The sequence below is a fragment of the Coturnix japonica genome, chromosome 11 (genome assembly GCF_001577835.2).
Source record: "Coturnix japonica isolate 7356 chromosome 11, Coturnix japonica 2.1, whole genome shotgun sequence".
NCBI lineage: Eukaryota > Metazoa > Chordata > Aves > Galliformes > Phasianidae > Coturnix > Coturnix japonica.
Genome location: NC_029526.1, coordinates 2,799,693 through 2,871,781, shown reverse-complemented (window position 1 = coordinate 2,871,781; position 72,089 = coordinate 2,799,693). Strand labels below are relative to the sequence as shown.

Below are 72,089 nucleotides of genomic sequence, written 5' to 3'. Positions count from 1 at the left end.
TGTCTGTCCAAACTAGATGAGTATGTATCATTCCTGGACAGCTCAGGTTTACTTCACATGAAAAAATCACAACAACAAATAAAATAAATATTTACAGTCATTTCCAGTAGGTATTAGAATGGCCAAAATTAATCCTGCACATCTGTGAAAATACTCGTATTCACTCATCTATAGAAGAAATAGTGCTGATATGACTCCTGAAGGACAGCAATGTACAGACAGTAATGGTGCCAGCAGGAATTGATGGTTGTGTAACTCAAAGCTTCTCTATAAATTAACACAAATATTAATTCAAGAACATGATGTTTTTAATAGTGCAGGAAAAAAAATACTAGTTTAGATCATGAATGAGGGGGGTAAGTTGCTCAGGTTATGTTGCCCAGACTTGAATTCCTTTATCATTTGAGATCCTTATTAAGTCACTTGCATGGTATAGATTACAGTTCAATCCTAAAATTCCTCTACATTTATGTTTCTTATGTTTTTTACTTTGATATCCTGCCTGTTTTAATGAAGAACAGGATGTGCAATAGCTTGTTACTTACGGCAGTACTTTGACAAGGAACCTGGATCTTAATAAAAAACAGGAAATAAAATCCTTCATATTAAATCAATTCTTTAAAAAATAAGCATGTGAATGTCATATTTAAGATTAAAGGTATTTCTCTTTCCAGGAAAGGATCATAATAAGGTGGGCATGTGGCTATTTCAGAAACTGCACACATTTGGTAAAGAGCTTATAGAAAACAGTGTCAAATCCCATATTGAACCCAGCTGCTGGTACTTACTTTTTGATGTAAGGCTTACTTCCTGCAGATATACATCAAATTAAATTCTTTACTAAGCTCACAATGGTGTTTTCCCTTTAAGCAGAAAGGCAATACTTACCTGAATGAAATATTATCTCTCCTTAATGGGTTTCTACAGTGAAGCCACATTTTACATTTAAAAAGGTGCAGTGACAGTAAGAACGGAGAAGGAAACTTGCTGCCTATTAAATCAGTTTATTTTCTCAAAAATAGCTTTAATGTAGCAAATTGGCCGCTATTACACTGATGTCCTAACAGGAATTTTGATAAGGCTACAGTATAACTCAGCCAACATCTCATAATTAGTGCCACGGAATATTTTAAGATGCTTCTCTAAACAGAAGTGTGCAATGTTCTAATAGCAGATGCACCTCAAACATAAGGGGAATGGATAGTAAGACTGAGGCCAAAGAAATGGATAGACCTACACCATTATGTAGCTTTCTGGGGTTTGTTTTGAGCACCTGAAATACTCAGCATTTTTGGCCATAAGAAATAACTTCAACTAGATAAAGACCAGCAAAATTTAGCTTCTAATTTTGATTCAGTGACATCTGAAGAAGTGTGTTTGGAGTGATAATACAGAGTCTCCTATCAAGAAAACAAATGAGTGAGACATAATGGAGCAGAGTCAACAAAGAGATGCATATGTTCTATATTAAGCTCCCTTATATTCTGTCAGCCTCCCTGCCTTTTAAATATATTTAATCAGATTCAGAGTTCTCAGTGGACATCAAAACATTCTAAAACTATTCAAGTGCAGGTTAAAATACCGAACAGCAGCTCCTGATTGCTGCTTTACTCAATGCACACTCTTCCTGTAACCCTTATTTCAGGCAACAGTCCATTTAAGGCTGTGGATACTCAGCTAAAATGCTCTACTGGTGATGTGGGAGGAAGCATACAAGCAGTACAGCAAGAGATAGCTGTGAGCTCAACCCCTATAAGCTCATTTTCCAAAACTCCCAGCTCAGCCTTACAAGCGCACAGAAGGCACCAGACAGAGGTCCCAGTAACTCCATTTTACAATAATGTTTGCCTGAACATTATTATAAGGAAGATGACTGGCTGGCACTAAGAGCCTTCATTGATGCTGGGTAACTATTAAGAGAAAAAAAGAAAAAGGAAAAAAGGAAGTGAGAAGGACAGTGCTTCCCCCAGATCTCCTTCGTGTTGAAAGATTTTAGAAGTCTAAATGCATTTTCATTCTTAACATAGGGTTGATCTTCTACAAAAAGCAAAATGAAGTCCTTTGGGATATTTCTGCTTAGTAGCTGCTCATCATTTCTATTTCTAACAGGCAGGTCTCTATGCAACCTGTTAAGCGGGCCCTTCCTAAATTGAAACCTGACTTGGAATCCTCACATTTTCTGGTTCCAAGTTAATCACCTTGGAACAAAATTACCTCATAGTGAAAATGCTTGCTTTTGACATTAAATATTCACATCTGGATATTTTATCAACACACTATCTTTGTGTATCAATGAACATTCGCTTGTTAGTGATGTTAACCTTCTGCTAATCCTACCCTTTGGGATAGTTCCTGCTCAAGGCCAGCTGAAAGGACCATGCTGCATTTGATGGACCCCACAGGATCTTGCCTGGTTTCACACCTAACTCCAAGTCTCTGCTCTAAGCCTTTTGAATTGCTCATTTCAGAAGTGACCCTCCAGAAGCATTTAGGCCAAGCTTTAAATGAAGGCATCAGTAGGTGTAAGGATATCATTTTTTTCTCACATTGACAAGATATCTGTAAGAGCAGACCAAAGTGGAAATGAATATGCTACAAAGCTCTTGTTGCTAATACCACTGAAAAGCCAGAGCAAAACAGAGGAAGACAATAGCTATCAACAATGATCTCAAGCAAAGAAATTTTGCTTGACAAACTAGATGGGCAAAACTGAAAACCTAACATAACTAGACTTTTTTACTGTGATTTCTCCTATTTTGAACCCCACGTATCATGATGCTATTTGAATCCCAGAATTTGATTTGAACTTTTCAGATCTTAGCAAACAAGTGCAGCCCTCCCAGTAGTTTAGAGGATGGACTTAAGCCTGCTCTCCTTTGGAGCCTGTGTTACACGGACAGTCTGCACCAAAGTATGAAGCGCAGCCAAGGCTCTCCCTATTACATCCTCAGCAGTTTCAACAACTGAAGCACTTACTTTCCTGTAGCACAGGCTAGCAACTGCAGAGATGAATGCTAGCTTGGTATAAGCCTGCATACGGAGCCAGGTGGATTTATAAGGGCCTGGGGGCTTTTTGTGGATGAGCAGTTCTTACTGTAAGCCAGCATCTCCCCCTCCTTTCTCTGCACAAATCGCTTTGCCCAAGCTGCCGGGTTCAGTTGCATTACTTTACAGTACACAGCTGAGGAGGAGGCCAAGATCTGGCAAAACTGAACATTGGCTTCACTGCACAATTTTCTTGGGTTAGTTTGATGGGTAGAGCAGACTTCTCTTGGCCCTAGGGCTGTTCGGTTGCTTTGCCCAGAGGATTTCTGATAAGACATTTCCAGCCACTACTTATCTGCTGCAACCAGCCATTTTTCAACCTCACAGCCTCTTTCTCTAGTCCATTTTCTTTTAACAGATTGACATGCCTTCTACATTGTCAAAGACATTTGAGCATTTTTTAACATGCATGTGCATACATATACACACACAAACTACTATATAAGTATATATGAATTACTACTAAAACAGCATCCATGCCTTCTCAAGGTGGTATACATCTGGTTCCCCATCTTCATCCTAACTTGTAGCACTCCCTTTAAAGCAAGACTCAGTTGTTTGAGCTAAGCTCATTTCATATCCTCTAGATAGGCTGCTTTCCATGCGCATGTCCGGACAATGGTGAAACTTAAAGCTTCTCGTTGCTCACAGGAGTGCAGGCAAAACCCTAAGCCAAGCCCCAAAGGGCAGTATTAGGCACCATTTCATAGGAGAAACCTGATTAATTCAGTATTGCCAAGAAAAAAAACCCTGGGGTGGATCTGCTGTGAAATTCACCTACTCCCTCCTACCCCAGTCCAATATCACCCCCTCCCCAAAAAATAGAAGGAAAAAGCATAATCTAGAAGAGAACAGGGCAAAACAGCACAAACAGAAGTGCAAGTCTCTCAAAGCACACACACTTCAGAATACTGGAGGAAACATAAAATTTTTTAGAAGCTTGACTTGATCAAAGTGATATCAACCAGCTCTGGCAATTCTTACTTGTGCTGCCCTTCAAGATCACCAGTTATAGATATGCACTTGAAGCTTTGGTGCTTAAGAATATTTTCTAAGCAAGCTTTCGACACACCATAAAAGCCCTCATCACAACAGGACACTTGTACCAGCAGAGCACTCAGAGACTAGTGGCAGACAGTGAAATCTTCAAGCACGAACCCCAGCACAGCCAAGCCCCTGCATGAGAGGTTGCCCAGCAGTGACAGAGCAGCTGCAAGCTCCTCATGTCACTTCTCTACTGCAGTCCAGGAGGTAGACTGAGAAACAGCATAACCTGATCAGAAATCCTTTAGAGTGGGCACTGCGGGATGAATAATACAGTAAACCATCTCAACTGATTGCAGACACAGCAGAAAAGAGAGCAGAGAATCTCACCCAGGCAGGGATTTCAGGGCAGAAGCTAAAAAAACAGCCCATGGTACAGCAGCACACACTGCTCGGCGCCTCCTGTCCCATCCCCAGCATAGCTGTGTCCTCCCACACACCAAGGACTGCCTGTGGGGCACCACATGTGAAGCTGCTAAGCTCTGGAGTAGAACCATGTGTGAAGCTGCTTCTGCAACGCAAGAGTTTGCAGAAATGTTTTTCCTCAGTTCCAATGCATTCAATATGGGCTTGACATCCTGACATTTCACGCTGAAATGGATCTAGACACCCAAAGCTGAGCCTTTGAGAGAAGAGCTCAGCCCAGAGTCACGCAAAGCAGGAACAGTCATGTAGCTCGTGTAGAATGCACTGTTTTCTCTTACACAGTGAGGCATGCAAAACAGGTATCACTACCTCACTGTTCACCAGACATGCTCAGGTTTAATTCTTAACAGCCCACTACAAAACCAGCCTGAGGACACCTCTCATCTGCCCCCTCCTGTGAGCACTGGACACCTCCAGATTCTTCTACCCCAGGATGGCATGCAGAGCTTGCTACTGACAACATATGAAACAGGGTCAGACCTGCCCCATTCCCTCTTCCCACAAGCCCCATATAAAACCACAACAACAACAGTCAGTCCCCATGGAGCATGTGAAAAGGAATACAAAGAACTTCATAAAACCATGAACAACAACGCAGGCCATAGAAACTAAACATTTTTTCTCATGAAATATTTCATTTTGATACTTTCTTACTAATCTGAATTTCCAACTCAAAAGTTACCGTAAACCCAGGAAAGACAGGGAAATGTTGGCTGTAGGGAGAAGGTTGGAATAGATGATCTGGGAGGCTCTTTCCAACCTCAGTGATTTTATGATTCTACTCTACAATTTTACTCTAATTTTATTTTTTTCCCCAGAAACCACTGGGGTGAAGTGCAGTGCATTGTAAAGTCTGAGATTCCTTCTGTTCTTTGCTATGCCAGAGTTCTCTGTACCACAGCACCACGTGTGATGTGTTGTCAAAACAAAGGCCATCTTCTCAGTCTGCTTGTCCCTCTTTCTGCATGAGGCCAGTTATGCTAGAGAACTAGCATGCTGGCCTAAATTTGGTCATTCCCTTTCCTGAAGAGGAATAAGACCCTTTATATGATCAAGTTTCAACTGTAACCATTGACTTGTTACCCAGACTGGCTCTAAGATACTCCCCACTGTGATAACATAAACACTTTACATTATTTGCCATTTTAGTAATACGCACAGTTGTTGTTTAAACTGCTTTCAAACTGAATCCAAGAGAAAAATTTACTTAAATATTAAACGAATTACTTCTGGGTTTTGGCTTTTTTTTTTTTCCTTTCTTTTTTTTCTTTTTTAAACAAAAAGATACACTGAATGTTCAGTGCTACTTTTCTAGGAAAGATGCAGGCATGGCAGTGGAATTACAGCAAGTACAGTAACTGCTTCATTTGAAAAGCATTTGATGGTCCCTAGAAGACACTATTTCATATTATAGCAAATCATAGAAAGGAACAATAGTTATAGATCCTTGTTAAATGTTAATGAAGCCTAACCTTTGCTTAAGGAAGAATAAAAAGCCTGTGTTTCCCCCATAATCTCTGCTTTTACATGCTAATATAGGTCAATATTGTTAACTGTATTTCAACAGGTTCACTAACCTAAGTGACATACACAACTGTATTAACTTCGTTCTTATCTGTCAGCATACTGACAGCAGGAAATCACCACACTGCACCAGGAAGCCCATTTATCATCATAATTAAAAGGGTTTTTCCACCACTGTCTCATACAAAATCCCATTTGAAGGGAGACTCCATTCACCGTACTGGTAAGCAGGATAACCATACTGGATGTTGGTGTTTGGTGTCTCAGATCTCACCACTCCCACAATCAATATATGGAGGAAAAGAATTTCTGAATTTTTATTTATCTATTTGAGTTTCCTCAGGTTGCTGATAATCAAGCAGTGATGTGCAAGTTAGTGCAGGTGATAGGCAGCTCCAGTATGTGGGTGTGTTTGGCCACTAGATGGTGCAATGAAATAAAAATAAGGCCTTAAAACTCTGCTGCTTAGCGTTTCACACAGCATGGAAAAGCCTGCTGTGCTCATTTCAGGTGATAAACATCAAATATTGCATAATGATGCATTTCTATACTGTAACCGCTGAGTTATTTTCAAAATCCTGCAGTTTAAATAAGTGAAGTTCTAATCCTCCTTCAAAATGGACACTACAAAGGCTTCTTTTTGAGCACTCCTGGCCTAAGCTTTCTGTATGAAAAGGCAGTTCTCCAACAGCAAACACACCAGTAGTTCTTAAAGCAATGCATTACCATGATGAGCAGCACATCAGAGAATTTCCATAGCTGAAGCCTGGCACATGAACTGCCTTCACCTCTCACATATGACAACATAAAAGCATGGCTCAAGGCAGAACATCAGCAACGAGAGAAATGTCAATAGCTCTGTTACTCACATATAGTTCATGCTGCTCATTGTTTCTCTATCTGCCTCCACGAACTGAAAATCATCCACCATAGACAATAATATATCTGGACATAAGTTCGTAAAGTATCCCAGCCATCATCAGTTTTTTATCGTGCTAACTACAGGCTCTTCAATGAAAAGTAAGAATATATTTTACTGCTCAGAGTGTTCACTTTATCTGTGCATGCATCAGTTATAAGCATGAGACCCACATAAGCAACCACCTTAAAGCAACATCTCTGAGAAGAAGCTATTTAAAAGGCAGTACAAAATTCAGAAGGGATAACTGGTGGCCTATTATGACACCACTGTCCTCAGTGAGAAACGTAACTCTTCCCCCTACAACCCAGTCAATTCACTGGTGACATTTCTTGACAAAATACCTTCACTATATTGTCATGAACCATAGTTCTCTTAAGCTCATACAGTAACAATATCTGCCCCCAGAGCTGGTCTTGCAATTACGACATTCTCCACTAAGCATAGTGCCACATCGCAGTACCTGCCCCAGTCTGACATCAAACTTCTTATGCAGATCAATGCAGTATCGTTCTAAACCACAGCGGCTGAGAGAGTGACAGATGCAACTCTCGCTTGCAAACTCCTCCCTTGATTCAGAACCCGCACACAGGAAGTGAAGCTTTGGCACTTCTAGTCACTAAACTGTGCTTTGGACTGGATCTAATTATACAGATTCCTTTAGCTGCGTCTCTTCATTTCATTTCCTTATAGTCTCAAAATTCATTTGACCACCACCCAGTAAATATCCTGACGTATCTGTGCCACAATACACCAGGGCAAGAGATCTCAGTCATTCTCAGAGAGCAACCAAGCTTTGCGGCTGATTTTAAGATGCTTCAACCAAAATGCCGCTTGCCACTAGAGGGCACTCAAACCAAGCTGTCCTTTCAAATTAATACAATTTATAAATGTGGAAGGTTAAACCAGGCCTAGAAAAAAGTTGCTTTGGTACCTAGTAAACATTTAATGCTTATCTAAAACAATCATTCTCCTGTAAGACAAACACCAGTTTTAGTTAATATTTTTCTATATTTGGAGGGTCAATCTGGCCCATACTAACTGTACAACACACTCAGGGAAAACTCGGGTACAAGCACAGTTGAGAAGCCAGCAACCAGTATTGTCACCTAACTGGCTTTGTCTTTGTTTACTTTGTAGGGGGAACCACCACATTTTCTAAGATCCATACACAGAACCGGGAAGTATTCAGTTACTGCTGCTTCAACACTGCACATTTTGACATGACACCTTTACAAAAACACGGGGCTGAAAAGGAAACCACTGAAATTGCAGTGACAGTTTTTCTAACGTGAGTTATGATGCCCTCAGGTATCTCTAAAGTGAGTTATTTTGATTGAGGTGCCTTACCTTGGAAGAGCAAATCGGTTTCTCAGCAGCGCATCACTCAAGTGCCAGTGCTGATCATAATGAAGGTATGCAGCAAAACTTGCATGTAACTTGGGAACACACTCTGTGTTTTCAGGTCTTAACCAGAGAATCCTGTTCCCTAGAAAGAAAAACACAAAGCTTTTAAATATAAAAATCATGTGAAGCACATGCGGTATTTTTATCAGCAGAAATATTTTACATGCACGCTCTAAATGGTTATTAATGTTTACTAAAACAATTTCACTTTTAAAAGCTCAGTCAACACAATAGCACAACTACAAAGCATATGGCAAAGCACAATTTGGATTTCAAGAAGTTATTTGCATTTTAATAATCTGGAACGATAGGAATTTTAACAATGTGTTGTACTGTTCAACCTCAATGAACTCCAAAATCTGAATGGGGACCAGTCAGTAAAACTGACCAACATCAGCGAAACTGGACTGAGCAAATGAATAATCAACCCTGAAGAAGAACAGTTAATTGAAACTCAAAAATAATACAAATATTTCATGGCTCAGATTACGTGGTTTGTCATGTGAAGGAAAGCTGCTCATTTAATTGCCAATGTAAAATCTGATTGCCACTATTAAAACATGGTCACAATATTTTTCCTAAACTACATGAGGCTCTTTTTTTTCAGCTGGTGTTGTTTTCAAGGCAATTAAATGTTAATATTTCCAAAATGCATGAAAAATGCATTGTAAATGCTTAAACCTGGAAACAAGCTACAAGATGTAAACCTTTATTGCTTTCAAAACCCTGCAATTTTAGATGGCCAAGTCACCATTTGTGAATGTTCTGGGTTGGCAACATCTACTCCACCACAATGCTTTGTGGTGCTGAGCAACATGTCCCAGATCCACGCACCATAGAGATGAGAGACATGATCAAACTTCAGAGCAGAAAAGCTTCCTTAAGGACAGCTGAATGACTGTTCAGTATTTAACTTACAGAATGCACTCTTCCTAATGGTCCTTAGCAGTATATATGTACATATGCAACTCTATTAAGATTCACGTCTACAACCTGCTGACTACCTGTCTTTAATCAAACTCTGAACTACTTCAGTGTCACACTTAATGTTTGTTTCCTCGTGTTTTTGGTGCGCCCCACCTCACAACAGTGAACACCTTGCACTGATGGCAGTCTGGCACATTGCTGCTAGTTAAAGAGACATCTCACACAGCCAGAAAATTCTTGCTGCTTCTCCATGTATATGGGAATCACAGACTGCCTTGTTTATCAGCAAGGGCATCATAACATACCCCACTTCTATTTCAGCTACAGGTGTTAGAGTTGAGTGAAGGCAAATGCTCTCACATTTTCAAACAACAAACTCATGGTATGAAGCAAGTTAAGGGAGGCTGCTTGCCAGGACTAACATGGACACAAACTGAATTGCTTCAGCTTCATCATATGCAGATTTTACTACAGACACTATAACAAGGGCACTTTGCAACCCTACAGAGATTGGGTAGCCTTGCAGCAATCTTTACAACAGCAGAAGACACTTACAGCTGGCAAAAGTATCAATGCACACATTTAAAGATGCATCAGTTTCTTGGCCAAAGGCCCCAGAGAAGACAATTGTTAAGCATGGAAGAAATTGCAGTTCTAGGAAAGACCCAAGCCAGTTTGTGCACAGTCAGGTCTGTCTGAGCACCCTCAGACATCCACCCTCTGATGCAGAATCATTTCCTATTCAGCTCTACTAATCAGTTCTACTGTGCCCAAGTTTATTCTTATTTTTCCTAAATTTAGAATATTGTATCAGACAATACTTAATCAATTGACCAGATAGACATTGCTAGACGTGCAAAGCCAAAACCACTAGCTTTACATATAAAACTAGCACTTCCAATGGGGAATTAAGATCAAGAAGATACTTCCATACCACAATTCAGTGGAGCACAGTGTGTGAATTCTGAAGCAAGCTGGACACCCAGCCAGGTCTCCTGTACCACCAAATCCCATTACAAACCTGCTATGGAACACATTTTCAATGTGCATACAGATGCAATGCTCTATCAGGAAGATTTTCTGGATAGGAAATCCCCCCCACAGGCCAATGAGAGCAGTATTGAGGCCAAATGACTTCCTCCCTCCCAGGTTATTTTAATTTCTACCTATTTCAGCACTTTCTGCATAAGGTTTTATGTCTTCTGTTCCCCCAACTCCACTTAAGAGCCAAATTGCAATTTATTTCAACAAGATCTCTCAAAAGAAAATGTAATTTATCCATATTAGAAGCAGCAGAAACAATCCTACAAACATCCCTTAAAGATTCCCAAGCATTCTGTTCTGAAGGTCAGGCAATTAAACTAAAGCAATAGCTCGCTAACTTTACTCTAAAGGCTGACCATAGCTGTCAGTTTAATACTGTATATTCTGGGATATGTGAATTCCTAGAGAACATGCAAGGAAGAAAAGGGGTTAATTAACAAAAAGTGAAACTTGCACAATTAACATTTGATGAGATGCTGAAAAAGCTCAATTTCATGATGCTGTCTGAGGAATTACTGCACTTGACATCTGCATGAATCAAATTTTATTCCTTAAGTTGAATGACATAAATATTGAGTTTTACAAATGTTGGGAAGAAAAAGTTATGCCACGCTTTGATGTATCTCTTTGTTACAGTAAATTCCCTGGATTCATTTAGATGACCTTGATTTCTTTCATCTATTAAAATGGCAAATTATCATCCCCACTTCCATCCCCCTCATCTTTTAGTCACAGCACAGTGTTACATGATGTCATTTCAGTCCAGAGTCCTCAGAAAACCAAAAGTTTCAGTAAAAAATTTAGGATGCCCCGCCCAATTGACCTGCTCCTTCATGGCAGGATTTAATTAGACAGCACTCCTCCAAAAGAGCAACTCAGTGAGTATTCTAGAGAAGAGTTTTCTCCCTGCTAAATTAACACTACTTCAAATGCAACGCCCAAATCAGGACATATAAGATTCACAGACACTTCCATCAGCCGTAGCCAGCTGGCATCCTGAAAGCCATGAGAGCTGCTCATACTGAGTTACTGCAGCCCCAGTGTAGGACCACATCACCATCACCAGTAGTGAGGATGAACTGGGGGCTACCAAGCTCTCTCAAAACCAGCCTTTGTTTTCCGCACTCATTCTGACAGAATGTTTGTGAAAAATCACTACAGAATTTACTGCAGGTCTCTGACCTTGAAAAGGGCATTTTAGAGTGTCTATGATGTGCTAAGTAACACTGCACAGATCTGACAAGCCATAGTTTTGCTTTGCTATGCTAGAGGGGAACTCCAAGTCAAATGGCAAAGCACCAGCTCTGCTTCTTCCCCTCCCACCTGCCTGCAGTTCTTACCAAGAGGCTTGTAAAGCAGGAAGCAACCATAATGACAAGAGCAAGGGAGAAACTGCTGCATTTCAACATTTCAAATATGGTGAGTTTGAGGTTTTTTTTGCTTTTAAGCTGAGACCAAATACGCACAGAGGCTCTTTGCTTTTAAAGACAAAATAAACACACACAAAGGCTCTTTGAAGGTCTCAGGAAAAGACCCAAACTGCAAACAACTTTGGATCATAAATATTTACTGAAACAACCCTGTGGCTATAGAATGTCTTCAAGCCTGGAATTTGAAAGCACTGGTTCCAGTAGCAAGCGTATTTACTGAGTTGTTTCTTGCCTAACAGCATCCTGTTTGGAGGTTCCCAAATTGCATCAAGAAGTACCTTTAGTTTAAGATGACCTCATACCTGCTGTTACAGTTCGGCTTTTTTTTTATTGTTTGGGTTTTTTGTTTTCTGGTTGTTTTTTAATAGAAGGATGGAAGTTATCACAGCTGCTTCAAGTAGCGAGGGAACACTCAGGTACACAGCCCCAAACATTTTTACATTCATTATAACTTTTTGACACTGTTATGCCAAATCCTTTCCTCTGCATTGTAATAACACATTTAAGGGTGGCCTGTGTTTAAAGTCAAGGAAGAGAAGTGCGTAAAATAATCTTGGAGATAAACTAAATGCCTCTATCCCATGACAGCTTTACGCCAGAAAAAGCCGCATCTGATTTGAGTTGTCTGAAAGACTAAAATGACAAATCCCAGAAACCTAAAGACAGGCCAAATCACACAGTTTGGACTGATGTTAAACAGAGCCAAAGTTTCAGTGTCTGTTATGGGACCCTGAACTGTCAGGCACTGACCTGTATCTCAGAGAAAAGAGTTGTAGTTGTACATTTGCAGTAATTGGCCAGTACAAATATCCCAAGACAGCTCAGTTCCTCCATCTCATCCATTTCAGGTGTGAACAGTAAAGGAAAAGAGCCATTTAAACTCCTTTACACATTTTGAACACAGATTTTCCTTTCAAAAAGTAAATCTACAAGAACTGTCACTGGATATTATGGCCAGGAACTCATCTAACATCAAAGCAATACTAAGGTACACTATAATGTGCAGGTCAGTATGGCCTCCACAAAAAAAAAAAAAAAAAGGTAAGGCACAATAGAGATAACAGAAATCTCACAGCATAATAACTAGAACAACAACTATCATTCACTTCAGAAACAGTAATATAAGATGATGATCACTTATCTGCTTAACTTCTGAAACCATACTGACATTCACATATAACCCAAGAAGCTACAAAATAGCTTAAAACAAATGGAGAAGTATTGTGGAAGAGCTGGGATTTTTATTTTTTCCCCCCTTCTCAGATGAAAAATGAGTTGCAGCATTATTAAACTGGTCTTGTTTAGCGTGGAGAAGAGAAGGCTCTGGGGAGACCTCATTGTGGCCTTCCAATACTTGAAGGGAGCATATAAACAGGAGGGGGAACAACTGTTTACGAGGGTGGACAGTGGTAGAACAAGAGGGGATGGTTTTAAACTGAGATGGGGAGCTTTAGGTCGGATATCAGGAGCAAGATTTTCACACAGAGGGTGGTGACGCACTGGAACAGGCTGCACAACGAGGCTGTGGATGCCCCATCCCTGCAGGCATTAAAGGCCAGGCTGGATGTGGCTCTGGGCAGCCTGGGCTGGTGGTTGGCGACCATAGCAGGGGGTTGAAACTGAATGAGCACTGTGGTCCTTTTCAACCCAGGCCACTCTATGATTCCCACGTGCTTCCTGTGGATGTTTGATGAACAATGTTTCAGAAAATTAATGCAGGGTTTTGGTAGATTCATGCTTCTAAGCATGACCACTGTGTACAAGGAATTGCACCACAACTTATGTCTAACATACTGTTATATGCTAGGGAATGTTTTGTTAATTGAAATCAAATGTCCACACAACAAAGCTATAAATAGTCAGTAGGAAAAATAATCATCAGCAGTTTGTGAATTACACATTAAGGTATCTATAATTCCTCTGTGCTGGATTGAACTAAGTTTGTTAGGTGTAAGACACAGGTGACCACATGTACGTAGTTCCTATTCAGACCTGAGTGATCACGTAGTGCCAAATATATGAAGTAAAAACAACAACAAAACTTAACTAATGATTGACTTCATTGCTATGATGCTGGACCACTTGCTGCCTTGAAAGACCTCCCAAGAAGCTTCCTCAGGCTCAGTAAACTCAGTTTGCAACTATCAGCATTCATTGCTTGGAAAACACCAATTGCAAAATTCTCCCCCTCTCCATCAACCTACTTTCATAACTACTAGTTTAAGGGAAAAACCATTTCAAATGGCAGGTGAGCTATCTCTCACCTCCTAGAGCTCCTAATACATTTGGCATCCACTATAGAGCCACACACAAAATACTCCTCAAATCATTATGTTAAACTAAACAATGTTCTATCCTTGCATAGAAACCTGCTCCCCAAATTGAGCAGAGGTTACTATTTGCACATTGTAAACAGCAAGGTCAGTAGTAATGCAACTTCAAAGAAAGATTCCAAGGCAATTCCAGAAGTACCCCGAGCCAACACCAAAACATTTGTGTCAGCTCCATAAGGTAGATGTACATTTACTGACAGTGGTGTAGGGGAAGCTACCTTCATGCATGTGCATTTCTTCCCTTGCAAAGATATAAAAACACTGAAGATACAATCAGAAACTCTCTCAGATTTGTTCACCTTGCAATGCCCATTTCATTTTGAGAATTTATGCACTTAGTGCCATTAAGAAACCCACATTAAGTTTATGCTCCTCAAAATCCTGAAGTAATTTATTACAGTTTTCTCTCAACAGAGATGCAATCCCAGAAAGCAAAGCTGGATCCTAAAGACCCAACTGGCTTCAAGCAGAGGCATCTAAACTAAGTGTGGTAGCACTGGGATAAAAAAAAACAAAACAACAAAAAAAAAAAACAAAAAACATGAATCACACTTAAGTAGCAGCACACTTACATTGCCCACATAACTAACCTGGTAGTGATACACCTACCTAATTAAAGGTAGCCCAAATAAACTACCAAAAAGGCAGTGGGACCGATCTGAGATATACACAACAAGAAAATATTTCAAAAATGCATCCTCACCTGTAGCTGAAGATCTAGGCTCACAGGAAAACTCCACAAAAGAGGAATCTCAAACAAGAAAACCTTTCCCCATGGCCATCAGCCCATCAATGAGGTCTATGAGAGGTGCAGCCAGGCTCCACCCCCTCCAGTCGCACAGAGCTGAATTGCCTTCACCTGTGCTCCCAGGGCTGAGTGGGTCCTTTCTCCAGGTGCTCAATCAGCAGTTCAAGCCCTGACTCAACAGTTACCATACAGCGCTATTGAGGAACTGAGTGATAACTGCTATTCAAAACACATGGGTTTAGAATCAGCTGCTTTGACTAGAGTCTGAATTTAGCATTAAGATTGATTACACCAATCCTGATAGAAGCTATAATTTCTAAATAGTAAAAAAAAGCAACACTTGAGACATAGCATTTTGTTGGGAAACATTCCATTCCACACATTTGTTTTCTTTTCAGATGCTGAGAAGCCCAGTGAGTGTCTGCAGTACCTCCAGGGCTCCTGGCAGAAGTGCAGTCTGTGATAACCATCAGCCCAGACTCAACCATATTTACAAAAAGAAAAAAGAAAGATTGAAAAATTTCTATTTTCAAGATTACCACATCAGATTTCTTTCCTTATTTCCAGAGGTTTGTTTCAGGTCACCCAATGGTCAGCTACCTGCCTCTTGTCTCACAGTTTTGCGTAAGACCTGCTAGGTAAAAGAAAATGCAACATACCTACAAACTCAGTAACCCACAAACAAATGCTTCTGTTTGAAAGAGTGACAATTGCTACCAGGTTCCCTAAAGTCACTAACATGGTTTATAAGTCAATAGCCTTAGATTAGTTACCATATACTTTATTTTATATCCTTTATCCATAACATGTATCACATCTCATTTAAAGAAATACACACTTCCTTTATTTCTGTATCTGTGGCACTCGTTGGAGACTGGCAATTTAACCAGTATAAAGTAGTCATTGCCATTAGTGAAGACATGCTAGATAGTTTCTATCTATCTATCTATCAAAATCATAATGATTTTGATTAAACAATCCCAAATATAAAGAAAACATTTTTCTAAAACATTTTCCAACTGAAGAGTGATTTTCTATTTAAAAGCAGAGAACAGAGATGAAGATTACTTCTGCTTAAAATGACATTTTATTTTAGAGATGTATAGAAGATTTCTGTTATCTGATGGGAGGAACTTAGAGCAAAACCACTCTGAAAAATTCTGCATTAATCATGTCTTTGAAACACATAGGAAAAGTCACACTAAAAATAGCTATTATTAAGTTAAACTCCACAGCAGGCTTTTTTTTTTTCCAACAAAGATTCCAAGGCACCACTGCAGCATTCATAAGATCTAGCCCCACCCAAGCAAAAGCAATCTTTCTGGAGTAAAGGAAATCTTAGCTCTGCTAAGCTTATTACTTATCTGCTAATACAATCCCTTAGATTTTCATCTGCTTCATATGTAGGTAGCTCAAGTCATTTCAATTTCCTCTGGCTTTAATAGAGCTAATTTTGAGTTACGCCAAATGAAGCCATTCCTGTAGATGCCCATACTCATGAAGGCCTACTGCGATACGTCATTTAGGGAGTGATAGTCTTGTCTGATCAATATTGAGTCAGCACAGCACCACTGTAAGTCAGAACCTATCAGCTACCATAGGGATGCTCAGGAACTGAAATCATTTGTGCAGTTCAGTTCTTGGTCATGTTTGGTTTATAAGCTTTCTTAGGCTTTCTATGATAGATGTGACTCCAAAAGTGTTTGGGTTGCTTTATCAAACAGCTCTGCTGACCTTTACATGGAAAACAGATCTACTGCTTTCTTAAGATACTTGAATAATACCTAAAACATTGAGATGAACTTAATGACTATTTGAAACTATACTAATAAAGCTATCAGAGAAGGTTTTCTGTTACATGAATAAGAGTCATCCAAGGCTGAGCAATAAATTCTGCCTATGATTATCCTGATGTAAATGAAGGAGTGAGGATGTTTGTATGTTATGACTAAAAGCGAGCCTTGATCTCATCAGATGTAACTGAAAATATAATTTAGCCTAAAGCTACAAAATGTCCAAGTTACAAAAAACAACTTCAGCCTCAGAAGCAGTCTGCACTGCACAGACAAATGCAATAACGTGTAGGTTTGGCAAAGTGTAGTACTAGAGAGGGAAATGTCCCAGAGCAGCCCACAACAACAAATTGTCACTGTTCAGGCTAATAAGAACAAGCACTTAGCAAAGTTGATGCAGAGTACTGGAGTGATCTTTACATGGTAGCAAATGACTGCAGCGACAAGAGGCTGTATGAAATTTGGAACAGCACACAGAACAAGGGGACCGCCGTCCTCCCACTGAGAGTGCCTTAGGCTGTACACAGAAGCATCAGGCTTTAATCTCCTCTGTATTGCTCAGAAATGAGAACATCAACAGTATTAGATAAAGAGGCATTTTCATATTTATGTATGTTCTGAATGGCATAGAAATATATGTCATCATTTGAAGCCTTAGAAATCAGAGGTACTGGGGGTTTTGTTCATGTGTCACCAAGCATTAAAGAAAAGGATCGCTCACTAATTTACTAAAAGTTATGCTAGGCAGTTATAAAACAATTCATGATCATCTGTTTCTGGTGACTGCTTTTTCTCCTTTTGATGTTGCAGCCCAGATAGTATCCGACAGCAGAATACCTACTGGGATCATCATTCTGCTGCCTATCCAGAGCTTGTTTGCTTGCTTTACTCTCGCACTTATTTATAAGCTGTAAGGCAAGCCTTTGTTTCATTCATTTCTTGTCTGGCTGGTGCAAAATGCCCCTCTCCTATTAATGTATTATTATATCTAACCTCTCGTGCCTGCTTCCAATTTACTAACTGGTACAACTGAAAATGATCTCAATCTGAAAAGATTAGAGTGGTGGATTTCTGCTAAGTTTGAGAAACTGAATCTCCCTCCAAAGTAGTGTCACTCCCAATGAATTCACCAGGATATATGCAAAAATGTTCCCAAGCTCATGCCAAGAGACATTTCCAGTTTCCCAACCCTTGTATTCACATCCTTTCTTGGACCTAAAGTTAAGCTGAGTGGGTGCCTTTAGCATAACAATGTAAGAAAGGCTATGATAGCTCAAAGAAAAAATCCCATTTACCTCTATGGTGCTCTCTGTTGGTCAAAAATACACATTTAGAAAATAATATATGAGATGAGAAATGTATAGACTGACTTTTCCTTGTGTAAAACTTAAAAGCTTCTTAAAGTCAGAACTTCAGGGTCTGCCAGAGCTAGAGAATTCATTTAGACTACTTTGATGGCAACTAATTGACCTGTTTTATATGAATACAATAAGTTTAGTACTGGAGTTATTATCATATCTGGCATTATTCATCTGGTTCTATGTATACTAATTAACATAAACATTTCTTACCTTATCTGCGGACTGTGAACACCAACCATAGAGGTTGTATTTCACTGCTCAGTGCAAGTGAATGACATACATTTAGCAAGCTCACCTTGACAACCTGATTTTGAGGAAGTTCATAATACTACTCATAAAAGTGCCTAAGAACTGCAGTATGAGAGCTTTCATCATCACATGTAATCCTAATGAGTGACTCTAGCACCTGAGAAAACAGCCTACTTGGTAGTTCTCTACAGCCATACTTTCTTTACATATTTTCTTCTCATACTTCAGTGAAGCATTATTTGCATACTCACCATAACACAGTCAAAGGAAACAGAATTTTCAATGCAGTATTTGGATCACGAGAGAGCTTACAAAGCTGAGGGGCTGTACTAAGCCACTAACTGCTCTCTAAATGTGCTCCCTTTGCCATGCACAGCCTACATATGAGACTGTTGTAAGTACTTTTGCTGCCAGTGTAAGTGGAGTACAGCTCTTGTTTGTTTTGGACTCATTTTGACTTTTTAACAAGGAGAAAAAGTTGCAATTTCCTCCTTTTACCCTACTCAGTTGTGTCACCATCTTATGTATGTTTGTTCACCCAGTCTGATAGCACTACCATGGTTCCTTTCTCCTGACACTTCAGCAAAGAACCTTTTCAGAAGAAAACCAGGCTCAGATACGTCCTAAGAGTGAAAGCATTCGTGTTTTTCCCTTACACAGAGTTCCAGCTGATGTGCAGTACACAGGAGTTGGCAGAAGAGGTGATAGATGCCTGAAAGCGACCCACATTTGGCTGCTACAAACTGTGAGATGACAGTATCTATCACTTCAGACGTTTGTGATTCCTTCATTAATTGCTGTCTGCAGAATGAAAACTAAGTTGCAGTGCTCAGTATAGAGGATGCAAAGTAGATCACAGCACCGCATCTTTCTAATGTCACTTCCTTTTTTCTGTATAGATGATCCTTGAGTAAATATATGTCTACAAAGTGTATATTAACAGTAACTTTAGCAAATTCTGGTAAGAGAATGAAGAAATTCACTTTTACCTTTTTTTACTTGCCAACTAACTTCACCCATGTGTTGGAAGTATTTAGACAAATGTAACATTCTTGAATTATTTGGGCTCCATATTCTTATAAATATTTATACTCAGTATGAATCCAAGACAGTGTCTCCATCTAAAAATAGTGCTCTGATTTGTGGTTTTGCAAACATGAGATGAGAAGTAAAAGCATTACAAACTATGTACAGTAAGAATATGTGATTATGCTCATTAAAAAACTTTAAGTGGAAAACTTTTCATTACCCTAGGATACAAGAGAATCGGGCGGACACCCCCTGGATACTCGTTGCAAGCAAATTTTGCCAAGATCGTGTAATCCCTGTTTGCTTGGACTGTCAGGGACTTGCTTCAAGCCCTGAAGCTACAGCCTGGCTGCACAAAGCTGGGGCAGATGCACTGCCATTTCCTGACTAAATCCCTGTAAAATTATTCAGTGGGTTTCAGGAAAGCTGATGGGGGAATTCTGGTCTGAACTTGTAAGAGATAGAGAAATGCTATGGAAAAGCTCTAAGCAGGACATTCTGAGACCCATTCTTTCAAGACTTCATTGTTTGCAAAGCAATTTGCTTGTCTGTAGATGGAGGGTTAGTGTCTGAGAATTCAGTGTTGCCCCTCCATTAATTCTATCTCTAAGAGCTTCTAGAAGCAGAAGTATAAACAACAACTTCACTATCTGATAATTGCTATCTGTCTGATATTCTACAACTGTCTTTATTAGAACAGACATTTTGTTTTCATTCTACTGGTGTCTGGTTTAATTTTAAAGCATGTCATTTCAACATACATCTCCTCTCTCTTTCTCCTCCAAACACCTTCATGATCTCCCAGTGATCCCAGTATGATTCTGCTCTACAGAACAAGGGGCGCCATGAGTCTTTGTACTTCTCTAAAGCGTAGCAGGAAGAACTCCTGCAGCAGTGTTTACTCAGCTGTGAAACAGGCTTCCAAAGGAAGTAGCAGAATTGCTAACACCTGAGTCACTTTTATCACAGGGTGATTTGAAGTATTGCAGAATGTATGCTCTCTACTAGCAGGGGCAGAGCTGATATTGTACAGTCAAAAACACTTTGTGAAACCTGTAACCCCACACTCACTTGCCTGGAGAATGCAAAATAAGATACAAATCAATTTTAAAAGGTTGTGCATCAATTGTTCTTAGCGGGTAACAAATATTTTGTCAAGCTTTTGAGTCTTGTTCTTTTCCAACTTGCATTGCACGGAAATGCATTCAGTTTAATGTCTTCTTACTTGACAGGTGACTGTGCATAGCTAGCAGAAAATGGACACTCTGGAGAATGCATACTTACAGAATGTCTTAGAATAATGTAGTGACTGGAATTTAACACTAAATTTAATCCCCCAACACATTCCCTCTAAGTGCTTAGTTAAAACGTATTCCTCATGGTAAACTACTCTCTCTTCCATTTCTCAAGGTGTTAGATACATTTTCAGTACCTACTCATTTCATAAGCACAGGTATGTATCTAGAGCAAACATGACATCTACAATGAAAGCGCTCATAGTACTAGTACATGTGTTAACTATAGCGCTTCTGCTGTATCAAAAGTATAATTCTTTGGCCTGGAGCAGAAGTAGAGAGAAAAGATGGCAAATGAGGAACCAGATGGCTCCATACGGCCCTTTGGCAATTCGTTTCTCAAGGTCTCACTTATTTGCAGCACATGCGTGAGAGCAACGTGCACTGAATGTCAACCCAAAGAAGATGATCCAACTTGCTCTATTGGGTTGCATTACCATAAAACATTTTAATGGTCAATTTCTTTTAAATGCGTTTTATGTTGGTTTAAGTGCAAAAACTTTAGATTATGCCTGATTTTTCCATTTTGAATCTTCAGAGTGAGAAACATCACCCACGCTTGCAGAAGCAATTCAAGCTCCAAATAGTTAACCACTTCCAATAGGAAAAACAAAACAAAAAGAAGAAAAAAAAAACAAAAAGAAAATAAAACAAAACAACCCTCTGGGCTTCCTCACTACAGCAGAAACTGAAAACAGAAGCACCAGAGTACCACAATAAAGGCTGATCTTACTGTATTTTTTAACTTACTAAAAGAGACGGGGGTGAGGGGAATCAAGAAACCCTATGAGAGATAATGAAAGACAAGCACTTGAAAACTGAATTGTGATGTGGCCACCAGAAATACCACTCTCAGAAGCAAAATTACTTGAAAGTGCATCCCCAGAGAACAGACTGGCAAGTCCTGGCTCAGCAGCACTGCTCTTTTTTTGAGCTAGATTATGCAAGAATCATCTGTGAGAGCCTGTAAGGGGAAAAGCAGCAGTGGCTTTTGTCAAGCAGCAAGCTATCAAGAAAATCTAGGAATTACCATATTAGATTAGGCTATGCCCCCTATCAAATTCCTCTTAGCAGTCATCAGCACCAGATGCTCCAGAGGAAGCCGAGACAGCTCTGGTATATCATATTCCTGAGCAGACATTCCTCCTGATTCCTGTAGTCAGCATTTGGATAAAGCACTGAAGCATCAGGGAAGGACTGCCTCCCTCTGTGCTCAAAAGAGCTCAGAGGAAATGCATATAACTTGGCCCCTGGCTGGTAGGTCTCTGGATCCTTTCAGAGTAATTCAGGGTTAGCTCTAGTCCAAAGAACATTTCATTTGTAAATGTTTTTAATAAAGTGATGGAAACCACCCACATTCTGCTGGGTCAGTAGGGTTTCTGCTTCTGAGCTTCTGAAGCATCTCATTGCAGTGAGGTGCTTCTCTTGCAAAAAATGGGTGCACTCTAGGATCCTTTTAAATGTTGTATCAAGCAGTAAGGGGCATCTTGCAGGGCAAGCAAATACATTTTTGATAAAAAAGGAGCTACGTTTTTGCTACAGAAACACACAGCAGTAGCCCAAGCTCAAATGTTTATGCAGGATGAGTACACAGCCCACTCTTTTCCTATTACCTTTTGAGAGGCAGCAAGACAGCCTCAGGCAGGCCCCTGTCTCCTTGGGAATGTCACTGGGGAGCTGTACCACTTCAGACTTCTTCAAAATAAGAAAACATTTCAAAACCAACCACATACTTTAATTACTGGCAATTAGAAATTCCTGTTTTGTGTGTTTACAGCTCAAAAATGTTAATGTGTGCCAGTTGTGTCAAAAAGTTTGATTAAGCTTTTTTAACTGAGCTTGAAAAACTTAAAACACTTCAACCACTCTATGATCAGAGTATCTTGGGGGCCTTTCCAAAGTGACTTGTGGAAGTCAGAACCGCTTTAATAGTCTCTTCGCTGCCCCCAGAGGACCACAGCTTGTCTTACAAAGACGCACACCCAACATATTTTGCAGAAGACATTTCTGTCTGACAGTTTTACAGAGACTGGGCAAAACTTATTTGCTCTTAAGGCCACTTCTGAATGGCAAGCTGGAGTTACAACTGAGGTTTAAATGAATACACCTCATATTTAACGAGAGATGAACTGCTAGCCAATAAGATGAAAGTAGGCTGTAAGGGTTAGTTACTTCTTTTACTAATCCTAGAAAATCAAAGTTTGGAAGAAACAGCATCAAAAAGGAATTGATGCTGCACTAAGTTCATAAGCAAAATACAAAGAGAACACAAAGTGCTTTTGCTGGCCTAACAGAGATGCTATTTCCACAGATAAGTAAATGTTGACAATGAATGCTTGCTAAAGAGTTCTCCATGTGTCACAAAATATGAGCAATAAAATTCAGTCAAAGAATTGAAAAGACGAATGACAAGCCTATGTGCATCATTAATGAATGATGAGAGTAGAAAGACAAAAGACAACCCTCCATGCATACAATAATGATGTCTGTGACTGGTGGTGCTTCTCTATGCTCACACATTTAATAAGATGTGTTAGAATTAAAAATTTAAAAATGAAGTCCATGTGCTCCATAAAATATGAGGAAAGCAGCGCTACCCTAAGTTAAGATCTTTGCGTTACACACCTTATTAATGAGTGAGATGTGTTGATTTATGCAAATACTCATAAGTGAAGCATGGCAGTATCATATGCTGGTAACAAAACGAGCCACAAAGTCAATAACCTCACATCTCGTTACAGGAAGAATGCTTGCTGATACGCAGCAAAGAGTTGATAGTTCACAGGAATGTTATGTTTCCACTGGCGCCCTCAGACAGATAGATATACACAGAATAGCTTTCTACTTGTCAATGTTTTGGAGACCTCTGAGAAGTAAGCCCCAGAATGGAAACGCAAACAAACTGGTAGAGCAACAAATGGACCCCTCAGCCCCAAGCCTCAAAAAGCAAGCAGACATCTGCCATGGGAGACGTGCAGGGGCTCCTGTTAAGTGCCACTCTGTGCTGCTGGCTGTAGGGGATCCAAAGACACAGTCAAGTTGCATCTGGATCAGATCACAGCTTGGTAAAAAGGGATAAAGACCTGCCCACTTGCCTGCATTTTGTCTATCACAGGGAGGAAACAGAAGTATGTTTGAGTCATAAAGCCTATAAAATTGTGGTTTTAGGAGGATAATTGTACCTCTGTAAGATCCAGTTTGAGAGTGGTCACCAGTAGTCACTATTCCATGCCGCAGTACTGGAGCTGTTCACTCCACAGCTCACAAAGGGAGTGAAACAATCTCTGATACATCAAACAAACCACATGAACACAAAAATATTTTATCAACCAATAAACCACATATTTAGTTTACCCAAATTTTGTTCATTAGACCAAACCAAACTATACCTGATATAACCCTAAACACATCCGGATTATGCTATGTTATTTCTGAAAAATCCAGAACCACTGTATGTGGGTTTTTTTCCATGTTATTATTATTATGGGTCTGTTCAGAGAAGCTGGGTTTCACAATCTCTTGTTCATTTCCTCACACTGCTGGAGAGCTATCTCCTAACTTTGCTGTCTGTCATATTGCTACCCTCCCCGTGCCTTCATTCAACTACTGAAAGTCCAGGAAGTAATAGGCAGCAATCTCCAGGAAAAAATATAGTGCTTCCTGTACTGTATAAGGACACAAATAAGGGTGTCAGTATTGCTCTCTGGGACAGATGTCGCCAGCCTTGGCTGCTCCATCACTATAACCTCAGCTGAACTGGCTGACTAAACAGCGCTGACAATTGTTTTGTATTATAAGGCAGGGAAAAAAAAAAACCAAAAACCTTCCGGCTCCAGCTCTGTAATAGCTCTGTATATTTAAAGTCGTGCTGAACAGCAAACAGCAGCAAATGGCAGATATGTTTTCAGACATAGCAAGGTTATATTGCAAAGCGCTGCAGCAGTGTTGGCTTCCTGGAGTTGGGTCCTCCAAGTAACATTTGAGGAACAAGATAAGGATGTGGCTAAACCATGGAGCGGGAGGACCCTGATGGACCTTAACAACCATTTAGCAAGTGTCTTTGTCTTGAGTCACCAACAGCCCCGTGGTTAAGCCACAACAGCTTGGGTTTATTACAGCTGGTGCAAAGCATTCTTACCAAACTCTCTGAAACATCGAATTACTTTATGAAAAGAGCTGCTAGTAGAAGTCTCCTTTATTAGCATAACCAGAAGCAGGCATTGCATGACCATGAGGCTCAGATATATCACTGCATTGAGTTTCACACTGAATGCCAACCACGAGCTGTGCATCTATATAGTATGCTAGGGCAAAAGGAACAGCAACTTTATGCAGCCAGATGACTGGATGAGGCTGAAGTCCTAGAAAGACACATCACAAAATAGGTCACAGAGTAAGAGCATTTTTCCTTGAGCAATAAAAACTGCAGTTTACTACATGATGAGAAGAGTATTTCTAGTAGTATATTCTACACGTGAAGAACTGTTAAAAATCCATTCTCAGACATAGAGAAGGGAGAGAGGAGAGCTGCCTGATCTGCATGACCGAAGGTCCTGTCCATGCTTCAGGGGAGAACTGCATGTCTGTTAGGGAAACGTGGCTGCATAACTCTCAGAATGGGAAGCAAGTAACAGAATTCACAGCTATTATTATACACCAGTAAGAAAGAAATGACTTTCCCAAGTCACAGATTTGTTTTAGCAGTGTACCACCACTGAACAAGTTGACTTGTCCTGCCCCGTTCAATCAGAGTTAAGACTAGAATTAATGCAGTAAAAACTAAATCCACAGCTTGGTGTCATAGGAGAGGAAAAGACAAGCTCATTTTAAAACAAAAGAACAACCAGCAACAATCAAAACTGGAAAATAATGAGAATTGTACAGAATTCATACTTAAAAATTATCCAGCTGAATGGCAGTTTGTCACTTCTGTATAGCATAAATGATGAAGTAGTTGGGATGAGCAATGATATCACGGCAGGTTGAACCAAGCCACAATTTGATTCTTAGTTCTGCTACCAATTCATGCAGATAAATCATTCAGTCTTTGTGCTTTGACTTTCCCATCTGAGAAAGGAGATATTGAGCTTAGTTCACACAGCTGTTGAAATGTTGACCATTTTTATTCACACAGCAGTGTGAACTCACCAGGTGAAAGATGCTTTGAAGGCATTAAGTATTTGTCTTGCTATTATGCCTGCTTCCCTCTTCACACTGTTTATGAGTTGTATTATTCTTCTGACTGAACTTCAGACCATTAGAAGTTGATGCTATAGGATTTACATTATTTGCAATGCTAAATGCTTTTTATTTTTTCCCCCCAAATACGTTCTATTCCACCATTTAAACATATGAATAATCTCTTTAGTTTTATGTCACTTTCCAGTAAAAGCAAGTGCTTAAGCACTCTGTCAAACTGAGGCCATAAGAATAAACAGCCTTTGGCAGTTGATCCCTAATATTTGAAAACAATTATCTATCAAACTTTGAGTAAACTATTAATGATTTGGTTACCACTCCATAGGAACTGCCATGTTGAACTTTCTTGCACATATAGGTTAAAAATTAAAAAATAAAAAGATACGTCCAGTCAATCACAGTCTTGATTCTTCCCCTAGAACTGTGACATTCCCTCTTATGGATTGCTCTAACTTCAGAAGTCAGAGAAGCACTGACTGCACTAACAACATAAGGAAGTCTGAGGCAACAGACAGACTCTTCCCTCCGTTACCCTTACAGTAACTGGGTTTTCTTGCACAGTTATCTAAGGTGTAGTGCGTTTTGTGAAACCAGGAGAATCAAATACACCAATAACTGGTTTTTTTTTTTGCCAGCTCCATTCCTGAGAGCTCTGTGATGGAACAATGATCTTATACATCTCTTTAAAGAAAAGTAAGCTGACCTTGATATCTACTAATACAAAGAAGGTAAACTGCTCAATAAAAGCCATGAGAGTGATGTACTTCAGCAGCCTTTTCAAACAGCTCCTGCAGCACATGCAGTGCCTGTAACCACCAGAACTGCCTTGGTACAGACACTAAGCATACTCCTGGAGATCTGATCTTGAAAGTAATCCAAAGATTTCCTAATATGATGCTACAGAATACTGCTCAGTATGACTACATTGAAAAATAGTGTTACTGTGCTCTTTGTATCTGTTGTAGTTTCCATGGAGATAAATAGGAGGCATTACTTTCAGAGCGACAATCACAAACTATCCTCCATATGCATGATGGGGACATTCAGCAATCCCAAACAATCAACTGTTGCCACAGAAAGGAACATCCACCTCTCGGCAGATCAGACAGCAATTCTTAAAATACAGTGCACAGATGTAAAATCAAAGCCACAAGCATCCTCAAAGCCTTTACTCTAAGAAGGCAGAGCGACCAGCAAGACAAAAGTCCATTCAGAGGACATTGGGAAGTCAGTGCAATAACAGCACAAGATTCCTCGATAAAAATGTATTTGAGAAGAAATGTAGGTGGCTCAGGGGATACAGTAAGACCAAGCTGAAACAATAAAACCGCATTCCCTGGTACTACATGTTACTCTATGTGCAGTGTACTGTTACATATTTGGTTAAGTTCAGCTAACATAACATAGTTGAGAAAAAGATATAATTGATTACTACACCACTCTAAATTCTTCAAAAATACATTAATTTCCCCTTCCCTGCCTGAAAGCAGTGCATTAGTTTCCATTTGTGTGAAATAAGAATTTGCCTACTGCCTTGACAAGTCTTTGAGTACCTGATACATATACAGCATTTCACACTGTATAGTCTGTATAAATAATTAGTATGTAAACATCACACAAATTTCTATCCTTTTATCTTTCTTCTACTAATGCAGACATTTTAGAAGAGGGACGGGAGGAGGAATCAAATGACTACAGACCTTTAGGCCTTACCATTTTCCAGAGTCTATAACAACAGGGACCGATCTGTTTCAAAAAAAGCCCATTCTGTTCTCTGACTCTACTGTAATGAAATGGAATTCGCATTCAGAATACACCTCTGGTGGTCAGAGGGAATCACTTTCTCTATCAAAGATTGTGCACTTTAAATCCTTTGCTAGTTCAACTGCTGTATATTTGATTTTAATTAAAGTTCTGTCATGAATTATAAAAGACCAGATCTTCAAAGTCATTAATTAAAGCCCCTTGGTGTCTGAATACTAACATTATAATGACAAGCGAGATGTACAGGGCCTATCAACAGGCAGCTGCTGAGCAGCAGCAGCAGAGCAAGCAGAATTATTCTGACATGTTTGGGACTGCACTAGCTGGTTGTTCCAACAAAGGTATCTCCCATGAAGACAAACAGCAGAGCAGTGGGAGTAGCCCAGCTTTGGCATGGCCTTGTTTGCAAGCAGTATGCATCCTCCCAGCACTTAATAAATGGGTCACTCAGTGAGGTACTCTTTTTGAAATCTGAGAAGCTGAATTTATGTAGCTTGCTACCGTGTGTCTTTGGAGCCCATCATACAAACATGTCAGCTTAGCTCTTGGTCTTATTAATGTGTGCAGTAACATTATGGCTACCTTACCAGCTATGGGCTGGGCAACATCATGCTTCCTCACATCCTTCACAGCAAGGTGCCTCGCTAAGATCAACAGGGTCGCTGACAAAATATGATGCAAGCCAACATCAATATAGATGGCAGGATCCACCCCCAGTGCTACTTATGACCATGCTGAGTTTACCAAGCTTAAGCAAATACAGCAGCATCAAGACTTCCTTCTTCTGCCAAGCACCCAGTGATGTGGAGTTTTAAAGGCAAGTTCATTCTGCATGCTTTATCCATAAGATCCAGTACATTTTCAAATAGAGAGGTCCTTCTCTTTTCCTATACTTATTTTTGAGACACTTCACAAAATAAAATGCAAATGAACACATGCAATTAATGCAATGAATGCCCTGGTAAATTATTGTGTGATTGGATGCTTGAGAAAAGAGCTAATTGGTAAAAATGGAGAAATACAAGTTTAGCATCAGGTACTAATAGTCAAGAAGGTTTTCTTTGAAATGCTACAATAATGCAAGCATGAGTACATTGGAAATAACCCAGCTTTTCTCTGCACTTCACAGATGCACTGCTTTCAGAGTATCCCAATAACTCAAAACTAAGCCAAAAAAATCCTTAAACAAAACCAGCTTAACTCGCTTTCCAAAATGAGGTTTCCTCACACACCTCTGCAACTGAAAGCTTGACACTAAAACTTTGTTCTTGCCTCACTGCTGAGGAGCAGCTGAACTCTGTTTTCTCTTTACACACCAGAGGGTGCAGGGACAGGCCAGACCCGCAGGAGCTGGCAAACAAGGCTCTCGAGAAAGCCAGAGACAACTTGGGTTGGCTTTCCTTGAGCAGCTTATCTTGAACAATCTGATTTTCTTTACATTCAACATCTCTACAAGCTACAAGGGAATTACTTGAGCATGTGCTAAAATGATATCAACACACTATTTTACAGTAAGTCAGTATCTAAACACACACACCTGAAATTCAGGGGGAATAAGCAGGTAATGATCAGCTTCTAGCAGAAGTGTTTGAAGTTCTATAGGTTCTAACCAAATTCATGAAGGCTTTCAAAATTCTGAACTAACTAGCTAGCAGAACGTTCAACAACAGAGTAATCGTCATGCCTCAAATTCAAGTTGAGAAAAAACCCCAAAAACCAAAACTCACCAAATGTCAATTTATACAACCGAATACTTGAAACAAATATAGTTTAAGTGGGTCAGAATTGCATTAAGCCAGTACGTATGGATAGAAGAAATTTATCTAACAAGTTGGTGTTTTAAACCTGAACATCTGGCAGCATTAAGCAGGCACAAGGAAGCTTCTAGCAGGAACACATGCAAAATGGGCTGGGGTTTGATTGAAGTTGTTCAGCTTGTTTCCGCTGAACTAATCCACCTAACAGAAGCTTTGCAATGTCAATTAACACCAGCTGAGGACACAAGCAGGCATTTCTGGGTTGGACAGAAGAACAAATACCTTGTCATGAGATAACAGACTTACTAAAAATTCATTTCTAATTTAGTAGTGAGTTAACAAACAAACTCCATGAGTCAAGGGAACTTCACATCTTTGGAACCTAACTTCCTAAAATGGAAGGCATGAGAGAAACAAAGGCAAGAATGTAGTTGCTGCCTTAAATGCTGAAACTCATAACTCCTACCAACTGCTGACCATTCATGTATTTTTCATCTCTCTGTTCTCTGCACACACATGCATGCAGCAATTTCCAAAGTTTAAAGACCCCCTCATGTGGTGGTCAGATATGGTGATGGGACCACAGGAGTCTGAGCAAGCAGCTGAGAAGGCTGAGATCATATCCAAATAACACATTATATGAATATTTTAGGCTTATGTTATGTTAGGATCAACTCTTTACGACATCTTAGAACAGTTCACTTGACTGCCATGCAAATGACTTCTCGCTAAAGTTATTAACCCTTCTAAACTCAAATGGGCACTGCTACGAGCAATCACTGGTTTTTGAAGATGAGTTTACTAAAACAGATAAACTGCTAATATTTGCCTTTCTCTGTCCCTACAGAGGCATACACCTCCATCAGTCCACAGCAGCAAACACCCACTTCTTTTCTTACAGGTGCAGAATGACAGACACTTGGAGCTTAGTGTTTTGCCAGCACAAAATGCCAGAAAGAATCTATTTCTCTAGTCTACTAATACAATTCCTTGCATAGACAGTCCATCTTCAGCAGAGGTGCCATTAGGAAGTAGCAGTGAGTAGCTAATCGAGTCATATGCCCTCAGGTTCAGTGGAGCTTCAGTCTGGAACCAGTATGGGAGCTTTCAATTCTCTACTGTAGCATCCTACAAGTCAAACATATGGCAAAAACCAATTTAAAACATAAAACCCTGCTATGAATAATAAAAAACTACGAATAAATCCATCATCTTCCTACGGACTGTGTTTACCGACATTTTGCCTAATATATTTCTCTGAAACCACCAGGAAATCACCCGTTTTTGATATAATTTTGGAATTGACAGTATGAATGACAGCAGGAATTGCTATAGTGTATTTCTGGAGGGTTGACTACTGTGTCAGCAAATTGCCCAGGACGTCGTCTGAAGTCTAATCCAGAAACTGCTGAGTGTTCCTCAATCATTTAAAAATAATTTTCTGAAAACATAATAATCCTTTGATAAAAACAGCATGTTAATACATACTCGTATGTCTCTTATCACAGCCAGATCTCCTAAGAAACGTACCTCACGGCTCAATAACGCAAGACCTCACAATTCTCTTTTTATTGTTATTACTGAAGTATGTCCCAAAAAGAGGCATCTACCATCTCAGAACGTTTCTGCCATACAGTTCTTATTAATTCATGAAGATAGCCAGTTGAAATGCAAATCTGACATCATACTTCTTGAAACAGATGGTTTTAAAGCCTAAGTATAGAGTAATTCTTACCTGAAACTGACATGATAACCAGAAAGCAACTTTCTATGATTCGGGAGAGATAATTTAATATACATATTACAAATATATCTTAAATTATATTGAGTTTATGTGCAACTTTAAAGTATTTTTTCCACAAATAGACAAAGGATGTAGCTGTGGCTACAACTGCATTCACTTTATGTGACTTATCCAGAGGTAGCAACTGTTTGTAGAGACAAAAGCTGAACCATGAGAGGAAAGCTGTTCACTGTAACTCAAGTGCCACTGGAATCATACATAGAAGAATTGGAGAGTTACTTGCTTGCAAAGAAATCCCTGCTCACACACAAATTACTGCAACCCCTTCTTTTTTCTCAGACACTGAGGGCTCCTCCCCATGGCTGTTCAGCCAGTGCCTAAGCATATAGCTGCTGTGCTTTTCAGACAAGCTCTATGGGCAGTAAAAACCCCTGTGAATGTTTTTTTTTCCTGAAGGTCTTGGCCCACGGTTTGCAACCCTTGTCTTTATATAAGGTTCTTCAGTTCACAGGCATAGGCTTTAGTTAGCAAAACAACTCAACATTAGTGTAAGTCAATGAACTGTCAATACCAAATATTTCCAATTAAATATCAAAGTACTTTGAATAAATACCAAACACCAGCAAAGTATTTACTTTTCATTAACAACACTATTTGGTAACAGGAGTTATACCCAGAAACCCTTCGGTTAGAAACATGCAGTGGAAAGCTGTCACAGCCTCACTGCTGATGTACAGCTCAGAGGAACCCTGACGGCTGGACTCACCTTGAATAGAAACTGTTCTGTGACACATTTGGCTGGCCAGAACACAGTTTGCTTTCATGCAGAATTGCCAGTCTCCTGTCTTAAAAAGCCATGAGCCAAGCCCCTAGATTAAGGCTATTCAGCTAAAATAATATTCAGCTTGTATTAACACCTCAAAGCTGGCAGTATTATGAAGGAATAAAAAGGCCAGCCATGATGAAGGCAGTATTTGCACCAGAATTTCAGACATACAGCTGCATCAATGGGCCAAACCCATAGTGCAAGCAGACCTGGAATTCTGTATAAAATCACCCTACCAACCGTTGGGCACAGTTCCTATTTGCTGCATCTTCCAGATTCTCTCTAACTTCATAGAAAAACAAAAGTGACCCACCACCCCTATTGGTGGCAAAGCTTTAAGCTGTCATAAAAGCTGCACCAAGCCCTCAGTGATCTTGTTCAGAGCTCTGGTTATTCTCTGCACAGAGCAGGGCTGGAGTGCTGGTGAGCCCCATACACAGGGACCAACTTGTGCAGCCCAGGCAGGAGATGGACAAGAAGCCTTTGCACCAGCCCATGCCAGGTCTGCCTCCAACTATGCCATCAAAATAGTTACCAAGAGGCGCTGTGTAGGACTGTAACCACATCTGGCTAAAGCAATATGTGGCAAGAAAATAGGGTAAAGAATAACACAAATACTTAGGAAGGAAAATAATGTTTAGGGGTGGCTGTTTTGTTGTTATTTGTTTTCATTTAGAAAATACAAGAGACACTTCGTCTTCAGTATTAAGTCAGGTCTTGCCCTTTGCTGCTCTCTGGCATAACTAAATGCTTCAGTGTATGCAAATAAGGAGAAAATGTGGCTTCTTTCAGCAGTAATAAGTATCTGCCCGTTGCTACCTTAAAATCACAGCAATCACATCTGGTAACTGCCCTTTTCTCATGTTTCCACTAGTTTTCAGACTTCCTCTTGTGGTAGCTTGAGACTGCGCATCTGGATGTTTTAAACATACAAAGGAATTGCTAGAGCAAGCAAAAGAGAAAACGGTGCAGAGAGTTAAGATGCGCAGATAAGCAACTAGTGCACTGTGCAGCTAAAGTAACTGACAGCCAGTTAGAAAGATCTTTTTTCAGAGAGGATTGCAAAAATATAGGCAGAATGAAGACTCACAATGTATTTGGCTTCATTTTTAAAGTACTATTAATCCAAGTCTATCTTTTTAACAAAACTTTAGCTGCACCGTCACCAATCATTAAGTTCCCCGGAGACAGCACACCAAAAACAGACAAAGAGCTAGCAGTGGTAAGTGTTGGTTTCATCTTTGCTTCAGATTTGTTTCGTTTTTCTTTCATAAGCAGCTGTTTCTTTCTTCTTTCAGCTGAGGCTTGGAAATGACTGCAGCATTCTCTCTATAGTCTCTGGAAGTGCTCGCTAGCTAGCGCAGGTATCAGCTTTCAGAAGGAAAAACTAGAGCCAAGTAATGTTTTTCCTCTCTAAAAATTTAAAGGCAGCAAAAATCTTCTTTTTCCTTAAGTCTGAGCGAACAAAATAGTTTCATTAAATCATTGCAACTGTAATCAACAGATTCCAATGGTAAGAGAGGAAAATGTCTAATTTTTGACTTATATCAAATAGAACCGTGAGCTATTGAGATTCACTTACAGAAATCTGGGCTTAATGCATGTATCACACAGCTTTCAGGATCTTGTTTTCCAGACTGTTTACTGTGCATTGCATAAACACAGCTTTAAGGGGCAATTACAATTGAAAGCTGGCTCAAGTTTCAGAAGCCATCGTGACTAGTTCTGACTTCAAAAAAACCCCTCAAAGGTTTAAAGAAATATTCTTTTCAAATTAAGAAAAAAAAAAAACAACCAAAAACCAAAACAGTTTGGATTTCTGAATGTGACATCAGCAAATTATAGCTATAATTCTACAGCATTTTATTCTAACCTCATTTTAAGCCCTGTGAACCTTCATAAAAATGACTTTCAATGGGGAAATCCATTTAAGGGGAGATGGATCATACTAATTTTATCATGTAAATTATAGACATTTCTTCAGCAGTAACTCCATTTTAAGGAAGACTGAGATAACTTATTCTTATTTTAGAATTTGGAGGGTTGGAAGTTGGTTGCTGTTCTTTAGGAGCTGGTGTGCATCTTGGGAAAGCTTGCCAGGCTAACAGCCTGGGGGAGGGTAGAGAGAGAAATTCCAGATGGGAGCTGTGGTGGAAAGTTGAGGAAAAACAGATAAACTGACCCCAAAAGGGCAGTCTCCAGCATTTAACAAGACAAATTCACCAGAGCTTTTGTCTTGGCAGCACAGCAGCCAGGGGGTGGGGGCAGCATGTATGGGAAAGGAAAGGGGAGTCATACTTGTCTAATGGTAATTTAACCATCCTTAAACAATCTATTTTTTTTAGACACAGTTAGGATTTTACTAAATAGCAGCAATCCGCATCTCCCCTCATCTCTGCTTCTTTGGAACAACCTATTTATTATGTGTACTCAGAGGAAAATTACAAGCTGGTTTAAACACTGCAGTTCTTCTTTGTCTTTCTGGTAATATTCTTGGGCAATGTTAACTGGCTACTTTTCTCTCACACTCTCCGTCTGCACAGCCCCAACACTCAGAATCAGAACACAAATTGCTATGTTGCAGCTGGACCCTGTTTCATTAATGGGCTGGATCAAAATTCCAGATCACCACAGCTCCCTGCTGACTCTGGGGAAACTGAATTTTGCAGTCTAGGCCAAGATGTGGTTTACACAGACACTGCATTTTCTTCAAGATTCTCTCCTCATAGAACAGCTGGTTATGTTCATTTTCATCTTCAGTAAAATCTCCATTTTAGGAAGAACTGACAGGAGGGTTAACTTCTTACTTAGAAACATACCAAATACAATTCTCTATTGTGCCTCATTTTCTGTTTTTTTCATTGTCTATCATACTTATAAACCTAAATTGGCAAGAGCAGCATCCTCTTTCGTCAGTAAAGTTCAGTTCTGATGTACAGTCTGTGTTATACCATGGTGTACCACTGGCAAATACAAACAGAAGTGTAAGACAATAAATCAAACTACATGAAAATTATAATTAGGATAACAACAGATTCTCCAAACTGGCTTGTTTATGTTCTTAGTGCCTTTCACATTAAGTCCTAGGCCCCATTTCCTCTGAGTACACAGAAACTTGTTGACAGCAAAGGTGAAACCATTGTGTGTCCATTACTTGCCAGTGTTGCATTCTCTTCAGGAGAATTACCACATCAGAATATGATGTTATAAAAACTAAGCAAAGTCTGTGCTTAGTCAGTAGGTCAGTGGAGAACCTCCTGAAGAAAATGGTGTAACATCCTGATTAAATCTTTTCTGATTCAACTATGAACTATTTCCTATGCAGGGTAAAATGAGGCAATCCGGGACTTAATGTTGATGAAATCCATGTCCAGACAAACTGCAGTCATCAAATGTCATTTCCTATGTTTTGCTGATGTAGAGGTCTTTTCCCTCTTCTTTTGGGTGAAATTCAGTTAACTAATTAGATACACAAAGTAGGGTTTCCCTCAGGAATATTTAATGGCACAAGGACTTAAATGCACACTCAATTTGTCAAGTTTTTTAGAATCTTTGGAAAAAAACAATTCTTTCTTATATTTCTGATATGCTTTACCCTTACCTTATTTATTTGGGTTTCTTACCTTGGATTTGTAGCTAATATTACGGATACAATACCTGAAGGACTTTCGTCCCCATGCTAAAGACAGTTTTGTCATAAAAATCAGTAATCTACAGCATTTCCATCTACCATCTGTGGTAGTGGCATCTCTCAGCCTTGTGCCATCCAGATGACCTACACATCAGTCTGGGGATACTTGCTGTTTGATGCAGCTTTATCTACTCTTTATAGAGAATGTAAATTTAGCAATCCAGAACTGTACCTAGTCTAAACAGTGCAACTGAACCTACCTTTGTAATAGTCCAAGCTAAGGCAGCAGCTTGAAAAAATAATCAAATTCAGTTTAGATCCAAATACTGAATCCAAATGTTCAAAAAAGCCAGCTGTCTTTGTTTTGGATCTGTTAATTCCCAGATAGGAATAGAGCTGATTAAGACTTTACACAGCTGAAGATACAACTGAAAGTTTCATCGTCTCTTATGAGAGGTCACACTTTCCCTTTGACGACAATGTTGTCATGACAGGTTTCACCACATGTTACAGACTGCCAGACTACCAGACATTCTCAGAGGGTCGGTGTCTGCCCAAAGACATTCAGTTATTCTGGCACTCAACACTGAATTTATGAGGGGAAAAAAACAACCCTAAATCCTAAACTGCTCGTGCAAACTTAGTGTGTTCTGCACAGAAGATGGAGACCGTGATCAGATACTTAGGACCACAGCTATGAATCTACAGTTTAGAATAGCATAAATATACAACTTATTAACACACATTTGAAAGACAAGTTGCTTAACTGTAACAATTGCCAAGGAACAGGCAAACCCACTGGTCCCCTGGGACAGAGGGAGCATATCACAGCAGGCTGATTTAATACACTTAAGTGGAACCACAATGGTGTGTCTGCAAATTTCATCCAGTGGGTCAAGGGTATGAACTGACAATGTGTCACATGTTCTTTGCTTCATTTATTCCTTTTATTTCTTTTATTTTTTTTTTTATTTTTTATTTTTTTATTTTTTCCCAATTGGGCCTTTAAGTATGTACACACTGTTCAGATACAGTGTTCGGCCTACTCAGATATACCAAAGACTCTTCCTCAGGTCTTTGCAGTGGTTGACTCAAAAAACAAACACACGTGACGCTCAAATAGCTGTTTGTGGTATGAATTAATGATTTTTGTGTGTGTGTGGTTGCTTTGATACTCTAACTTGACAAGTTTCTCAATAATCCACAGATGCTTCCCGGAAAAAAAGTATATGCAATCTAAGACTGTAAGCAGATTTACACATCATAAAGAAAGCAAAATGATAAACTCATTTTCACTTTGTAGTTCAACATTAAAGCTCTTTGCTCTACTTATTAATAAAGCAATTCCTCAACCAAAGGTGATAGCTAATAGTGGAAATGACTAATTAATTAGTAATGTGTGATCAAGGATGGTTTGTGTCAGTCGAGGAGATTTTGTTGCTCCCCAGGCTACTAATAATAGTAATTTTGAAAAGAAAACTTCAGATGGAAAGCTAACATGGAATTGCAGTATTTATTTGTAATGATTACTTATCTCTTTTATGAATTTTAAAGCCTTTGTTCTGTGCTTTATTTTTCGCAAGCAATACCTAAACAAATATTATGGATGCCCCAAAGACAACTGCAACTTATTTGTACTGAAAGATACTTTGAAGAAAATGCAGAAGTTTTTTGGGCTGCCTGAAACAGGAGATTTGGATCAAAATACAATCGAGACAATGAAGAAACCCCGCTGTGGTAACCCAGATGTGGCCAATTACAACTTCTTTCCAAGAAAGCCAAAATGGGAAAAGAACCATATAACCTACAGGTACTGTCTGGGTTTTGCTCATACATAACCTGAACACTTTTAAGGACCAACCAAACAAGGAACCTCAAAGTGGAGTAGGTGCTCAGTGGGTTAGACAGTATTTCTTCAATTACATTCTCTTTGTGTTTGAATGACTACTAGATGTTTAAACAAACATCAAAAATTTCTGATAAAAAGTTTCAGGAATAATTATATAAAGCTCAGTTTTAGGGTTTTGGTTGGGCCCAAAGAGATTTTGGCTTTGTTCTTACTCTGTTGCATTACTTGCCCATCTCCCTGATGGAGTCCAAAAGGACTTTCTGGCTGCAGAAAAGAGGTAGGAAGACAGAGCCCTCTGCAGTCAGCAGCCATTATCAAGTAAAACAAATAAACATATTTATTATTTATCAGCTTATAATCTTCAACAATCAGGAACCCAATGAAATAAAACTCAGCTTCAGTAGACAGTCAGTGAGGAAAAAGTTGTAGGTAGTAAAAGGAGCAAACGACTAAACAAGGTGCAGGATGAGCATCTATCCATGTTAAACAGATCATCTAACAACATAAGGAACATTACTTAAAAATATATTAAATAATATGACCATTTGTGTACTGTTTCTAACAGTTTAAGAACACTTATTTATGACCACAGAGCCTTCTAGTGGCAAAGGTGCAATCAAGTTACTGCAGTTTGGTAAAGCACCACACTTTTCTGTTTCCATACCTTGGACAGTCGCAAACTCAAGAGATTTCAGCCCTCATGAAAGAAGGCTGCAGTATCCTGCAGTTGTTTGGGCATCTAAGCTGCTTCAAAGTTACCCCACAGTAGTCACAGAGCAAGCACACACATATAACCAGAAGCTACTGTCAGGAAAAATGATTTAAAGCAAGACTATTTCAATAGGTTTGGCATATTTTCATTGTTCACTCTTACTTTAAAGAGTTATGAACCAATATAGTAAAAATCAATAATAAAAACAACCCAATGGATCAGGTAGTCTGGGACAAAACACTTACAAACAGCAAGAAAAAATAGCAGATATGTCTTAACTGCTTGGCTTGGCTTGAGATTGCTGTAGAGTTGTTTTACCTGTTATGAACAGCAATAGCATCAGCAACAAAATAAATGGAAATTTTCTTAATGAAGAAAATGATTGTAATGCAAAGCACTGAGAAATTCAATTAGAATAAACAAACAAAACAAACAAATAAATAAACCCCAAACAAACAAGAAAACCAACCACATTCGAGGTCTAAGGCTTTATCCTACATGCTTTTATTCTGAGCGTTCCCAATGTCCTATCCTACTCCCAGTGTAACCAACACACAGCTGAAGAACTATCATTCAATTGGCATGAAACAATATATAGCTAATAACCAAAGTGAGAGAGAAGGGTTGCTTTTTTCTTGTTATTAAAGAACAAAATAATCCAGTCTTGAGACTATCAGAATTCTAGTGAGCTCCTTTTCTGGCAAGTCTTATAAAAAGGGATGAATTGGCATGTTCAGGTCTAAATTGACAGCATGATTTGCAAGCTCAATAAGTAGTTTACAAAAACACAAATCTCAAATGTTACGGAGGGAAGGAATGTAAGATGTTGTCCTGACAGCAACCCAGCACTGATGCAAAACTGAGTATCTTATTGCAAGGCCCACCACCATGCAAGTTTTACAGCCTCTGACTGTTTAGTTAATGATGCTGTGTCAATTCCAAAGAAAAACTAGCAGTAACTACCACCTCTGAATGCGCTTGAATCAGCATTAAGTGTGTACCTCATGTGGAGCAGTGTTACTTCTTAACCAGTTTCAAAGTGTTTTCAGCATTTCAATCAGTAAGCAACATATAGTGGGAGGGAAGGTATGTGTTTCTTAATTCTTCTTTTTATGTCTAAGGATTATAGGCTATACCCCGGATTTGGATCCTGAGACGGTAGATGATGCCTTTGCCCGAGCCTTTAAAGTCTGGAGTGACGTCACACCACTGAGATTCAACCGAATAAACGATGGAGAGGCAGACATTATGATTAATTTTGGCCGATGGGGTATATTTTCTATTTTTACATATGGTTTTGGTTTTGTTCCTTTCATTAATCCTTCATGTTGGAATGACTTACCCTCAATAAGTAGACTCATGAGCCTTTCTGGCAAATCTTGTCCTGGCTTGCACTTGGCTCATGCAGGCTATGATCTAATTTCACTAAGATTTTTTTTCCTTATATACATACATACATATATATATACATACATATATATGTATATATGTTTGAGAGAAAAAAATACTTGTATCTATATTCTATATTTATCTATGCAAGAGAGAATCAATAGGAGTAACATTTTATTCTATAAATTTACAAACCAGAAATAGAAATGGTAAATACTGATATAGATCTTCAGATGCAAGATGGCTTCTTGCAACACAAGACAATGTAATGCCACCATCACCTTCATTTATACTTCCATGCCTGCTTTTCCAGTGGTAGTGGCAGAGGTCCTAATGTATGGAGGGGCCTTAAAAATGGATTTGAGACTTTCAATTTATCTCCTCAACTGCTCTCCGTTCTTTAGCATAGCAGACGAGAGGCTTTCAACACATTCTTTGGTCTTGAAGAATTTCTAAGTATGGCTTTTGAGCTGAATTCTGGTTTTAGTCCTGCTGACGATAAGCAACTTGATTCATTTCAGTTGCGCATGCCTTCTCAATTAATTTTGGTTTCCTCTAAGAGAACACAATTTTCAGTGTATACCTGGAGTGTTTTAATTTCTTACAGTCCAAGAATTTTTAATACTAATGAAGACATTTCTGATGCCAGTTACTTGGGAGGTAGACTTTGGAAGTGAAGCAAACAGTTTAAAGAATAACTGAGCTCTTTGTAAAAGCCTTAATTTCAAGTTGGATTTCTTTGCTTTAGCTACTGATGAGTTGACTTCAAAAGCCTCAGAGATTCTGTATAGAACCCAAAGCTTCAGATCCTCATCCAGACTGGCCTGGTTCACAAGACAAGCCTTACAAAAGCAGAAGTGTTCCTGCTGACTTTAGTACTTGCAGATCACACTCAGCTCAGAAATAGTGGGAGAATTTTTCCCACATTCATTCATTCTTATCACCCTGTTGCCTATAAGTTCACAGGAGTTGGGACATCCACAAAGTTGTTCATTTTTCAGCTTCTCTTAAGCAGAGAATGGGAGTAAAGCTTCTAAATTCATGTCAAACTCTTGCTCCCTGAACAACTGACACACTAGCCTGCTGGAATGAATGAACTGAACTAGTATTAAGAGTCTGACAGCAGCAAGAAATCAGTGCAACAGAGCAGAGATTCAGGCCTGTGTATTGAGGGTTTCTGTTAAATGGAAAGACATCAGACTGAAAAGCTTGAAATGATGCAACTGGAGATGCTGGCAGCCAGCTTTGCTGCACAGGTCAGTGTGGTGGGAAAGCTATGAATACCAGAGTTATGCCCTTGCCAGCCTCCCTTACCCACACACAGTGTACTTCCAAGAAAAGCCTACAGTGCAATAACAGGAGAGCTACTTAAAGTGCTGTTGCCCCGTGAGCAGCCTGCATCTCAGAGTGGTTGATGTGGAGAAGGGATAGGCTCATTCACAGGACTCCAGGCATTGAATAAGAGCTAGCTTTCCAGAGATTCTCTACTGAGAAGCACTCAGATGATTTGCTTTCCCAGTATCCTATGCAATCTGAGGTGTAACAGACAAAAGAATCCTGCAAAAAAAGAAATCTACCTTTACTTTCAAAACTGTTTTGGACTGATGCAAATTCTCTGAAAAACATCTCTCATTTGCAATGTTTATTTCACAGCTCCTGCTAGTCTCCATTGAGAAATAACAGCATGTATGCAGTCATACATCCAGTGTACAACATTTCACTGCTCTTCAAAGTCTGATTTGCTTTCACAACACTTTTGGTATATAAAATAACATGCTGTCACAACTGCAAGACTGTTACTTGAAGATCTTTGTAAGAATTGACTTTCTCTTTTCCATTTCAGTCTTGCCAGCCAGCCCAGCCCATACCACTCACTAGAATATCTGTCACTGTCTTGGATGAGAAAGTGTATTTAATCATCATAATTCATGTGTCTATTCTGACAGCTAAGGTCATTAGAAACTGCTTTTTTTGTCTGATTTCTCCTGTAGAACATGGTGATGGCTATCCATTTGATGGCAAAGACGGTCTCCTGGCTCACGCCTTTGCACCAGGGCCAGGAATTGGAGGAGACTCCCATTTTGATGATGATGAACTGTGGACTCTTGGAGAAGGGCAAGGTACCAAACTTTTTAATGTTTCAGAACATATGGTCTGCTAACTGCTTCAGGATGTTGCTTCAGGAACTGCACTAAATGTTTTCATTGACATGTCAGTAGGTTTTAGGGGAAAATATTACTACAAATGAAAATAAGTTCAAACAATTTTAATTGTTCTCAACAAAATGTTTGTGTAATTCCTAAATGTTTTGTGGAATTTCCATTCCTGTTCCTCTACCATTACCCCTTGAAAAACTGAACTAACAAGTCTGACACCTCAGAGCCTTGCTGAAGGGTGGGAGAAGTACAGAGCTGTGACTGATTTCGAATGCTTCAGTTCTCAGGTGTCCAAGATGCAATATTACTACTAAGAAGTTGTGTTGGGTGCTTTTCTACTGTCATTCTCTTTTAACAGGACCTAAGCTATGATTCCAGTCTTTAAAAACTGAATCATCCACCTGAATTAGAATTTAGGTACTGATCCGTCAAAAACAAATGAAACATAAACTCCCATGTAAATAGTGGGTTAATAACAACTTTTACTGCCTAGTAAAGATTTGTGATCTTTATAAGGAAGCAACCAAAAATACTACTGGGTGACCTTAGAAAAGAAAGACCAAGCAATAGCAGCGTGGAACATGTTTTATCTGCTTAAGCTTCACCACAATCATACATTACTAACTATACTTCTTTCACTGTAGAATAAATGGGAAAACTAGGAATAAGAATACAAACTTATGTTAGCTTTTCATTTCAAAATCTAATTCCCTCAGCTGTCCTCCCAGTCAAAGGAAATAATTAAACTTCAATATCAAAATAGCCAAAACCCTTCACTTTGGCTTTATTTTATCTCTGGCACAAGCACTGACGTGTAGCTGTATAACTGGTAAGCATCCCTGCCCAAGAGCAACAACAGTGAACAGGAGGAAACTGTTTTCCATATGTGTAGATATCCTACACAAGCATCCTATTACTCACTGCCATTCAAAGAAATACTATGGATACGCAAGTTGTTTGTACAGAAGCGTGTCTCAGAGCACCAGTACTGCAGACTTAAGGGAAGTGTTTACGTGTGACAAATATAAATAAAACCCAGGATCAGTGTGTGCCTGCATTACCACCAAATCGCTCAGTGCAGCAGCAGATCTCATTCAGTCAAACTGCAAATACCAAAGTCATTTATGAGGCATGAAGTATGCTGAATCTGATGCTCAACATGAACATGCTGCCTGGAAACTTTCAAAATATACTGAACATTTTACACCACATTACCAAAGAAACTCAATTACTAAACATATTAACAGCATGTATATAAGTTTGCATTGCCAAAGTAACAACACATTTATTTTTCTGGGCTGATTTTAAGGACTGTTCAATTCTAACACTTCACCATGAGTAATATCTATGTAATTCTTTCAAAATTACCAGTTATTACTTCAGCTATGACCACCTTGCCAATAGAGAGACCAATAACATATAGAATTTCAAAGTAGAAATCCACACTACATTTACACCAATATCCTCCAGTCAGTGACTCATTTCAGCATTGCATCTGTTCTCTTTGCAGTGGTTAGAGTAAAGTATGGAAATGCAGATGGTGAATACTGCAAATTTCCCTTCTGGTTCAATGGGAAGGAATACAACAGCTGCACAGATGCAGGACGTAATGATGGATTCCTCTGGTGTTCCACAACCCAAGACTTTGATGCAGATGGCAAATATGGCTTTTGCCCCCATGAGTGTAAGTAAAAAATTGTTTCTAGTGTTTTTCCTCCTCCTAGACTGTTCCCTTACTTGATTAATCTATCCATTCTCCTTGTACTTTTTTTCACTTCCCTTCTGGTAGATTCAGATCTATTGGTCTTTATGTCTAATGTCTCCACTGTAACTAAGCAGAATCCATTGGTGTAGAAGAGTATGTAGTTGATAATGACCCAGGCCAATTCCTTTCTCTAAAAACAAGAACATACTGAAAATACACCTGAAGTAATGCAGGCTCCATTTGTACATCAAAGATACAAAGGATCAGTCTCACAATCCAGGAACAAACTACATGTTAACATAAGGAGAAGGTCAAATTCAGAGAAGGAGTGCAGTAAACGACAGAAATCTCTCCCTAAATTACAGAACATCTCCTTCAAGAGCAGCAACTGCTCAAGTCTGGCAGTTAGGGATGAAGCCCATTAAGGCAAATTTCTAACCTCACATATCAATTTACTTATTTTAGCAACTGGTAGCTCTTTGTATCATGTTGTCATGCTGCCATTACTTTTTCTACAATACACATTGCATGACTATGATATTTATAATGAAATTACCTGACAGCTTGATCCCCAGTAAACACTGGGAATGCAATCGTGTTCTTGAAATTCTTGATTAATCTACTGGATACAAGATTTCAGACAATTCATTCCTGTACAAGTGTTAATTTGATCTCCCCTATATCACACAGCAGGGAAACTTCAGAGAGGCAATTGAGTATAACTAGCTGCAGCCTTCATAAATCAATGCCATAAGAGAAAAGGACAGAGAAAATAAGGAGCTTTTAACCACTCGCTTTGTTCCAGTACTGCAGTTTCCCATGCTCATTTTTGCCCTTCGTACATAACCAATTGCTGTCAACTTTTGGGAGCAGGCAGTGTTTCATCATTCCTGTTACCTGACATCTGAGCAGTGAGCACACATCACCACTATAACTGTTACTGCTGTGACACAGCAAATAATGGCAGCTATGAAAGAGAGCAAAACAGAAAATATTGGAACTTTTGCTGGACGGATGATAATCCAGCTTGGAACAACAGCACTAAGTTTATTTTCAAGACTGTACACTTTCCAATAGAAGATAATATTTCTTTAGAAGCAAGCTAACAGCTGTCAGAGAAAATCTGTTGCAGAATATAAACAGTCCTTTAGCATTCATTAAAAAAAAGTATGCTTTTCTCTCCAAAAACCTAATTGCCCATTCTATACCATATCTAGAGCTGGGATCTACCATGGTGACAACTATTTGTATGGGCATAGCAGATGAAGAAAAAAGAACATGAACGTTTAACACATTTCAGTTAATGAAGAGATATTACAATTAGCTGCATTCCTTTCAGAACTAGCCTCTTCATTTACTTCAGTAAATGGCACGTGCACACATGTACAGAACTGCACAATCAAATCCCTTCCTCAAACTCTGCTTTTTGCTCTTTTACTCTTTCTCTCCCCACCCTCCCTCAAATCTCCCCTCTCATAGGTTAATCCTTCCAGCTGGAAAAGAGCAGAATTGGGTTTATTTTTCTTAAGATAGCTCAGATGCTCAGAGACTGTTTGAATTAGGCCTATATTACAGGAAGCTGGTCAAACAGACATCTGCACACCATGACCAATACCTTTGTAAAATGCAAAAACCATACAAGACAGAAAATGGGAGCAGTGAAGCACTCTCAGTAGGAGTTGGTTCTGCAATTTGGTGTTCCTGGAAATGCTTGTATCAAGGTTTCTGAAACGGAACAGAACGATTTCAACCTTTTGTTTCTGATGTAATTGTTTCGCAAGATCCTTGAGCAGTTCTGCACAGATGTTTCTTATTAAATTCAGAGCAGCATTGTTTACTCATTATTCCGAGACTCCATTTGCTAAACCCTGCTAATAAATTCAGATAGAGGATTTACATCATACAGCTTATGTTGGAGTCAATATTCCTAATTGTTGGTGTTTGTTTCTGTCTTTTAATTCACCAAAGTTAGGTTCAATTCACCTCAGTATGGCACAGTGCTCATTTGGAAACATCTGCCTTAAAGCTGTAGTATTGCACTAGGCCTTTCTAAAGTACATCTCAGATCTGTACCCTCATTTGTAGGCTAAGAGATCATTTTTAAAGGAAAGTAAGGGAAAGCAGAAAGTTGTCTATGTACTGCACTCATGTTATACAACTGTGTAAAACCTCTCCTTTACCTTATGGGATCAAGGGATGTTAAATCACTCTCTCTACCAAAGTCCACTTACACTACAGGGAGTTAAGACTCCAAATCTTGGCCCTCCGACACCTAACATTACTGCTATCTGTCTTACTCCAGAGCTTTGTACACCAATGAAATACACGTATGCTAACCAGATGGTCACATCACAGTTTGTCGGCTTGAGGTTTAAGTCAATGGGGTTCTCCCAGTTATGCCATCTTTAATATCAAGATCTTGATTCAAGGCAGCAGGTTGTATCAGACCAACTTAGAAAACTGGACAATGTCCTGAATAGGAAAAACAGGAAAAAAAAAACAGGTTTCCTCTGCAACTCCTACAGGCCAAATACTTCTTGCACCAGTCACACTGTAGGCTGTCACTGCAGCTTGACTGCTTTCTCAGGCTGCATCCTCATCTCCTGTAGCTGCAGCCACCTCCACCTTGGGCCTGTGCCACATGGTTTTAGCAGCCTTCCAGCCTGAGGTTTCCTAACATCACCAGTGGCTGATTTTTCTGGGAAGAACTAACAGCACATTGCAGCTCACAGATCAGTTATGTCCAGCTTAAATCTACTGCTGCAGCTGTAGAACTTTACAAATTTTAAACTGTTGAATTTACTATGATGCAGAACAAGAGACAGGCCCTTTTAAGATCTTACAATCCACTAACGTCCTTACTAGTTTGTTCTGGGGAAACTAGTCCCTTTACTTTTCATTCACATCCAAGCAAAGACTTTTCTAGTAATTGTTGGGGATGGAGGGAGGGAATCCTTGAAAACTTAAAGCTCTGATGTTGCCATCACATGATGTTATATCAAACAAAATGAAAAACTCTTCTGACTGTGACTCAGAAGCACTCCAAGGAACGCTGTACAAGACTGACTTTATTTATGTTTTCTGCAACTAAGCCATGCTTTAACTGTTTTTTTAAATAATAATAATAAAAGCTATTAAATAAGAATTTGCCAGATCTAGTTTTGGAAGCAGCCCATGTGGTAAATGAGTCATCTCAAAAACTTAGCTTAATTTTGCTTTCCAAATCTATCTTTTAAAAAATAAAAAGGATTTCTCCAATCAGGGCAGACGTAGTCCTAGTTAATATGTTTCCTATTTACTGCAGAATATTAAAAAAATACAAACATTCACAGTTTGCTCTTTTGGGGAGGCACAGTGTATGTCGTCATTACATCAATGAGCACCTTTTGCCTAGAGATAAGAACTCTGTGGCTGCCTCCATGTCAAAGATGCAGAAGGACCTGGAGAAAAGCTTGGCAAGATCTTCTGATCTGAAGTTCAGAACACCCTCCTACGTGAGCCAGGCCTGAAAGATCCAAGTCCTCTCTGTACTGGGACAGGAACTTACTTCAGTAATTGTTCATACCCTTGATCCTGTGGCCAATTGCTGATTTAAGTGGAAAAAGCAAAATGAATCATTTGTGTCACAATATCCCATCATCAGAACCCTTCTCAGCTGCCCTTCTGCCAGGAAAAAAAAAATATTGGCTTTTTATTTATTCCTACTCTAAAAGGTAACGCTTGCTGATAAACACTATCTCTTCCCAGCTGCATATCAGACTAAGCAAAGACATAAACCCTCAAAACCCACACAAAAACACTGAAGCTACAAGAGCTATCTGGTCATCAGAAATGATAGCAACAAAGTTGTAAACAACTTGGTAAGCCTTCCTGCATAATGTTTGGGATTTAGCTTTGGATTTATAGCGGGGGAAGAGGAGAAAGATGTCCTCCTGGTGATCTTAAGGAGGTCAAATCATGCATTCTTCACAATGGCAATTCACACAGCTCGTGGAATCATAGAATGGCTTGTGTTGAAAGGGACCTCGAGGACCATCAAGCTCCAACCCCCCTGCTGCCAACCTTCACATTTAATACCAGACCAGGCTGCCCAGGGCCCCATCCAACCTGGCTCTGGACCCCTCCAGGGACAGGGCATCCATAGTCTCTCTGGGCAGCCTGTTCCAGCACCTTACCATTCTCAGAGTAAAGAACTTCCCCCAGTAGCCAACCTAAATATTCCCTCCTTTAACTTAAAACCATTTCCCCTTTTCCTTCTATTATCTACCCTTGTAAAGAGCTGACTTGCCTCCTGTTTATAGGCTCCCTTTAGGTACTGGAAGGCTGCAATGTGTTCACCTATCAGCATTCTCTTCTTCAGGCTGAATAAGCCCAGCTCCCTCAGCCTGTCTTCAAAGTTTCACTCTGAGGTGCCCTGCTTAAATCTCAATGAGAAACAGTATATGGCAGCTTGGAGGATGTTTAGGTCTCAGTTCAGTGCAAGTCTAGCCAAGCCTGTTGCCCTGAGGCACATGGCACTCACAGGGACAGTCATACCACTAAGGATTCCTGCCTATAGAGTGGCAGAGAAAAGACAGGCAGATTCAAATCTTGTGACTGCTCTGAGCCTTCTGTATTTTCATGCAGTTCAGCTTGGATGCAATTCCAGAAATTTTACTCAAATCCCAAAACAAGTCCCAGGACTTTTGACTTTGTTTAACCTACTCCATCTACATGAGAGACTTGCTGTTCTCACAGATGAGCCATGGGGACCTGTTTGTGTATGTGCACAGTTAACAAACAGTCCCAACAAAATCAGCCTGGGAGCACTGACAAAGCAAAAAGCAGGAGGAACTCCCAGCATTCAGATTTGTTGTCTTGCTTGTCTAGGGAGTGCTTGAGCACAGCTGTGTGGATGCTTGGAAATGAGAAGCAAAACCTAAGGGAAATGCCTTCAGGATATATTATTTAACTAACTCTACCACAAGCTAGAATCTTAAAGTATGAAGCTTAAACAAAAAGCTGTTAGGAAAACTGTCCAAGACTCTGTACAGAGTTGACCATCCTAGCTAACAATTCTGATGAATGTTAATCAGCAAAGCACTAAGGAATGTGAATCATTTATCAGAATGGTTTTTAGAAACATTGTTTGAAGAAGATACATTAAATGTTTTAGGTAATGGAAGGCTACAAAGGATTCATACAATATATGATTCATACAATATAACAATCCTCACCGCATTCCAACAGCTTAGTACAGTTTTCTTCATTCCCACTTTATCTGCAGTTATTCCTTTCTGTTCCTCATTTCCCCACTAGCGAGACTGTAACACATCCATCTCTCTTATCAAAGTATTTTTGGTGTAAAATAGAGGCTTTAAGTGAACACTGCACACAATGTGTACCTAATCAATGTCAAGACCTCAAACATCACCAGGGGCACAATATGATTTCTCATGGATTCAGAGCATTGTGTTTTAATATTTTCCTCTTCTGGTTTCCCAACAGCACTCTTTACAATGGGTGGCAATGGTGATGGACAGCCATGCAAGTTTCCCTTTAAATTTCAAGGCCAGTCCTATGACCAATGTACAACAGAAGGCAGGACAGATGGATACAGATGGTGTGGAACCACTGAAGACTACGATAGAGATAAGAAATATGGATTCTGCCCAGAAACTGGTATGAGGAACACAGTATGAATAACAGTATAATTTGTCATTGCTTTAAGTAACAAAAATATTTCTCACACCTTTACCAAAACCTACAGAAGTCACTAAGCCAGGTACAATTTCAGTATTGGTGGCCAAGGAAGTAACTGAAATGGAGCAATCTGTGTAAGGGATACTGTATGTGGCACACAGTACTACAGCAGATTTATCCAGGATATACAAAAGTCATTGAACCGTAGGACTAAATGTCTACCACTGCATGACAATTATGAGTAGATTACAATTTGCTAATGGTCCTGAAAGAGAAGATTCGGGACAGAATAGAGCATGAGCAAAATTTTAACTCCTGATTCTCAATAAGTAATATTTTAACATTTACATATGGGGAAAAATAAATCCTGTTTAGAACAGTAAGCTTGAACTAATGGATCTTTTTAGCAGATCAGGAGAACCGAGGGAAATGTTTTAAGCAGGAAAATAAATCCCTGCTTTCTCTACAATTTTTTTTTTCTTTTCTTTTTTTTTTTTAAACTTTTTTTTTTTTTTTTAAGCTTTTTTTAGCTTGGCATGTTTTCAATTTTAGGATACAGGCTACAGATACAATTACTGAGACTTAATGAGTAAGTAGTTGCAGTTCTAAAATCTCAGCCTGTTGCCAGAGGTGAAGCTGTGCTCACACACAATGGGCCATAAGCCTCTGTGCACAGCCAGCACAACTGCCAGCTGGGAGCACACAGGTGTACCCTGCTTTGCCAGTCTTGTGAAAATGCCCGACTCATCTGAAATATGGATTTGTATCAGTGTCTGGTTTCCTGATACTTCTGATATCTGGGTGCAACTTTTCAATTTTACCTTAGAAATGATTATAGAAGAAAAAATTAAAATTAAAGAAAGGGTCAAATTCTTTGTATCATCATACATAGTTAAGAAGTTAAAAATCTGAAGCATAGTTCAACAGCAAAAAGAAGCAATAGAATCCACAGCTCAACAAGTAGAAGAACCTGAAGCCAATCTCTTATGAGATTCTGGATCTGTGTATGACATATGTAATTGGAGGCTGTAAATACTAAAGAGTTTCCATTACTGAAACAATGAAATACATGTAAGATTAAGCTTTCCAGCTATTTATTTATATGTTATTACATATTGTCATATACTTCAGGGCTGTGAAATATTTTAGGGGAAATTTTTGCAAGTTTTTGTTTCAGTATTGTAAAAATAAAATAAACCACTCAATTAGAGAAAGTTTAAAACCACGTGCTTTCAAAATGCATCCTGCTGCCAACATAAAGCAATTCTTCAATCTATGAGATATGACGTTTTGACTTCTCCACCAGACTTTTTTTCATTGAAAGCTTATATTTCAGTGAAGACAACAAAGAACCAGGAGATACTCAATGGCCCTTTGACTTTTCTGACACTAAGCCTACTGTGGATCTTCCTTAGATACATTAATACAGGAAACACATTATCAAAATGACAACAAAATATATTTGCTATGCAACCTTCCTCCACAAAACATTGCTACCCATTTCTTTCTCAAAGCTGTACACAGAGGGCCAGCAATTCTTCCCATCAAAAGTAATGACATGTTCATAGCCATGGCAATAGCTAGACCTTTGCCTTCTTTCTGTGCCAGAGGATTTTCTTCCTTAATATTACTTTTAATCTTATTCTTGACATTGTTAAGAGTATTTCAGATTTTTTGCTCACTTTGCCTTTTTAATGTTTAGCTTCAGAAAATATTCATCTGATTAAGCTTACAAATGAGATTCCCTTATTACTGTTTCTCTACTGTTTTTCACAGCCATGTCAACAGTTGGTGGAAATTCAGAAGGAGCTCCTTGTGTATTCCCCTTCATCTTCCTTGGGAATAAATATGACTCCTGTACAAGTGCAGGTCGCAATGATGGCAAGCTGTGGTGTGCTTCTACCAGCAGCTATGATGATGACCGCAAGTGGGGCTTCTGTCCAGATCAAGGTAACACGGTGTCAGAGCACCAACCATGGTAACAACACAGTAGTTTTTCTTCCATGAGCAAATTTCCCATCAAATTTAATACGCACATGTACTATAGAATTTATCACATTACATAGGAATGAGACTTCAGTGCTAATCAAATCAGGAACAAACACTAAGTGTTAAAAATGAATCCATTTGGAACACATATTGCCAGACATGAAAGGAAAAGAAAGGGCACGGGGAGTTAGGAGAGCCCTGCTAAGTTTATATACTGAATACAAGTATTTAAAGTTTAATTAGTTAATAATTGATAAAATTAAATAATGTAAAAGCATTTTAGCTAGATTTGGATTTTTGATTATTTTCCTTTTTACTATATTTTAGAGACTGTTTGGACATAAGTGATAAAAAATGTTCCTACAACAGATTTTTAAAACCTAGTCTTTGGTACAACAGTGCTGGTTCAGGCTTTGTTTAGGGTCAGAGCTATTCAGACCTGTTTAACACTTCAATGATTTGAGATCTAGATGGCAAGTTCAATTCTTCTGTGCTTAAAAAATATCTATGACTTAATTTATTACACTTCCTTGTTTCACGTAAGTATTAAGACTGACTGTGTTCAAAATTATATGTGAGACTACAGCAACATCAGATAGAGGTTTCGCATTCTCTAATGAGATACCATTCTGGATCTGTGTATGACATATGTAATTGGAGGCTGTAAATACTAATTATTTTGCTTAGGATTGGGAAACTTTTGACAAATATCAATGAAATGAAACCGTAACTAACCTGCATGGTGGCTTTTTATTGAGATACAACGCAGATGATACTAACTTGCTGTGTTATCCAGGATACAGTCTCTTCTTGGTTGCTGCCCACGAATTTGGCCATGCTATGGGATTAGAGCACTCTGAGGACCCAGGAGCTCTCATGGCCCCGATCTACACCTACACCAAGAACTTCCGCCTTTCTCAGGATGACATTAAGGGGATCCAGGAGTTATATGGTAAAGTTGTCCCTCATTGGCAGAATTCATCAGAAATGTAAGGAGCACAGGTTGACCTTTGGGACTTTGAACCCGCAGTAGATGTCCTAACACACAATATCACAAATACCAGAAACATCCTGTTCCTTTCCCTAGTTGCTTCATGTTACTGCCAGGGGTTTTACTTTAAAGACACAACTTAAGGATGAGGAGCTATTAAATTTACTGCAAAAACAAGAGCCTCCAACCTCCTCCCCCCCTCCCCCGACAAATGACAAGCAAAGAGTATGTTATGAAACGCACATTTTGATTAGTGTTAGAGACACAAGGACCATACACAAATTGCTCATAATTCATCTTTATAATCTGTAAAATATTAGCACTAGTAAAAAGAAGAAAAGTCCATTCTGATGTCTCAGCTGAGTTGCAGAGAATTCTGAATAGAAGGACTTCAAAGTGCATTTCCCTTCATTCTACAAATCACTATAGTAAAAACTGTAATGTTAACATTCAAACCCAATGTAGTCAACCCTGCATCTTACACTTAAATAGACAGCTAAACACAACAGGCACAGCTAGGTGTGCTATCTCCAATGCTGTCACAGCAGATTCGGGCAGGACTGGAAGCTAAGGCCTTCTCAGCGGGACACAGCCACCCTTCCTTGTAAGACTTCATTAGAATTTTTTACTCTTCAAAACCTTTTTCAAAGATATTCCCTTGTATTAATTATGATTGGTTGTGATCTCCATTATGGATGCAGCACTACATTACAGCATAATAGAACACCCAGAATCCCTCTCTTTGCTCTTACAGATGTATCACCTGATGTGGAACCCGGACCAGGGCCAGGACCTGGGCCAGGACCACGTCCTACCCTTGGACCTGTCACTCCAGAGCTCTGCAAGCATGACATTGTATTTGATGGAGTAGCACAAATTCGAGGAGAAATATTTTTCTTCAAAGACAGGTAAGTGAGATAAATTGTATCCTGATGGGGCCTGAAGTATCAAGCCTGTTCACTGGAGTCTAGGAAATTACAATCAAATACAATCTGTTATTTCTTTTGTATGCCCAGAAATAGCAACATGTCCTAAGCAACTCCTAGGAGAAAAGAAATGGCACCTTCTCTTGTAATGGTTAGGTAACACAGCCTCCTGCACACTGCTGTCAGACCAGTGTTCACCAGGTCCTCACCTCACCAGTAAGTAGTGGTGCTTGGGGCTGTTACACCTTCCAGTGTGCAGGACTTCCCAGCCCACTGTGTAGTTTTACAGTGATTTTTAACTTTTGTCTTCCGTCTGCACTGGGAATGTTCATACCAAGATGTTATGACAGCTGGGCCAATACTAGTTATAACCAAAATCTGAGCAAAATGCAAGTAACCTCAAGAAAGAAATAACTTGTTCTCATGGTATCTTCAGCCCAATCATACAGACTGGAGAGCTAAAATTAACCTTGGTGTCTCTGCAGGCTTCTACAGAGCTGCAATCAGCTCTAAAGTGTCAAGTAGCTGGGAAATGTATCTCAACTTCTACATGTTTACACAAGTATCTGACTCCCCTCCCACATCTTAAGAGATTTACCAGTCCGTAATGTGAATCAAAAAATTAGCAATGGAAGAGATGCATTATGCCATCTATTACCTGCCAAAGAAGGATTCACTCCCTATAAAATATTTCCCAATGTTTCTACAAGGATAGTAATTCAGCACTGGAAATCCCATTACTTTCAGCTGAGTACAGTTCTGGAGGCACTATCCTTCCTTATTTCATTCCACATAATCTGCACTCCAGAGGAAAGATTCAAATCTGACTCTGGGAAAATTTCCAACCTGAACACATCTCAACAGAAGTACTCTATCCAGAACTGGTGACAAAAATCTCCAGTGCCTCCTCTATCACAGAGACAATGTCAAGCAAAACTTGAATGTAGGCATTACAATGGCCTGGTCCAAAGAGGATCTGTTTTTCTCCCATGTGCACAAAGACACAGCTATGGAAATCTCCCAGCAAATCTGTCCTTGAATGGTTTTATCTAGGTTTAGTTCAAAATCATTAAATACTAGTATTATGTGGCACACAGCTGCCATAATTACACATCAAAGACACTGATGATTACAACAGGCCGCATGAGTGCAAAGGCTCCAAAGCAGAAGACACAAGAGGCCTTTTTGGTCCAAAAGAACACATTCCTGATAAAACGAGGCAGCTGCACAGCTGCAGCTTCCACTGCCTTTGCCAGGCCCTGTATTACCCAGCTGCTCAGCAATGAAGAGCATCTCCTAAAGACTATGAGACTTGGCGTCACCATGCTTGAGATACTCTAAAGCTCTATTCTCCCTTCCATAAATCAAAGCCTGGTTTATCCATTCATCCTCAGTTGCTGTGAACATTCTTCCAAAGCAGCTGAAGATCTAGGACCATGTATTTTCAGCGTGTATGCCCAAATCAAACTTCATCTCCTAGCATATGTAAACACACAAGTATCCCAATCTGACATACTGAAACTCATTTTTTCTTTGCTCCTTGACAGATTGTCAACAAACCAAAAATAATCTTTATTGAATGCTTTAAGTTTCAGCAATGCAGAGGCTGTGATTATGTTATTATAACTAGGAACTTCTAATGTTCCCCATTTGGATTACAACTACTACAGGCAAAAAGGATTTGTTCAGTATGTCCAGGAGGCAGAGTGTAATACTGTTCCTCTGCCCCAAAAGGAGCAGGATCAGACCCCTTATAAGCCAATCATCTGTAATAGCTAGAAATAGCCCCTGCTTGGCCAAAAAATGGTCTCACTCTACCAACAGGCCAGCTTCACAGAAAGCCAGCTCTGGACCCTTCCTCCAGAAAACTGCAGAGCTGGCCTCAGCACTTTGGCCTAACAGGTTTGCCAAAAACAGCATTCCCCTCTGCTAGCATAATCAGAGCACTCAAGTATTCACCGCATCTCAGTGCTTTCAAAAAGAAAAACACATTCTCAAAGCAGTAAACATCCTTACAAGTTCCACAGTGTTCACAGCATCCTTACTGTCTTTGGCTCACCTGTGCGTGTTGGCTTTCAGCCACGACCTCCACCTCACTTCTGCTTTTGTGAAGCAGTAACCACACAGGGCTTGATCCAGCAAGGAACCATTTTAAATCAATTTCAAAATCAGCAGAGCAATTCACTGTTCTTTGTAATCTGAACAAAATAGAAGTATTCTGCATTCAGATCCAGTCGGTCAAAGAACTATGCAAATACAAGACAATCTGTTCATCTGCCTCAGTCCTTATCTAACATTCAGCAAAAGCAGACAATTGTTTAATTGTTTCGCTCTGGAACAGATTTGTCTGTCAGTCTTGCAGCTTTCAAAATACCAGGCAAGCAACACTATGATTCACTTTTGGAATTCAAGAAACAAAATGTCTATTTTGTTGTGTGACTTCTATGATTCATGAAAATGATTCCAGCTGTCACATTACATTGCCATAAGGAGCAAGTAGTAAAAAAGGAGGCCAGATCAGGCAAATTCTCTCAAAAAATAATCTTTCCTTTTCCTTCAAATCACATCTGAAACCAAATAAATAAATGGGAATACACAGGGAACCACTGAGCCTTTTACTGGATCAGTATTTTCAAAGCAACCAAAATGTTTGACTATGACCCAGCAATTTGGTCCCTCTATATAACTGCATATACTAGTAATATTACAAATTATAATGGCAAATATTATGCTAAAATATAATGTAAAACACCGAGCATAAAGTTGTATGAAATCTCTCTCTATATAATATTAAAATTTAGCCTGTTTAAACATTTCAACATTTTCAAAGAGAAATGACAAAGCCAAGTATTTCCACCATTTCCTCAATAAGAGGAGTAGTAAAAACACTTCTTACTCAATCAAGAAACAAAAGGAAATACAACTCCGGCAAAGATTCCCTTTCCAAGAGAAAACCTCACCATTTCAACAAGTCCCTCAAAATGTGTGCTTTAATAAAAGCTCCTGTATTCAAGTCTCCATTGGCTCTAAAAAGTTTGGAACTCATGCAAATAGAAATTATTAGTGCTGACTCAGCCATAAATCAGTTCCAAATTTGACTAAGAATCCTATAACCTGCATCTGTAAAGGAGCTACTTTTATGAATGCAGTGTTGGAAAGATTTTGTATATGGATCTCCATTTTATATCATATTAAATCTACTTTGCTGTCTAAAACAAGATAGACAAAATACATATTATCATTATCTTTTACTGTATTTTGAATGCACTTTAAAACTTCCCTAAGAGCAATTAGCTAAACACCTCATTTTTCTCCTCTTTCCTAAACAGAAGATTATGTGATATACTCATATATTTTTGTACACATTAAAAATATATTTGTGCTTGCAAAATGAGAGTGAATTAGCTTACCACTACATTAATTATTAGTACCATATGTCTGATTTAATGAATACATAATTTTAATGGAGTGAGAAAAAACAATGCGCTTTGCCAGTTGCCTTCATTTCAAACACCATCTTAATTCAGTACATGGCAACTAATTATACTTGCAAATGCATTTCAAAATGATTTATTTGTCCTAGCTAATACTGTTTGTTCACAGTCAAACGTCTGTTAATAAAAACACAGGAATTTATCATATGACATTAGAACTGTTTCTCCACGTTTTGGATTAAAACATATGAACAAATCACTCCCAGCTCCTATGTTTCTGAAAGGTTTGATTATTCTGGATAGTAAGGGGTAATGATAACTTATTCTCTGCAAAAAAATCATATGCCAGTAGCACCTTGATCTTCAGCAACATAATAATGGTGAAAGCTGCTTGACCTGAGAACATAATAGCGACAGGCTTGGTGCAAGAATGATTCCACTAGCCTGCTCATCCTTCATTTTATGACAATGGCAAAACTCCTATTTTGTGGAGGAAAAAAGTTGCTTGTTCTGTGGAGGAGGAAATAGCAGTGCCATTTTGAGTGCCATAGGCCCTCAGCACAAAGCTTTGCCATTTGAAGATAATTTCAGCTTTTTAAACTTTATGTCAAATGATGATTCTACTTACACATAAAATACCCAATAAATTATCCTTTGCATTTCTCTAATGAGCACTATTAGAGCTAGCAGTTTCCTTTACAACCAAGCTGACTTCCAAGCAGACTGATACACCGTTATTAAATTTGAACCTCTAGTCACTACAAGAGTAATTGCAAGAGCAATCCATGGAATACCCATCTCTGCTTCCGTCAAACGTTCATCCATCTGCTCTACACACAACAGCAGGAGAGCTCTAATAGTTTAAATGCTCTGTAAAGAGTTTATTTGTGTAATCAAAGCGCAGAACACATTTTGTTCTGATGCAAAAAGCAACATGAACTCAAAAGCAATCAGCATAAGCAATTTAATCTGCAGTTCAGCATGCAACTTCTTATGCATCTGTTTTAGCAGTAGATTTCTAAATGATTTGGTTTTGCAGTCACTGTAGGAAAACAATTATAAGTGTGTGCTGCTGCTAATGTGTATGTGTATGTACGTGTATACATGCACATGTGGCCTTTGCCAGAAATGATTAGAAACAGATGTGCTGGTGAATTAGTTCATTGTAAACCTCGTACTATTTTGTGTTCTGCTCAGATTCATGTGGAGGACTGTAAACCCACGAGGAAAACCCACAGGTCCTCTTCTTGTTGCTACATTCTGGCCTGATCTGCCAGAGAAAATTGATGCTGTCTACGAGTCCCCTCAGGATGAGAAGGCTATATTTTTTGCAGGTACTGTTTTTAGTTCTAAAATGTAATTATTCGTTTGCATAAATGCTGCACTCAAGCTCAGGTTCCTCTGAGTTGTAACTAGGTCAGGGAACAGCCTGCCTGAGAGTAAGCATAGCCAGTGGGTATGGGTGGCAGATGTCAAGTATCTCACATTGAGGACATTGCAACAAAGGCAGGATCTGAAAGGTTCTGAACAGCATACAGCCCCCATTACAGCAAAAGGGAGCCAGTACCACCCAGAAAGAAGCATTCAACAACAAGCAGGACTAAACAAGAGTTATTACCTAATATGCAAAGCAACCCAACATTTGTTCTTTCTGCTTCCTCTCATGATAAGCTATTGTCTCTGTGCATGTTACTTGGGAATATTACATCTTTTGTTCCCATGCCTCTCCTGCTCTTCTCCTTTGCCAAAGATTGACTTCTACTCTGGCATCCAAGGATCTGCCATGGTAGCTCACCAGCAAAGGAAAAGGGGCCATGCTCACTGCCTGCACCAGAGGGATGATTTTAGGCAGCGCTGCTCTGGCTATCTGGAGTCACACATATGGTTCAGCTGCACCAGCCAACTTAGCAGAGCAGGGAGGCTGTTTCCAACATGAAAAACTGAGCCAGCAAAAACTAGGCTCCAGTATCTACCAAAAACATGACTAAACATCTCCAATCATATAAAAACCACATGGCCCACGCTCCTGTACATTTTCTGTACAGGACGGAAAAGAGTAATGGTAATCTATTCCATATGTCTCAAAGGCTATTTCCTTTAGTTTACATGGGAGAAAAAAAGTTTTAGGATGTTTTATTTCAGCCAAGTCAAAACACTTCAGAAGTTGGTTATACTATACATAATCCTATTACATGTGCATCACTCTCCTTTTCTTTATATTTTCCAGAAAAAAAATATAACTAATCCACTTTAAATAAGAACTATTCAGACCATCAAGGACTGATGGTTTGAAAGTTGCCTGTAACTATTTGTGAGTGAGAACCACCCTTTCCTCCTGAATGGTGAAGTGGTAACTTCTCAGGAGCTCAAGTACTACATTTTACAGCTCTCTTGTATTAAATACTTTCCTTCCCACTATCTATACCACAAAATCCAGGAAATATTCTTTCATGAACAAGTCTTTCCATGGCTTTTAGTGAATCCCATTAGGTGTTTACTAAGTAAGTTACAAATCCATGCAAGGAATGTAGAAACAGACCTCTTCCACCACAGCGTATTTGGAGAGAAACTAGAAAGTGTCATATGACAAAGAAGACAACACAAATATGAATTCTGGGCAAAAACTCCCTGCTAACAGCTCAATAAAGTTGCTGAGGAAAACAAACTGAGAGACAAATTGCTGAATAAAACAAATAGAGGGCAAGCATGACCTCCTGCATTTGACCCACGTTGATCCATATCTGGTTTCAGACCACCTTTATCACACAGAGGATTACCAAATAGTAACTGTTTGCTATTAGTTTTACAATGCCTAAACTATACTTTTTGGCAATCTCTTTGGCTCAGAGCTCAGAAAAATGAAACAGACAAGAAATAGGAAACAAAAGCACATTGAAATGATATATTTTACTGAGAGGCAAAAGCAGAAATTGTGAACTCAGTATAGCTGGGCTCTAATTTAGTATATCACAGACAGAAAAATGCTAGAAAGACCAATAGTACAATTAGTACAATAAAAACTGCCACATCCAAGTATAAAAGGAGAAATATTTCTATATGCCTGATTAATAAGCAGTTTGTTTTTTTTTTTCCCTTTCTTAGGAAATGAGTACTGGGTTTATACAGCCAGCAATCTGGATAGAGGCTATCCAAAGAAACTCACCAGCCTGGGACTACCCCCTGACGTGCAGCGCGTCGATGCAGTCTTCAACTGGGGCAGAAACAAGAAGACATATATTTTCTCTGGAGACAGATACTGGAAGTAAGAGACATGGAAGAGGTGGTATGCTGTTAGACAAGCTCGTATCTCTAGTGTTGAATGCACATTCAGGTTTGGGAGGCGAGAATTAAACTCAGGGTTTTCATCGCTGGCTAACTCAAAATGCAGGCTGCTGGAACGGCACTGACAAAGGTGATGAGCAAGGATGGTAAGAGAGGATGTTGACCTGAAAGATATGGCCAAGAGAGCTTCCATACAGTAGCAGGACATTAGCATGTAATTGAGGTAACAGCTTCCAAGGGAAGAGGAGATTTGGGTGTCCATATCAGACTGCCCACCACTAACAACTCTTCCCTCCGAAGCCCTGAGTCTGAACTACTATCCCAGTCAGATCCAGGCTCTTAAGAGGAGCACGTTGGCTCTACTGACAGCTCAGAACTAGTGGGATAAAGCTCTGACAGGACTTCCTAAACACCGAGGTGATCACCAGTCATCTGAAGCTAAAAACCGGATTGCCTTTGAAATTCTTGCACTAAGCCAACAGGTTTCAAGGCACTCCATGCAAAAGAAACAACCATCTGTGACTAATAAAACATGCTGCAGATGACTGCAATCCCATTGGCAGTTGATGTACCAGTCACTAACACGTTTGTTTACTAAAAGAGTTGGCACTGAGGTGATCTGAACAAACAACAAAAAGTCTACCAGTACTTTGGGGAGAATCTAGGCTTCTATTTGTTTTGACCATCTTTGATATCTTTGTCACGTTTCCAGTACCTCACAGGGAAGTTTTGTCATAAGTAAGACCACAAATATCCACAAAAGTTTGTATATGTGTAGTTGGGGTAGGGTTCCTGTTCAAAAGACTGTTTAAGATGCAAAATATGATGTAACAATCAACTAAACTCATATGGCATTCTATTATCAAAAGAATTCTTAGACTGCGATGGAGACTAAACACCCAAATCAGTATGGAATCAAATTGTGTTTTTATAACCATCAACAATTTGACCAGAGGCTTTATGTTTTAGGTAAGTAAGGCTAGCAAGGGCCTATTCTTAAGGAAGGAAATCAGATGCATGGACTTGCCTAAGGTTATACAGCAACCTGTGGCAGAGCTGTGCATTGAACTACATTTATCTAAGTTCTTTTTCAGGGCAATTGGACTGTAATCAAGCTGGCCAGTAACCTGCTGCAAAAACACACTGTGCAGGAAAGATATCAGACAGATCAGGAAAGAAATGTCTCGAAAATGTGCAAAGATGAATGTACTTGGAATAAACATCCTAGATTGTGCCAGACAAAGTGTGTACTAAATGTATTTAATAGAATTTCAATATCTTAACCACTAGGAAGATGTGGCACAAAAGATAATTATAAAAAGCAGACACTTTGGTGCTTTGAGGAACTGGGTGCTGCCTATCAGAACAGGTGAGATGAGAACAGGAACATTAACTGCAGCTTTCACTGTCAGAGATCTCTTCCTGGAACAGGACTTCACTCTAGGAATGCAGCCATTAAGCAATGGGTTGAAAGTTGAATGTTGTCAATTTATGAGTGAAGTTGAAAAACAGAAATATCAACCGTGAAAAGATTCACCAGGACATAAGTCCCTTCCGAGACACAGTCTATATAAAAACATAAGAGAAATTAAAACTGAGTCCATTTTACATGAATATTGATTTCATATTATCAAATTGTATTACTGTCTTTTCTATGGCCTAATGGCTGGAGATTCCTGTAAGTAAATAGCACATCGTTTCACAGCTGCTCATTAATCATAATATTATGACAGAGCACTGGAACAGGTGGTGATTCCTACCAAAAGCTACAGACTATGAGTTAGCAAAACTGCTGGTCTGTACCAAACATCGGTTTGATTAACTGCACTCCGGGGCCCCCAAGTAATTCATCATTCCAGCCACAGGCTGTATTCCTATCAAAGTACCTTATCAACTGCAGTCACTGCAAAATTCATTTCTTAAGAAATAAGAACAATCTGAGGTGGTTTTTATCTGTTCAAAGATAAAAACAAAATATTTGAGGAAGAAAATACATCTAACAGACACGACAACATTTGAGTCTGTTTTATTTTATATGAGGACTCTGCCACAGAATTGAAATAGTTACATACCATAATACTCTCCTTGCTATTATCACACTTGTTTTAAATGGATTTTCTGGAAGCCTTCTCCTCTCCCTTCCTTCAGCCCTAAAATCCACATTAAAATCTAACCTTCATATGTCATCAGCTGCTTGAAAAGTTGCCTTCCCTAGAATTTGGAATTTTGAAGCTACACTGGTGAAAATGTTTTGCTAATCAACAGAACAGTGAGAACTGCGTTTCCAGAAGAGATTTCACAGGGTATAAAATGTATCAGGAATAAGAACAGTGAAATGGAAACAATGTTACAACCTCAGTTATCTTTTCTGTTTGATTTCTTCACACAATCACAGAATCCCCCAAAAATTAAGTTAAATTTTTACATTAAGTACAGATTTGTAATGTATGGGTATGATTCACTTCAGGTACAATGAAGAAAAGAAGAAAATGGAGCTTGCATCCCCAAAATTCATTGCGGATTCTTGGAATGGAGTTCCAGATAACCTCGATGCTGTCCTGGGTCTCACTGACAGTGGTAAGCTATAATCTAAGTCAGTAACTCTTTTATTTGTTCCCTGTGACACTTACTGAATACTTTAATTTCTTGTGGTCCATTAATGAGGGCCAAATTGCCATTCAGATTTGCAGGCTACTTGTTCAAACAAACTTATCTATATTTTTCCACTGAACATCAGTTGATAACTACACCCTACTCATCACAGCTTCAGCTTTTTGAAATGAAACATCTACAGAACACAACTTTTAGAATATTTGTATCCAAACAAACAATAATAGTTTCCCTACTATCTTTTTGCAGAGCTTATTTAATTTCAGTTTGCTTTGTATCAGTTACTTCCACTATACTGAGCACTGTGCAAATACTGACGAGAAACAGTCTTTAGTAGAATTTTACCCCTTTGCTTTCCTGCTGTTTTCTTAACAAAAGTAATAGCCATAATAAAGCCATATATGGCTCTTAAGGTGTCTTAACACATCTTAGTGTTTTCTATTTGTATGTTGTATTGGTCTAGAAACCTGCTACACAAATGTCAGGCTGTTACATAAATGAAAAAGAGTTACCCATGACAGATTCACTTTGAAAAACTAAAGAAAACCTGCATTTGAATCTGTGACAATTTCACATCAATTCTGGCATGGGGAAAATCAACTTGCTAAAGAACTCTTTATCTCACACAGCTGGGCAAAGCAAATTAGTGGCTTCTGCCATCCAGCATCTAAAGCATTAAGGATGCCTTAATGCCAAAGGCCATAATTAGGCCAGGTCCAGTTGCTTGAAAGCTTCCCAACTTCTTGACTACCCTTCAGGCATGCAGATACAGCAAAATTTCTGCATCATCTTCTTCTGGCACAGCCAGAACAAGAACTTGGTATTCCCTTGATCACAGGCACAAACAGGTGGTATTTTCCTCCCCACACTTCTCAATCTTAAATTATTCATTTATTTTACCCTAGCAACTGCAGCTGAGAGCTTGGCCCAGGGTTTCCCATGGCCTCTTATGTTGCTCAGTTAAGTGTAATTATCTGGAAACATTGCTAACGACTCAAAAGTCCCAGTTTGATTACAATTTCAACATCCATTTTGCCAGCAAACATTTCTGCCTGGAAAGTTCTGACTCACAGAATGGTTTTAATAAGAAACAACAAAATAAATCACATTTTTAGTGTGTGTAAATATTTCAGGAGCTCTCATAGTTCATTAAGATTTGTGAAATTAAACAAAAAAAGCCCTGATCAGAGATTTTGTGCTCTATAATTGACTGAGTCTATCATTCTGTTTACCTTCATAGGGTACACCTACTTTTTCAAAGACCAGTACTATCTACAAATGGAAGACAAGAGTTTGAAGATTGTTAAAATTGGCAAGATAAGTTCTGACTGGTTGGGTTGCTGAACTGTAGAATATATTAATAACCAAATATTTACTTTTTTTGTTATATACCTTATCTGTAATTAGAAATAGATATGAATGTCAATTTCTGGACCAGTCTGGTACTGGCACCTAAACATTAAGTACCAGTACTGTACACATCTGATAATTTAAAAGTGTTTGCCTCCTCAACATACAAAAGATGTTTACGTATATGTTCTGGTACAAGTTTTCAGTTTTTGTGCTAGTCATAGCAATGCTAGTAACAGAACACGCACGGTTCTATATTTCCTTGGTGCTTGAAGAAAGCATTGAAATCATTGGAGACTGGATCAGGCCCCTGTGTTTTATACATCTCAAATAGCCTCAAGTAAGTTGTACCAGCAGTGCACTTTGATTTTTTTAATTTTTTTGTTTTTTTTTTTAAATACAGCTCTTTTATAAATAGATGGTTTGTCTTAATGTTTTTAACCCTCTTGCGAGTTTGATCATTATTCCATTTATTTACATTATGATACAGAAAGACTGTCAAAGGCACAGGTTGCCTCGGGATTTGATTTGTATTGATGCATGATGGAATCATGGCAAGAAACTGTATTAAAGTATTGTTTTAAAGTACTTTCTATTTTAAAACCTTAGTTCAATTTAGCAATTTGCTTCCTGCACTTTGTTACTACTCTATAACTTGTCTATACAGACAGAATGACTCAGATTTTAAGTCAATGCATTATACACAGAAGTCAAGTATTACTGTTTACCTTGTTTTATTTTTCTGTTCTTTAGAATATTGAGTTTTTGTTTGGTTAGGCTTCCTGCTTATGCATTGGGCAACAGAAGGTGTTCTTTTCACATTTGATGAAATGTTTCTCATTAAAAAAAATAATAATAATTAAAAAAAAAATCCAGAAAACAATGTCCCAAACATGAAATGCCAATGATACAAATAAAATTGAATTACACTGTCAACACTTCTAGTGGCTGTGCTTCCTTGTATCATTTGGAATTAGAAATGAATATACCTGTGAAATACCTGTTGAGGGATGGTCAGTATTATTCCAGGGTATAACTGTGTACCAGATTTAGTCAGAAATCTGGGTTAACTTTTCTATCACTTCTATAATAGAACTGCAGCAACTTGCATTAAAGAGATGTTGCACCTCATGCTCTTACAGAGGCCACTGCCTTTTCAGAACAGTTTACAGCCTATTATCCACACTTTTCCTTTCTTATTAGCAGGCTATCCCACTACAATGTAGAAAGATACAATCAGAATACAAATTGTATACATAACTTACAGTGAACAAAAATTTGAGAAACAGAAATTTAAAACTTTACTCCTGCACATGGACCAAATACTGTTTGGCCAAGGAGCTTATTTAGCTTCATGAAAGTACTTAAATGTACTTCATGCAGCTAAGGGCTGCATCATGCATGTGGTCAACTCAGATCGTTCTCAACATGTCTCTCACTGAGTTCACAGCTCATAAAACTGGATAGTAATCAGCTAATACTTGAACCAATAATCAGCTGATATCTGATGTCTTCTTCACACTCAGTGGGGTATTTCTGTTGTTTTGTGGGTGGGTTTTATTCTGCTTTTTGGAAGGGGTTTGTTTCTTCTTCTTGTTGGTTGTTTTTTGTTGTTTGTTTTGGGAGGAGGAGGTGGTTCCAACAGTATTGTGAGAATACTGCTTCTGAAATGGCTACATTTGCCAAATAATCTGCACTGCATGTTATCCAGACATAAATCTACTTACAGAGAACTATCACGAGGATGAAGCAGTGCTATTTTCACCTATGCCAAATGCAAAGATGGCTATCTCCTGAGAATCCTTGCTCTCTGCAGCAGTCACTGCCTTCTCAATTAGTCCTGCACCAAAGTCAACAGCTTTTTGCCCTTGAGCTGAAGGAAATTTTCTACCAGTTACTCGCAGGACAGGCTCCGGGCACTCAGTAGCACAGCTCCAGTCCAGGGCAGTGGTTTAGTAACCGCTCTGTCATAACGCATAAAAGGCAGCCAATGCTTCAATGAAATACCACCATTTAAATGCCAGTCTGAACTAAGAATCACACCTAACATTTTGTATCTCACTAACACTGTTTTTGTTTAAAATGCATTTTCTTCCTGCTGTTTTCTCAAGATTTAACCAGGAAACGGTTACCTAAAAATTTAAGCAGTTAACAGAAGGTGCTGTTCTGTAAACCAGGAGAACATAAATCCTTTGGGTTGATTTCAGACAAATTATTTCTACTTACAAACATAAACATGCATGTTTTTGGCAGCAGAGAGAATGAACAAACATCCTTCTGAGCTTGGAAGAGGCTAAGCCAACAAATGACTGGGCACTGGGCACTGTGTCATCTTCTGCACAGTCTGCAGCAAGGTGTTCTTCCTCGGACTGCTGGAGATAACAACCAAAAATTCAAGATTTCAAGACTCGGGAGTTTATTTGTCCATAGACACAACAGCTGAGTGTGCAAGCATTCAACAGGTCACAACAGCTTCTACAGCAGCCTAATGAACACTAGGAAAGCTTTATCTTCGTTGCCTGCTGATAGAACCTCTGGACCATCCTTTCACCTCTTTTTTGCAAATGCCCAGATTCCTGTTACTCTTCTAACACTTCAGCCAACTTACCCATGGCCATGCTCAGACTGACAACCAACAAATCACTCTGAAAAAGATACAATTGAAAGATTGCACATCACAATAGTCCCACGTTTCCTTTGCTAACCCTGCTGCAGACTGCACAATGAACTGGAAGACGACAAAACAGAAATCTCATGAGCTTTCTGCTCTCTATTATTGCCCAGTACTTTCCTCTAGGTCTTCTCAGAATTACTCCTGAGTGACTAACTCACTTGGCAGTTAAAATCTTCAGAATCCTGCCAAAATAAACTTAAAAAATTAAGAGGATAATTGTTTTAATCTGTATTAGCCTGGAGCTTGGCAGCATGTTCCTGGAGTTATTTGGAGGTGGTCTCCCATTCTAACAGACAGGAATTCACAATTATTTTGGGAGTTTGTAAACACTGCTTTAAACATGGACTGTCCCACAGCCTTATTCTGTCTTCCTCATGCCCATCACAACCACCATGACACTACTGCCAAAAGGGCTAAAGCTTGAAAGCAGCTCTGCATTCTGTATTTGGAGACTAGACAACAATAAAGAGTGGGTGTCTCTACTGCAACAAGTTCTCGCTCTCTGCCAGCCAAGGAATTAGGAAATTCAACCACAGGTTTTCCACCCACTGTCACATCTCTGTTAAGTCACAGAGACGTTATTTCTCCCATGGTTGAATTTGTAAGAGATGATTCTGGCCACTGCCTCCCTCCACTGTTCTCCTTTCTAAGTTCTTCATTTGTCCTACATTGAATCTCAACACAGTAGAGCCCACTGGCCAAGCCAAAGTAATTTACAGGGAGGCTCAGTTTGCTTTCTCACTGTGGTCAATATGCTGACCATTAAAAATCTTCTAAAGAAAGAGGGTGATTTCTCACTATTTAAGGACTAAACAAGGCTCATTAAATTCTCCCATCTTGCATTTTCATGGGTTGTTGTTTTATGTTTTTTTCCCCATTACAAAACATGCCCTTTTCAAGACCACTGATAATTCTCCATAACAGCTTAAAAATATGAAATAGGACAGCCTACCTTCTGCTGATTCCCCTATGGTCAATTAGGTTTGTTTTCATGTCCTTTTAAAAACCCCATTGCTACTCTGTATCACTCTTTTCCTTCCTGAATAATTATTCAGGAAATATAATAATGATTTCATCCATTTTTACAATTAAATATCTTCCTTTTCTTATATCACTGATAATGAATGCATAATTAAGACTTACTTCTATGGTCAGATAAGTAAGTTCGAGTTCCTCTCACTTTCACACAGCATTTTTGAACCTAGGAACATCCTGAAGCTGGTTTCAAACCTAAAGGTAGGACAGCAACACATCCTCAGTTTCAAGGTGTTGCTTTGGCTCTTGTTTTAAACAAATCCTCTGAGGAAATACATAATATATCAAAGCACTCCTTGCCTTCACAGATTTTATTTGGGTTTCACTATACTTTTTACTCCTCTTTACTCTTTCGCTCTTTCAGCTTTATTTCTCAAGTAAACAACTAAATACACAGACCAAAAAGAGAAGATGGCAGAGAGAAGGAGTTCACCATTACCTACAACTGATGAGTTCAGGCTCACTCTAGACAACACTACTACCTCACTACAGGGAACAAGGCACATCACCTCCAAGAACTGTTTACATATACTCTATTTTTACATGGATATCCTGTATTATGGACAGAAAATAAGGGAAATTTCTAGCAAGGCTTGTTGGGTCTGTGCTTGATTTGCTGTATTTGTATCTTAAGTGAAATCACAGCATTATTAAATAGAGCTTTTTCATTTCAATCTCAGTAATCCTGTGGCTATCAATAAATGCTACTCAGACTCTTCTACCTTTCCGTGATAGTTCAGTATAAGGGAGGTTTACCTAGAAGTGTTTGAGCTGGAAAGCCACGTAATCATTTTAATTATAACTTCATTTATTACGTATTTATCTTAGTACATATACGTAGGCATTTATAGAAATATTTGATATATGCAGTATTCATTTAAATATTGTGTAATTGTATTAAGCAGAAGTTCAAGTTTGTAAGCGGACACGCAGTGCAAATGACAGCAAGAAATGTCAATGTGTCTAAAATATGAGCATCTTAAATAACCACGGCAGCGTTGGAGAAAACAGAGAAATTAAGTATAGTAATTTTATCTCAATCTCACAGAAAATCTGCTACAAGCATAGGAAATCAATAGCACATCAGGATCTTGGTCACATGTTCTAAAATACTTAGGAGCCAAAAACCAGTAGATTAGCCTAAACCAAACCACATAATCACTTCCTGCTAAACCCCATAGAGCAACTTATAAAATGCCCAGCAGACACCTATCCAGGTTGTTTTGCCACACTATTTTTGGCTAGTTTTATACATCATCACACATACTGATGAGGTTATATTAAACTGAAGATAAGTAAGTCTGCACTGGATCCTTTTTAAAGCCATTTTCTCTTCAGCATACACTGATGCTTTTCACCACAGTCATACTCCCAATAGGTGTATGGGAGTTTTCACCTGCAGTAAACACAGCAGATCATACAAATGACTTTGAGGCAAGCTTGCTTTTCTAAAACATAACCAAGCCTTAAAAAAAACCTCAAGCAACATTTAAGCTCTGAAATCTACAAGATCATCGTATGAAATCACAGATTTCCAACAGAAAATTTCACCAACAGACTGACAACTTCTGAGCTTCTGATCCCATTCAAGATCTGAATCTGCATTTCTTCTTCACATTACAATCCCAACTATCTTCTAGATGTGATAACATCATAAAGAGCTGGATTCACCATTCCTTATGTTTGGGATCTGAAGAGGAGTGAACACTTCCACATAAGGATGACAGCAGTAAGTATGAGCTGATTTTAGCAGGGAAGTGCAGAGCAAGTTCTCTTTTCCTAGTAAATTATAAAAAACTTGGAGCAATATGAACATTTCATCATAAATCTTTTTATTTGGGACCTCTGTAATCACAGATAATAACTATGCAGGGGTCTCGCAGACACCTGCAGATGGCATTCTTATCAGATTACCCTCAGTACAATAAGCACAATTGATTTTTCTACTGTGTTAGCAATCCTTCACATTACATTATTGAATCCAGAAAGCTATTAAACATGGACTGGTGATAATTCTATCAGATCTTTATTCTCCCATGAAATAAACACTGTGGTGGATTTTAACCTGTTGAAGACTTCAGCAATCCACAGCTAATAACCAAGCCACGCAAAAGCATTTCAACAGACTGAAATAGGAAACAGAACTGGACATGCAGGGTAAAACTCTGCAGGCAAACTCCTGTCCACAGCGGGAAGTTTGCCTGTCAAATGTGACATCGCTCTGTGCACTTGTCTATACTGTCATTCTTCCAGCTGATAGCTCCTTACCCAACACCATTCATCGAAGGCAACACCAATAGTTCTGAGCACAACTGGTTTTACAGCTGTGCAATATAAACCTCCCACAACGTAAAAGTAACATTTTTTTCTCCCTCTTTGAGAAGTGTTTTTCTATCAAGTCAGGCTTGAGACCGCACATTTGAAGTCCAATTTTCTTAAAACAGAAGGAAATCAAACAAACAAAACCAAACGATACACTGGTAGCTGTGAAGCTGGCCCATAGAACTGGCCAAGGAACCCTCTGTGGAACAATGATGTCAAGCAACCCAAGCAGCCATGGCTTCCCCAGGCTGCATGTGCAAAACAATCCTATCACGCTACAAAAAAAGAAACACATCCTTTTGGAGAAAGGGGCTCCATTTAACTTGTTCCCAACCTCCCAGAGAGAACATGTCCTCAAGACATCCTTCCTCACCAGAGATCTCCAGAGAACAGGCCCCAAGCACCCAAGTCTGCCTTGGTCCAGTCAGAGCTTCCACCAGTGCTGAGTTGTCTAATAGGAGCCACACAGTGGGGAACCCCAAGAAAGAAAAGCTACACAATTAATTCTGTTGCAAAACCACCATTCAAAAAGCAACCTGAAAACCGGTTAAGCTGAACTGCTGATCAAAACTTTGCAATTAACAATGGAGCATTTATTGGAAATGTGACTTTCTTGGAAAACTTAGAAATATGAAAGTCCCAGCACCCTTTGCTTGAGTATGACAAAATTCACTGGAGACACAGCACTACAGACAGTGCTAAATAAAACAATTTGCACTCACTAAATAACTTCAGAGAACTTATCTGCACTAACTGACAAAATGCATAACTCGAGTTAAGTCTGGATTCAATTAGGAAGAAAATCCCGTAACTGGATTCAGGAATGTGAAAAGTTCTTGCAAACACAGGAAAGAATACTCCCCAGATTGAAAGGTTTGTGGATTTTGTAACCTCACAGGGCCCCTGTGTGTGAAAAATGAAAATATTTCTTTTTAAATAATCCTAGTCCTTGAAAAGTTCTGCTCCATAAATTCCAGCCATGCAAAATGAGATGTGGCCTCTGGAAATTAAAGCTATAATCATAACAAATATTGCCTAAATATATTATGTTTCTGGTGCACACTGGAAGTTGTTAGTGTTCCTGAGAAAACTCTGTGTCTATTCAAAGGCTGTTGCACGCAAGCAGTGATGTTCTGAATCCATGGGATTTCTTCTTTCCTTTTATGAAGCTGAAATGCTCAAGAGTCAAGGGAACACATCCTTTCTCACCTTCTTAAACCTTACAAGTAAACACTAAGACTAACTCACCTTTCCTCATCTCTCTTTGGAATACTGAATACCTACTCATTAGTACTTTAATCACTGATGGTGAAGGTTATGCTTTACAGAACCTGAAGGGCTTAAAAATATACATCTTACAACATCCAATTAGTTGTTCATTTTTGAGATTAACCACTTCTTCTCACTCGCTGAATTGGTCCTAATTTCCCTACTTCAGAAATTAAAGATAATGACTAATACCTTCTGTGTAAGTATACAATGAATCCTAACTAAATACTTTGCTAGCTACATGCAGAGGTCTCCCAATGCAGTAAAAGAATTCAGACTGCAAGCTCCATATTCCTCCCTCTGCATAATACAGCCTCATAGGAAAACCACCTTCCCACATTTCCTAATCAAAATTTTATAAGAAAAAGGACCCTCCTGAGTTTCACACTGTTTGTGGGAATAACTTTTAATATTGCAAAAATGAAAATCACCTCAAGCAGACCAACGAGAAAATGTACTGCTGCTTTCAGGTATACGTGGAATGCAATATAATACCATACATGGTTAGCAAACTACTCAAAGCTTCTACTTAACTTTCTCTTAGAGAAGATCAACCAGTAAAATAACTGCAGCAGGTAAAGAAGTAGCCCCCAGAAACAGCCACAGTAATCTAATACCTGTATCCTTACAGATAACGTAGCTCCCTTGCTTGCCAATGGTAAAATTCTTAAGAATCATATTTAATTAACAGAGTATGACCTGAATAACTGTGGCATGAGCTGACCTTAATGTAGCCACCACACAACCCACAGCGAAAATACCATAGGAACTTCTGCAGAAGTTACTGAGGAAAGAATATAACTGAAGTTCATTCAACTGAAAGAGCCCTACTTTTTCTTAAGCTTGGAAATAGCTAGTATTGCCCTAGACCCCTACGCATAGCCCCTAGGCTGGCAGCTCACTCAGAAGGGCACTTATGAAGTGCATATGTAAACTGGAAGCATTCCTGAAGCTCAATGAGAGAAAAGCTTTTGCAGTGCAGAGAAGCGTCTTCACAATAATTGATGGGTTTAGAGCAAACCGACGGAGAGTCACTGCAGTTGACGCAGCATCGCTTCTAGCTTGACTTTATAACCAGAGTCAGCACTCCGGCTGTCACATACAAACATTCGGAAAATCAAGAGTGATGCTGAAACACTCAGTTCACGGGCGGCTTCCAGCTAAGCCGGACCCCGAGGTCGGTACCCGGGCGAACGCTGCCGCTCGCAGGCTGCATTGG

At 39.1% G+C, this 72,089-nt stretch overlaps 1 protein-coding gene and 1 long non-coding RNA gene across 2 annotated transcripts; both read left to right on the top strand.

Moving 5' to 3' along the window:
* The first annotated feature begins 32,752 nt into the window (after nucleotides 1–32,752).
* On the top strand, nucleotides 32,753–64,506 carry MMP2 (matrix metallopeptidase 2). Its single transcript, XM_015873862.1, has 13 exons — nucleotides 32,753–33,086; nucleotides 37,079–37,305; nucleotides 39,178–39,326; nucleotides 41,437–41,565; nucleotides 43,112–43,285; nucleotides 48,794–48,967; nucleotides 50,765–50,938; nucleotides 51,774–51,929; nucleotides 52,723–52,876; nucleotides 57,526–57,662; nucleotides 59,431–59,590; nucleotides 62,078–62,187; nucleotides 63,461–64,506. The coding sequence occupies exons 1-13, from the start codon at nucleotides 32,943–32,945 to the stop codon at nucleotides 63,562–63,564; spliced, it is 1,992 nt and encodes a 663-aa protein (XP_015729348.1). The 5' UTR covers nucleotides 32,753–32,942; the 3' UTR covers nucleotides 63,565–64,506.
* On the top strand, nucleotides 59,597–61,799 carry LOC116653971. The gene is made up of 2 exons (XR_004308665.1): nucleotides 59,597–60,579; nucleotides 60,705–61,799. It is a non-coding gene; the product is annotated as an uncharacterized LOC116653971 (long non-coding RNA).
* Nucleotides 64,507–72,089: the final 7,583 nt, after the last annotated feature.

Excerpts from the sequence above, each read along its gene's own strand:
- MMP2 (XM_015873862.1), top strand. The coding sequence starts at position 32,943 with ATGAAGACTCACAATGTATTTGGCTTCATTTTTAAAGTACTATTAATC. Across the intron at positions 50,939-51,773 it reads GGGCTTCTGTCCAGATCAAG|GATACAGTCTCTTCTTGGTT; the intron begins GTAACACGGTGT and ends TGTGTTATCCAG. Across the intron at positions 52,877-57,525 it reads ATATTTTTCTTCAAAGACAG|ATTCATGTGGAGGACTGTAA; the intron begins GTAAGTGAGATA and ends TGTTCTGCTCAG.